Consider the following 71,563-nt stretch of genomic DNA (forward strand, 5'->3'; position numbering starts at 1 on the left):
AGGGTTCATAAAAATGATTAAAAAGTCAGCCTACATGCCAGCTGATGTGATGTCAGGATACATCACCTAAAATAGTCTGAATTACTGTCTTGATTGCATCTTTAATAAAAGCTACAATGAAAAAAAAATTATAGAGCAGAACAATTGCCAAGGAGCCGTATTGCAAAGGAATATGGAAACAGCTTAATATGAGCACAAATCCTTTTAAAATGCTAATTGTGTCTTCTCCCTCTCCTCCTATTTCTTGCTGCCATTATTCAATAAAACTGGTAAGTGCTAATATCTCCCAGTTTTAAATATGTTTTAGCCAAATGGTTGTAGGTTTAAATGTGTGTGTGTGTGTGTGTGTATATATATATATATATATATATATATATATATATATATATATATATATATATATATATATATATATATATATATATATATATATATATATTCAAAAGCAGCCTGGTCATTTAATCAGGTTTCTTTTAGGGGGAGGGGAAGGCAAAAGGGAAGGGAAGGAAAGGAAGAAGAAAAGCAAGAGAAGGAAATAAAGAAGAAGGAAAAATTAGGGAAAGGAAAGGAAGAGGGAGGGGGAGGGGGGAACCTTGCCTATTTTATTAAATTTTATTTGCATGCATATAAAGGTTTGCCCACCCTGTAGAAATATGGTCCACTCCTTTTCTTGAGAAGTGGCTTTGGGGTAACCCAGGGGTCTGCAACCTGCCTCTCTGGAGCCGCATGTGGCTCTTTCATCCCTCCGCTCTGGCTCCCTGTCGCTCAAAATATGCGTCACAACCGCCAGTGTGCCACACCCTCCAGCACGCGAGCTTTATTAAGCTTTTCGACCCATCGAGTTCCAAATGTTTTTGTTGCACGCTGAAATAAAAACATGCATTCTCTGTTGCAGTTCATTGATTTCATAAATGCAACACACCATAGTTTTTTTATACATAGCACAAAGGTAAAAAAAAAACACCAAACATATATGCAGCGTTATCTTCATTTTAGATGTCAAAAGGGTTTTGTGTCTCCCGCTGTTTTCTTTTCTGTGGGAAACGGGTCCAAATGGCTCTTTGAGTGTTTTAAGGTTGCCGATTCCTGGGGTAATCTAAAAGAGGAGTTCAGTGAGGCAAACCAACCCCTTCTATATACCATGTTTTCCTAAAAATAAGTCAGGGTTTTATTTTGACACCCCCCCCCAAAAAAAAACACTTGGCCTTATTTTTGGGGAGGTCTTATTATTCTTGAGGTGCAGGAGGTGGTGAGCGTGGTCACCCCATGGCTGCTGCTGTGTTGCAATATTTTCAGGGAAGGCTTATTTTAGTGCATGCGCTCAAAAACCCGATTGGGCTTATTATCCGGGGAGGTCTTATTTTCGGGGGAACAGGGTATATGTTTATGTTGTATGCCGAAACCTAGAACAAAAATGCAAACAGAGCATAATAGTTGTTTTTATTTTTAAAAAATAGTTGTTTTTATTTTTTAAAAATAGTTGTTTTTATTTTTTTAAAATAGTTGTTTTTATTTTTTAAAAATAGTTGTTTTTATTTTTTAAAAATAGTTCTTTTTATTTTTTAAAAATAGTTCTTTTTATTTTTAAAAAATAGTTCTTTTTATTTTTTAAAAATAGTTCTTTTTATTTTTTAAAAATAGTTCTTTTTATTTTTTTAAAAAATCATTACAACCACGACATGGGCTTGCTCCTATTGTTTTAGTTTGTGTTGGTGAAGAAGCCAATCAGCTCTCTGTTTGTGAAAATCATGGGAATGGGTGGCTACCATTGGAGGATGCTCTTTTGCAGCCATCTGCTGGGGGAACTGGTAGACTTTTTTAAGCAATTGGTGAGCCACCGGGAGAACAGGCTGCTGAACTTCATGAGCCAGCAGGCCAATCCAGCAGGGCACTGCTTATATTCTTGTGTAAGGATACAGCTGCTTGCTAAATCCCATTCTGTTTTCTTGGCTTCAAGGACAGATAAAGGGAAGGGTTGATACCTGTGCACCATTGTTCTTTCTCTTTGTAATTTTTCTCTTTGCCTTATTATCTTTTCCTCCACCCCCACAGGTCCAGGGAGTGAGTACTAAAAGCTGGCGAGATATGACCACTTTTTTTTCTGGAAAACCAGATGGGTCTTCTGAAAGGTATGGCGGATGTGTCTGCTCAGGTTTCTGTACTAGACACACAACTCTCTTGATATATAACTTGTAAACAAGGCCCAGGCTATCCCAAAAAGAATATACTCCCACATGAACCTAGGTCAGTGTTTCTGGCCACTTGAAGATGGATAGACTTCAACTCCCAGAATTCCCCAGACAGCTTGGTTTTAAAAATAAACTTTTAGTGCTGTTCTTGGTTACTTGGGCCTGATGTAGGAGATTACCAGGCTGAGCCCGAGGGAGAGGTCAAACATGTCATATGTCACGAGCCTATGCACACCTGCAAGCGATCTCCATCCAGCCCACCTTGAATGCCTTCTTATCTCCCATTCATTTTCCTTGACCACTAGTTGGTCAGATTCTTGTAGAGAGCTTAGGTTTTGCAATAAATCTTTATACCTATTTGATCTGCCTGAATCTCCTGATTTCCCTTGACACTAACCAAAAGTTTATTATGTGCAACCTGTACATAGGAATCTGATCTACTAATCATCAACCCAAACTGGTGCTAAAATAGGAGTCAATGGAATTCATGAGGGACTAGACTTTGGTTTCTGGTGGGAACATAGTGATACCAAACTAATGGTGTGTTTGACGCTGTCCTCGGGTTCTACCTGCTCATCTCCTTCAATATCAGGGAAATTATTTCATTATAAGGTTGTCATGATGCTCACCCCAGCTCTGTGAATGGGAAAAAGGTGACAAAACCTCACATGATTGCAACGTGACACAGCGAGTTTGACACCTGTGTGTTCTGACCTGGGCTTCCGCAGCAGCACGAAGCCGATTCCTCGTCCCAATAAACCCCTTTTATTTAATTTCCTCTCCAGCAAAGTCTTTCCTCTCCCACAGTCTTTCTAGATAGTTCACAATTACTGACCTGCATCAGGCTTGGAGAGTGGCCAGGCTGATATCATTCAGACGCCGCAATACTTGGCAAGAATGTAGGAATGAACTAATTGTCTCCTGCAAACTCCACTCCCCTTTTGCTCCTCTTTCATTCCCTATGGGAGGGGACATTCACCATCCACCTGTGGCCTTACTCCCAAGTCGACCCCTGTTCTTTAGCTGTTCCCTTTGTCTGGCATCTCTGCGCATGCGCACACTGGGAACAGGCTTCAGCTGTTCATCTGCCTCACTGATGTCTGACTCTGGAGGCAGCTGATAACTGTCAGACGGCCCTGGCCCCCTCTCTGCCTCCAACACAGAGCCCTCATCAGAGCCTTCTCCAGATTCCAGGACTGGCCCAGGTTCCTCCCCAACCTCCTCATTGTCTGAATCTGCCGCCTGCTTCACTGACTGCTGGTGGGCCACAACAAGTCTCTTCTTAAAAGCCTCCAGTGTTGGTACACCCACAATCTTCTGGAGGCAACCCGTTCCACTGATTCTTTGTTCTCCCTGTCAGGAAATTTCTCCTTAGTTCTAGGTTGCTTCTCTCCTTGATTACTCTCCATTGAACTAACCTAAGTCCCCATTTTTCTCTCCTCTCCTTTTCCCGAAAGGCCCCCGGATACAGAGAGCTACCAGAACAGCAAAAGCGATGGCTACCAGAACAACACCGCGGATCAGAGTTTTTGGGAGACCTTTGGCAACTCGGACCCACCCAAAACCCACAAGTCCCCAAGCAGTGATAGCTGGACGTACGTGGACAATTCGGCGGAGAAGAAGAGTTCCGACAGCTGGGATGTGTGGGGCTCTGGCACTGTTTCCAACAACAAGAACAGTAATGGTGACAGCTGGGAGAACTGGGAGACCAACTGGGAGAACGCTGCAGGGGAGGGCAAAGCCAAAAAGACCGCCAAGAAGACCACAAAAGAGCCCTCTTCAGCTCCCGAAGAAGAATGGGACAACCACAACTGGTAGGACTCGTTCAGTCGCCAGCATAGCGGAAGTGGGAGGTGGGGGGAGGAGAAATATCACACCTCTCATGGAAGAATCTCCCACATAACTGGACTAACCAACATCCTTCGTGTGTGTATGGGGGGGGGGGGGGAGACCTCTTTACACCTCGCACCTGCTGTTCCATTCTCTTTCCACTTCCTGTTTACAACCACCGTCGTCGTAACAACAACAACATCAACAAAAAATCACCCGTGGGTTTGCGGATTCTTGTAGTTACCATAAGAAGAGCTGAAGTCACATCACGGAAATGACCGTCTTCGCGTCAGATAATATCCTCCTCGCCATGCCGCTGTCCTCGTGGGGGTTTGCCCAACTTCCTGAAACCCGAGAACCTCCAGAGGAAGCGGTTCCCTGCCAGCCTTGCCATCCTTAGCACACAACGTTTGCATGTGTCGTTCGGCATACTCGCACAACTTCGGAGGGGGGGGGGACTTTGGCTGATGTTTTGGAGGACTTCTGGGTAGCCTGATACAGAGTGGGGTGGGGGTGGGGAGGGCTATTTTAGCCAGGTAACCTATTGTGACTGAGATGGGATGGCTTGCAACCGAGCCAAAATATACTGTTTAAGATATTGTGGAAGATATTGTAGATGGATCCAAGTTTATTTAAGGGTGTATGTGTGTGTGGTTTTTTTTGTTAAGGACACTGCCCTCTTAATAACTTCAGTTCTCTTACTTAGAAGGAAACAAACAGCATTTCTAAAAACTCTTCTTTTTTTAAAAAAAAAAATCCCATTCTTGGCTTTGGCTGCTTTCAACAGGTGCAAGATTCCTCCTCCTTTCTCCCCCCCCCCTTAATACATTAAATCTCCTGTATTTTTCCCTCCATTTAATATTCCATACATTCCTCAATTTTAGCGTAATTGCCAGACACAAACAGTGATGGAAAAACCAGGCAGGATAGGCGGGCAGTTTTCAAAATGGGACATGCCAACGTCAGAAGCCAACCATTTTGATAACCGAACAAACCATTTGGAACTTCGCTCTTATAAAAATTACATTGATCGGATTTCCGCATTAGATTTCCAACTTACTCTTTCCCTTCCGCTCCTCTTGTGCCCGGAAGGAGACCTACTGAAAAAAATAACCCGATTGCAATGTTTATCATTTTGAGCTTTGCTGCATGAATTTGAGAAGAAGAATCATCCAGTATCCTTTTCTACAAGGTCTGATGTCAGTACTGTTTTTGGTGCTTGTGATCAGTAGATTGTTTTTTTTTTAAAATAATCTATGTGTATTTAAATACTGCAGTGTTAAAACCACTAAGAGGCAGGAAACAGTGAATCGTGGTAAATAATTGGCCGGATGTCACAATGAGGCTTTTCAGGAACCAGGGTGGAAATCTGGTTTGTTTTATCTAAGGAAACCTTTGGCTTGGCTAATGGATACTCCTGGACTTCCACTTTCTCAGAATTGAGCTGAAATCGTCTGCTGTATATATAACTGTGTGTGTTTGTGTGTGTGTATCAGGGCACATGGATAAACACACAAAGAAATCATGAAGTATTAATAGTTTCCTACAATTTTTATGTATTGTTCAATATGTCAGTATCTTATCTTGTGAAGAAATATGAAGTACTTGAGCTGCTGTGTGATACTTTTCACTCGTTTTTTTTTCTCCCCACCTTCCCCAAATTGCTAGCGAAATTTCTCCTCTTCCCTGGTGATTTTGCTTCCTCAGTTTCAGGTCCCTGTTTTCACTCCCTTGTGGGCTTTCTAATCAGAGGAAGGTGGTTAGGTTGTCTGTGCTTCTCTTTCAAAAATGTGCTTTTATTTTTCTGCCAAACTTCTGAGATTTTGTGACCTCATAAAAACCGCACCTTAACTTTTTTTTTTTTCCTTTTTAAAGTGTGTCTCAGCATAGAGATAACTTGGCTATTTCTTTGGCTGATTTGTCCCTTTTTTCCCTAGCAGTACGCGAGTTTTCATTATTTTTTTTCTTCATTTTCTATTCCCTGGATTTCTCTTAGAAAGTCCATTGTGTGTATTGCATGAGAGCGAGCATCGGCTTCGACCTTAATTTTGCTCGCCTGATCTTTCCAGTCCACGATCTACGGAATTCAAGGAGATGGCAGCATAACCTGAACTCTTGACGTCTCCCTTGACGTATATTTTACCTCAGGGAAGATTTCTTCACCTCCTAAACCAGCATTTCTCGACCTTGGCAAGTTTCAGATAGGCGTGGACTTCAACTCCCAGGAGAGCAGAGCTGGCTAGGGAATTCTGGGAGTTGAAGTCCACCCATCTTAAACCTGCCACGCTTGAGAAACAGTCCTAAACGCCTTGCATAAAAACATATTTATTTTTAAAACAACCTCCCCCCCCTTTTTTTTTAAAAAAATCAGAAGGCAGGGTTGATTTCCCCACCTCCCTTCAAATCATACCTTTTTCTCTTCCTTCCCTCTGTGAATCACCTCTTTACCTTTCCAGTTTTTAAACGAGATGGTGATACAGCTGTCACCTTGCTTAAAACTATACAGCGTGAGCAGTAATGGGATCCTGCCGGCTTAACAACCGGTTCGGTGCTGTGCCGCGCATGTGCAGTTTTGGGAAGAAGTACTTTCCGCATTACTGCTGGGGAGGAAAAGCGGCTTAGCGCGCGGCAATCTGCCCTGCTGTGCGACTCAGCTGAGAAGATGTAGGTGAGTTAAGCGCAGAGGCGGGCAGGCGGGCCCACTTCATCGTTGGAGCTACCGGTTCGCCCAAACTGGTCCGAACTGGTAAAATCCCACCCCCGAGTGAGGAATGCGAGTATCAAACACCAAAAAGACTCCAAAAATCATAATCTAGCCTTGGTGATGAAGAACGTAGCACCCAATTCATGGTTACGGCTAACTGTTTAGTTTAGTTTAGTTTTATTTGTCTTGTATGCCGCCCACTCCCAAAGGACTCCGGGCGGCTTACAATAAACAAGGGAGGGGATAAATAAACAAAACAATACTTTAAAATCCACAACAGTCACAGTTTCCGTGGGGCTGGATATTTCGAAAGCCCCCCGGCCTGCTGGAGCAGCCAGAACTTGATGTCTTTGCGGAAGGCTGGGAGGGTAGTAAGGGTCCGGATCTCCACGGAGAGGTCGTTCCAGAGGGCTGGAGCTGCGACAGAGAAGGCTCTCCCCCGGGGAGTCGCCAGCCGACATTGGCTGGCAGATGGGATCCGGAGAAGACCTAACCTGTGTGATCTAATCGGTCTATGGGAGGTAATCGGCAGGAGGCGGTCTCTCAGGTACCCAGGTCCGATGCCATGTAGGGCTTTATAGGTAGCGACCAGCACCTTGAAGCGGGTCCGGAGACTAATGGGTAACCAGTGCAGCTCGCGGAGGATAGGTGTGATGTGGGTGTACCTGGGTGCACCCACAATCGCTCGCGCGGCTGCGTTCTGGACCAGCTGAAGTCTTTGAACACTCTTCAAGGGCAGCCCCATGTAGAGCGTGTTACAGTAATCCAGTCTTGAGGTCACAAGGGCGTGAGTGACTGTCTGAAGGGCCTCCCGATCCAGGTAGGGTCGCAATTGGTGCACCAGGCGAACCTGGGCAAAGGTCCCCCTGGTCACAGCCGACAAATGGTGTTCTAAAGTCAGCTGGGAATCCAGGAGGACTCCCAAATTGCGAACCTTCTCTGAGGGGCGTATAATTTCAGCAGTTTCTCAGTGACTGCTTCTCTTGACCTCGTAAGAAACGTATCATAGGTTTCCAACTAGTTCTTTTTCATAGATACAATTTTATAAACAAAACAAAAAATCCTTTAAGAAGCTGGGTTATAAATGGATCAGAGCTACCAAATTTCAAGTTTGATTGTACAGGATTTCCCAAGTAGCCTACATAACCAAGTGATCTGTATCTGAACCTATCTTTTTTTTTTATTATTTATTTAGTGGCACTATTGGGAGGAGAGCAAAAAACAACCACCACCAGGGTTTTTTGCTATGATAATTCTATATAGTAAAGAGAGCAACTTAAGTAGGATCCGCTTCCTTGGAGTTAAGAAATACACGCTGCGAAGCCCTTCTGCATGGTGATTTATATCTTCAGTTTAGTACACTTAACGAAACTCTGATTCAGCTTTTCTTGGGCTCACGTGCTCCAGATAAGCTATCCGGTGTTCGTTGGGCTGTAGCCTGGTTAAACTCCACCAGAAGGCATCAAATTATGGAAGGCTGCCGTGGAAGTCGGCTGAAACCAAACCCAACCTCGGGGATGTTTCCGAACAATTTCTTCCATTGCTGAGAATGCAACCCTGTGCACAGTGCTAGAGTTAATGACTTGAGATCTCTTGTTTATTCGTCTTGCTGCGGTCTCTTAACTTCCATAAAAATTCTCCCATCTTTTCCCCGTGGGCATTTATATGTATTGCTGTATTGTAATTTGTACAATAATCCCCCCGTGTCAGGTGAATCCACTTCATCGAATCCCGAAAGGAAGAGAAAAGAATTGTACCTATAGAGCTTTCCTAAGTCCTGGGAAAGCTAAGCAGGGTCAAACCCGAGTAATATCTGGGAAGGAGATCTGCATCGCGGGCCGTGGGCTCGATTGGGAAATCAGAAACGCTTCGGGGAGGCACCGCGGTGGCAAACCTTTTATTTTCCGCCCTAAGGTTTAAAGGCCTGGGAACGGTAGGCCTCCATCTCTAGAAAAGATACAGGATGTCCATGGGTCAAAGCTCTGAGAGATGTCACTGGATCTTAACCCCTCTTTGGTTGGAATAATGGGCCAGTGGGTTTTCATTTTGCTTCTTTTTCAGAAGAAGCTGGGTTGTGGGATAGGCGCGGTTCTTTCCGACTGTACAATTTTTGGCAGTCCTTCGCAAGGGCTGTGAGCTAATGTTCCTTTGTTTTGCAAAACGGTACTGAATTTGAGCCGACAGTGTCATCTCAAAGAGAAACAATAAAGTCAGAGAAACGGAACAAAGCCGTTCCAACTTCCTCGTAAGTGGCTTCACGTTGCGTTGGCGTTTCACGTTGTGCACAGAAATGTTGAGTTGCATCGGCCGGAGCCTCTGTGTTCTTTTTGGTTTGCATTTGTCTCTTACCTCATTAGGCCAGGGGTGTCAAACTCGAGGCCTGGGGGCCGGATCCAGCCTGCGGGGTATTTAGATCTGGGCCGCCAGGGAAACAGCGAAAGGCCGGCCCGTGGTGCTTCTGCCAGCGAAAATGGACTCCTGAGCTCCGTTTTCAGCTGCCGCAATCTTCTGCTGTCGAAAGCGGAGTTCGGGAGGGCCGTGTGTGGTTTTCGCTGGCAGAGGGTTGCAGGAGGCCGTGGCAGCTGAAAACGGAGCTTAGGAGCCCATTTTTGCTGGCAGAGTGCTCGGGCCGTCACTGGCGCCCCCGATAGGAGTGATGTCAAGCTGGCCATGCCCACTTGGCTACACCCCCCCCCCGAGGTAAACCCAACTCTGATGCTGCCCTCAGTGAAATCTAGATTGACAAGCCTGCATTAGACCTTTGTTTGCTTGTGTGTATGTATGTCGACTTTATAATTTTTTACAAAGAACTCAAGATGGGAAAGGTATCCCACACACTTTCCTCCTGTTTTCTCCAAAACCACCACCCTGTGGGTAGGGCTGAGAGAGAGTGACTGGCCCGAAGTCACCCAGCCAGCTTCCATGCCTTAAGGCGGGATTAGAACTAGCACTCTCCGAGTGATTGGCCCAAAATCACCCAGTTGATTTTCATGACGGGGGGGGGGGGGGGCGCTAGAACTCAAAGTCTCCTGGTGATTGGCCCAAAGTCACCCAGACGGCTTTCCTGGCTGAGTGGGAGTAGAATTCACAGTCTCCCGCTTTCTAGCATTAATCGCGTGACCAAACGGGGTCTCCGCTTGAGAGGGGAAGGGGTGTTCTCCAATAATACAGTTGTCTCGCATTGAAAAAAATAACCTCCAAACGATTTTGCAAGACGCACTGTTTGTTGCATGCCAAGTTGAGGACAGTCACTGGGAGATTTTGCAGGCAATATGCTGAGGAGACTTTGGAAGATCAGCTTACAAAGAGAATTTGGGGAGGAAAAAATCCACTAAAAAAAAATTAAAATCACAGGCCGATGACACGCCTCCCACTTTCAAATACCTGTGATGGTTTTTAAAAAATGGTGGAGGGATAATTCAACCTGTTCTGAAAGTTTAGACCAGGGGTATCAAACGCAAGACCCATGGGGTGGATTCGGGCCATAGGGTGTTTACTGTATTATTTGGAGTATAAGACGCAACCCCCCCCCCAAAAAAACAGTGGAAATGTTGGTGCATCTTATACACCAAATACAGCTATTTTTGGCCTCCTGAAGCCCTGTCCATGCATCCCATTTTTGCAAAAAATGGGCTATTTTTTCACAAAAAGGGAGGCATTTTTGCCTTCCCTCAGCCCCCAGTAGCCCTCTGCAGGCTTCAGCAGGGCTGGGGGAAGGGGAAATGGCCCCCTTTTGGTGAAAAATGTTTTCACAAAAACGTGGGCATTTTTGCCTTCCTTCAGTCCTGCTGAAGCCTGCAGAGGGCTGCTGGGGGCTGAGAAATAGCAAAGGACCGGCCCACGGTGCCTCTGGAAGCCAAAACAGGGCACGGGGTGTGTGTGTGGGTGTTGGCTGGCAAAGTGCTGCAGGAGGCCACCCAGGCTGAAAACGGGGCATGGGGACACCACACACAGCCCCCTGGCCTGCCAGTGGAGGAGAACTACAATGCTGATCGATCCCTGGAAGAAATCCTTTTGACACCCCTGGTTTAGACAAACTTCTAAGATGGGTGGACATGCGGGTCCTGTGACTTGGGAGTTGATGTACAAACATCTTAAAAGTGACTACGGTAGAGAAACGTCGTCTTAGAGCAGTGTTTCTCAACCTTGGCCGCTTGAAGATGTCTGGACTTCAACTCCCAGAATTCCCCAGCCAGCGAATGCTGGCTGGGGAATTCTGGGAGTTGAAGTCCAGACATCTTCAAGCGGCCAAGGTTGAGAAACACTGTCTTAAAGTGACTAAGCTTTGTGGAAACAAAAACAAAACAAAACATTTCCCAGATTATATTCAATAAACATTTGGTGGACTAGAAAAGTGCTTTTAAATTGCAGGAAGGCCATAAAAAAGTAATCCCAGGTGAGTTGCAAAATGAGATTAATTGTGAAATAAAAGTAATAAAATTAAATAGAGGTGACACGATCGTAGTAGTCCAGTATCGGAGGGGCTGCCACAAAGAAGAGGGAGAAACCTTATTTTCCAAAGCATCTGAAGGCAGGACAAGAAGTAATTGATGAAAAACAATGAAGGAGAGAAGCAATCGACAACTCCGGAGAATTTCCCTAACAATGAGAACTATTTACCAGTGAACAATTTGCCTCCAGAAGTGGTGGGTGCTCCCATCATTGAAAGTTTTTAAGAAGAGACTGGACAGCCATTTTGTCTGGAAAGAAAACAAATCTTGTTTTCCCTTAGCCACAAGAGGATGTCTCTTTACCGTTCTAATGCTTCCTCTAGTCTAAGTCACAAGTCATATATGACTATAAGGTAAAGGTTCCCCCCGCACATATGTGCTAGTCGTTCCCGACTCTGGGGGGCGCTGCTCATCTCTGTTTCAAAGCCGAAGAGCCAGCATTATCCGAAGACATCTCCGTGGTCATGTGGCCGGCATGACTCAACGCCAAAGATGGTTCCTATTTTTCTACTTGCATTTTTTTACGTGCTTTCGAACTGCTAGGTTGGCAGAAGCTGCGACAAGTAACGGGAGCTCACTCCGTTATGCGGCGCTAGGGATTCGAACTGCTGACCTTTCTAATTGACAAGCTCAGCAGCTAAGCAATAGCAGTTAGACTTATATACCGCTTCGTAGGGCTTTCAGCCCTCTCTAAGCGGTTTACAGAGTCAGCATATCGCCCCCACAGTCTGGGTCCTCATTTCACCCACCTCAGAAGGATGGAAGGCTGAGTCAACCTTGAGCCGGTGAGATTAGAACCGCTGAACCTGTTAAAATGAGGCTGAGGATAAAATCACGGGGGATGGAAGAATCATGACAGCATCATAAACTTCACTCAAATGGCACATAGTACATATCTGTACTTTCCATCCACCTTTTATTATTTTTACAAATAAGATGATGAACACATCCAAAATGCCTATTTTCCCACAACAACAACCCTGTGAGGTGAGTTTGGCTGAGACAGTACGACTGGCCCAAACTCACCCAGCCAGCTATCATGACTAAGGCAGGACTAGAACTCCCAGCCTTCTGGTTATTGGCTCAAAAGTCACCCAGCTGGCTTTCCTGGCTAAGGCGGGACTACAACTCCCAGTCTCCCACTTTCTAGCCTGGTGCCTTCACTGCTAGGCCAAATGGAAGATCTTCCACTACGTGGGTTCCACCCACCATGGCCATCCCAACTGCTGTCTTTGTATCTGTGGCACCTGGTTCTCTCACAGCTGTGCTTTATAAATCTGAAGGATGAGGAACAACTATTTTTCCAACCGGTAGTGGAAATTTTGAGTAGTTCGGAGAACCGGCAAATACCACCTCTAGCTGGCTCCACCCCCGTCTATTCTCTGCCTCCCGGGCCCACGCTGATTGGCTGGGTCGTCATCTTCTATTTTGTGCTGCTTGGACAAAAAGTGTGGTTTTGTTATTACTGGTGTAGGCTTGTGATCTGTTAATATTGGTGTTCTGGCAAGGATCACACCCAACAAGATCCTGCTGGCTTTTTACAGCTGCTGCCCTTAACGTAATTAGTGCATTCATCATTTCATTTGTTGCTACTATTTTAGGCTCTTGCTGTCACAACAACCTGCAAATGGGCTGGCTTTTAGTTTGAGCCAAAGCTTTCCTGAACTTACCCCTCCCACTATAAAGTCCATCCTTCAATGTTTAAAAGATACATGGAGTCCTTGGTGCTCTCTGAGCTTGGTTATTTGCAGACATTTCGCTACCCCACTAAGTAACATCATCAGTGATAGTGTATGTGGGGTGTGTGCTTATTTATAGCTTACTCTGCCAGTGTTAGTGGGAAGTTGTTGTTTTTTCCCCTTTATTTGGCTGTTTTTTTACTGCTTGATGTTTGTCTGAGTTGGTATTTCGAACAACAGGCACGTAGAGATAAGCAACATTTACACACCATTCAAAACCGGTAGGAAAAAGAGATTTAACAACATCAGCTCAGTGAACTTTTTATCACTTGCGTGAGTGGGGCTTCGCAGGTCAGCCCAAGCCCCCTCCACTCAGGTGCCCTCCACTCGTGAAAGTGCCTCTTCCAGGCGTGATTGGAGCTTTGTGTGCAAGCACAAGCACCCCCCCCCCCCGCTTGCACACGAAGCTCCATTCACATGATTCACAAATCAAGCTGTGCAGGCACAAGTGACAACTTGCCACTCACACATGGCCCCCCGCCCAGTCTCAGGCAGGGCTGGCAATCTGGAAAGGTTGGAGACCATTGCTTTTACAACCCTCTCTAAGTGGTTTACAGAGTCAATATATTGACCCCCAACAATCTGGGTCCTCCTTTTACCAACCTCGGAAGGATGGATGGCTGAGTCAACCTTGAACCGGTCAAGTTCGAACTCCTGACAGTCGGCAGAATTAGCCTGCAATGCTACATTCTAGCCACAGCTCTTGATGACCATTTTACTTAGCAATGGAAGTTCCTGTTAGGGTTCCAAATAGCATCCTCAATCAAGTAAGAACCTGAGGATAGAAATTCCTCTGAGTTGCAATTTATTAGAGAAGCCATGTTGGCACATCTGGGAAAAACCTGAATTTGAAAGCTTCCAGGTCCACCACCACCCCAGTTGAAAGTTCAAGACCCTCTCCCAGCACCCACATGTCCATCACCTGGCCCAATCAGCTGCTGTCACGAAGGAAGCTTCGTCCCATCCACATCAGTCCAGGTGCAGGGACAAGATGACCTTGACTCCCTGAGAAGGAATGTTGTTATGGCTACATATCTCCCATACTCCATATAATCCCCCCTCCCAGGCTCCCACAGTAGAATATGTGGCAGGCTTGAGGCCCATGTAACAGATGGCTTCTAAGCCTGACAGGCCGCCCCCCTTCAGCAGAAACGTGTGTTCTGTAACAAGCATAACACTTCATATACTAACCACCTATCCCCCTCCCCAACCCAGAGGGACCCTTTGGCTTATCACAATCTCCCAATTGTGAACTATCTATAGTGACAAGTGCACACTAAAAACAGCTTGGCTGAATCCATAAGTTAAACTTAACAAAAGAATCCCAATTTTGCCGTCTAGTTTCACATTTTTTCACAAATGAGTAATTACTCCTGATTGACCAATTCTTAGGAGAATCGCTCGCAACCAGGTGAGTTTCTTTTCCCTCATAATGAAAGAGGAAGGGGAAAAAAACCACCTACCCCTTTAAAAAAAAAACACTGGAAAGAGGGAAAAGATTGGGAGAAAAGAAAAATCAGCACACTATAGAATTGGGGTTATTTATGATGTGGGTGAAGAAGGCGAGTACAAAAGTTAGCTTGAAACCCAACATTAAGAAAACTAAGATCATGGCATCCGGCCCTCTCAATTCCTGGCAAATAGATGGAGAAGAAATGAAGGTAGTGACAGATTTTATTTTCCTGGGCTCCCAGATCACCGCAGATGGGGACTGCAGCAAAGAAATCAAAAGACGCTTCTTCCTGGGGAGGAAAGCTACGGCAAATCTAGACAGCAGACTAAAAAGCAGAGACATCACCCTGCCAACAAAAGTGCGTGTAGTCAAGGCTATGGTTTTCCCAGTTGCAATGGATGGCTGTGAAAGTTGGACCTTAACAAATGCTGAGCACCAAAGAACTGAGGCCTTTGAACTCTGGTGCTGGAGAAGACTCCTGCATTGAGTCTCTTGGACTGCAAGCTGATCAAACTGGTCAGTCCTAGAGGAGATCCACCCTGACTGCTCTTTAGAAGGCCAGATCCTGAAGAGGAAACTCCAATATTTTGGTCACCTAATGAGAAGGAAGGACTCACTGGAGAAGAGCCTCATGCTGGGAAAGATGGAGGGCAAAAGAAGAAGAAGGGGACGACAGAGAATGAGGTGGCTGGATGGAGTTACGGAAGCAGTCGGCGTGAGCTTAAATGGACTCCAGAGGGTGGTAGAGGACAGGAAGGCCTGGAGGAACGTCCATGGGGTTGCAATGGGTTGGACATGAGTTCGCAACTAACAACAATATTTAGGGGTGTAGGAACAGCTGCAGTCAAGACCATTCTATACAAAAGCAGCAGCCACAGCCACACTTAACCACCATTGCCCTATCACCATGGTCACCTGATCAGCGTATGGGGGGATCTTGGAAACTGGCATGTATATATTTATGATGGTTGCATTGTCCTGGGATCATGTGATCACCGTTTGTAACCTTCCCAGCTGGCTTTTGACAAGCAAAGAGAAGAGGAGGGGGGAGAACAAGATTCAGTTAACAATCACACAATTCACTGAACAACGGCAAGGATTCGATGACAGCTGCGGCAACAAAGGTTGTAGGATGGGACCAAGCAGAATAGACTAGAATAGAATAAACAGAGTTGAAAGGGACCTTGGTGGTCTTCTAGTCCAACCCCATGCTTAGGCAGAAAACCCTACACCACTTCAGACAAGCAGTTATCCAACCTCTTCTTAAAAACTTCAAGTGTTGGAGCATTCACAACTTCTGGAGGCAAGTTGTTCCACTGATTAATTGTTCTCACTATCAGGAAATTTCTTCTCAGTTCTAAGTTGCTTCTCTCCTTGGTTAGTTTCCACCCATTGCTTCTTGTTCTGCCCTCAGGTGCCTTGGAGAATGGCTTGACCCCCTCTTCTTTGTGGCAGCCCTTCAAATTTTCGAGCACTGCTATCCTGTCACCCTAGTCCTCCTTTTCATCAGATTAGCAATGGAAATTTTGGGATCAATTGTGGTTGGAAGGACTATCTGTGTCAAATGGCAAGATCCAACATGTTCCAACGCAACTGATCTCAAGCTTGCTCTTCTCCTTCAGAGAGAACAGAACAGAATAGCAGAGTTGGAAGGGATCTTGAAGGTCTTCTAGTCCAACCCCTTCTTAGGCAGGAAACCCTACACTACTTCAGACAAATAGTTATCCAACATCTTCTTAAAAATTTCCAGTGTTGGAGCATTTACAGCTTCTGGAGGCAACTTCTGTTCCACTGGTTAATTGTTCTCACTGTCAGGAAATTTCTCCTTAGTTCTAAGTTGCTTCTCTCCTTAATTAGTTTCCACCCATTGCTTCTTGTTCTGCCCTCAGGTGCTTTGGAGAATAGTTTGATTCCCTCTTCTTTGTGGCAACCCCTGAGATATTGGAAGACTGCTATCATGTCTCCCCTAATCCTTCTTTTCATTCAACTAGACATACCCAGTTCCTGCAACCGTTCTTCGTATGTTTTAGCCTCCAGTCCCCCAACCATCTTTGTTGCTCTTCTCTGCACTCTTTCTAAAGTCTCAACATTTTTTTTTTACATCGTGGCGACCACAACTGGATGCCGTATTCCAAGTGTGGCCTTACCAAAGCAAAACAAAGTGGTATTAAGATTTCACTTGATCTTGATTCTACCCCTCTGTTTATGCAACCTAGAATTGTGTTAGGTTTTTTGGCAGCTGCTGCACACGGGATTATTTCCACCCATTGCTTCTAGTCCTGCCTTCAAGTGCCTTGGAGAATAACTTGACTCCTTCTTCTTTGTGGCAGCCCCTGAGATATTGGAAGACTGCTATCATGTCTCCCCTGGTCCTTCTTTTCATTAAACTAGACCTACCCAGTTCCTGCAACCGTTCTTCGTATGTTTTAGCCTCCAGTCCCCTAATCATCTTTGTTGCTCTTCCCTGCACTCTTTCTAGAGTCTCAACATTTTTTTTACATCGTGGTGACCAAAACTGGATGCAGTATTCCAAGTGTGGCCTTACCAAGGCCTTATAAAGTGGGATTAACACTTCATGTGATCTTGATTCTATCCCTCTGTTGATGCAGCCTAGAACTGTGTTGGCTTTTTTGGCAGCTGCTGCACACGGGATTATTTCCACCCATTGCTTCTTATTCTACCCTCAGGTGCCTTGGAGAATAGTTTGACTCCCTCTTCTTTGTGGCAACCCCTGAGATATTGGAAGACTGCTATCATGTCACCCCACGTCCTTCTGTTCATCAGATTAGACATACGCAGTTCCACCCTTGACTCTGCCCTTGACCCTCATTTCTAGTGGCTTCCAGCTAAGGCGGAGCAGCCTTGGAAGGCAAGAGGCAGGACCAATTCCACCTCTCGGCATAGGGACGGCCTTTTTCTCCCCCCCCCCCTCTTTGTTTACCTCTTGGTCTTTCCTCCACCCTTCCAGGCAAAGTAAGTAGGCTGCCCTTATCTCCCGTTAAAAGTGCTAACAAGATGTTTCTGGCACGGCGCCCCATTCCGTCCAGAAAGGCAAACACGCTGGTGGAAAGCCAGACGTAGCTGCCTCGGGGCTCACAACACATAGCTGTCTCTCTCTCTCTTCACCAGAGCTGGGTTTTAACCGACAGGTTGGGATGGAGAACCTGAGCAATATCTTCAAGCAAAAGGCCACCGAGCAGCATCACAGAGCGGAGGTCATGATTGCAGGAGAACAGCTCAGGTATGTTGGGTAACAGGCCAGGCATTTGTCTGGCATGTTATAGGGTCCCCTGCTTGAGAAGAGTTGGACTAGAAGACCTCCAAGGTCCCTTCTGGAGCTGGACCTTACAGATCTCCTAGTCCATCCCCCCCTGCTCAAGCAGGAGACCCTGTACCATTTCAGGCAAGTGATTGTCCACTCTAATAGTCTGTAGAGATTCTCAGTCATTAAAAGTCATGGTTGCCCCCAAAAGTGCTTTTTGCAGGAGGCAACTGGACTTTCTTGTTTTTTCCCCCCATTTTGAAGACATTTTGCTTCTCATCCAAGAAGCTTCTTCAGCTCTGACAAGACGGTGGGGAACGGGTTCATATTAAATCCCAACTCCGTTGTTCTTTTATTCTGATCAAGGTTCGCTTTTTCTCTTTCTCCCGTTTTCCTTTTGGTAAAGGTCCAAACGTTTAGCAACATCAAGCAAAGGACTTCCAAAGTTTAAAACTGCTTCCTTAAAGAGGGAAAGGGGGGGGGAATTGCAAACTTGTCTAGTTTATGTTTTAAAGAGGATTGGCTCTAGACGAAAAGTGGGAGCTCACTCTGTAACGCGGCACTAGAGATTTGAACCGCTGAACTGCTAAACCTTTCTGATTGACAAGCGCAGCATCTTAGCCACTGAGCCACCGCGTCCCACATAAATAGATAGATAGATAGATAGATAGATAGATAGATGGATGGATGGATGGATGGATGGATGGATGGATGGATGGATGGATGGATGGATGGATGGATGGACGGACGGACGGACGGACGGACAGACATCAGGCATGAGGCTTTTGATTTTTTACATTCAGGTAGTTTGCAGGAAGACTCAATTTTGCAAGAAATTGTGAGGATGCCAAAGTCAATTTGACAATGAATTGAATTGAATTGAATTTATTGCATTTATATGCTGCCCTTTTCCCCGAAGGGGACTCAGGGTGGCTCACAATCCAAGTCAGGGAAGGGGTACAGATAAGGGATAAAAAAGACAAACAGAACAATACACAATTTAAAAGCACACAACAACCATACCATTCGAGGGGGGGGGGGGGCAAAAGCTCTTTAGCCCCAGGCCTGTCGGAACAGCCAGGTTTTAAGGGCTTTGCGGAAGGCCTGGAGGGTGGTGAGGGTTCGAATCTCCACGGGGAGCTCGTTCCAGAGGGTTGGAGCAGCCACAGAGAAGGCTCTCCTCCGGGTAGTCGCCAGTCGACACTGGCTGGCGGATGGAATTCGGAGGAGGCCTAATCTGTGGGATCTAATCGGTCTAGTGGAGGTAATTGGCAGCAATGTAAATCAGCAAATGAACCTTTCCCAGTTCCCAGATTTATCTATCCTGCAAGATACTTGAACCCAGAGGCAGCAATGAAAAAAGGATCTTTTTTCTTTTTAAAAGCAGCTTTCTTCAACTTGGTGCTCCGAAGAGCATTGGCTCAGGAATGCCGGAAGTTGAATTTCCAGCATCTTTGGCATCTGACCGACTAAGGAAAGCTGTTTAAATTTTGAGTAGATCTAAAAGTAGATCTCCGAGTGGGAGTAAAAAAAATGTTAATAATATTCCTAGTGCGGTTGACCTGGCATTCAGACTCCGAGAGAGAAATGTCGTTGATTTAAAAAAAAAAATCTTACCCAAAGCATCCTGTTCATTTATTATTTGATGGAGTAATTTTCTAAGAAAATTGTGTTTCTATAACTGATCGCTGGATATCTGCCACAGGATTCATTTAGCTCTGGGTTCAAGTATCTTGCAGGATAGATAAATCTGGGGGCTGGGAAAAGTTCTTTTGCTGATTTACATGTTCCCCCAAAATTTTCCTTTTCCTAGCTAGGAAAAATGTGGAAGTTAACATGGGAAAGAAAAAAAAAACCCCAGTAGTACAAAGAGCCAAAAAAGAAGGAAAACATGGATATTTACCTACCAAAAAGTTGCGTAACAATGTTCTTACTTCTTACGGTAGTTAAACATCAGTCCTGAGTTTGAGAACTGTGCCGGTTTAACAAGATTTGGGCTTAACCATTGGAATCGTTCCAATTCTGACGTTTTGTCGTGCAGATTCGCTCCACATTATACTTTCCTGAAAGTTTAGGGTCAAAAAGAGAGAAGCATGAAATAAGGGCACTTAGGCAGGAAAAATAAAACACACAGGTATATAGAATAGATGGTAGCTGGCTCAATATTGCTTCTTGTGAGAAGGATTGAGGGGTTCTGGCAAACCACCACTTAGGTATGAGCAGGGGTGGGATTCAAAAGTTTTAGCAACCGGTTTCCTGCCCGGTTGTTGGATGCGTGTGGCCATGGTGGGCATGGCCTACTCGGCCTCCCGCACCACAGTGTGTGTGTGGGGGGGGGGGGCAGCCAGTCCTTGCAACTACCGGTTCGGCGAACCAGATGTAAAATTGTTGTAGAAAAGATGGGACACACAAGCCAGCTCTTCAGAGAAGGAATAGTTTATTTGTGCAAGTTCATAGCAAAGAATAAATGGCCTGAACACTGAATGAAATTCAGGAACTTCCTTATATAGTTTATCACTTTCAGCTAAAGCCATCTGTTAGTTTTGGAAACACCCCTCAAGATTTGCCCTTGAGTTACAGAGAGTATGTCTACAGGATGTCATAATACATGGGTCAGCTAACGGACATGCATAGCTCGCATTTAGAGGAACTAACAATATCTGTCTACCAACAGATTAACAGCCAAGCTAGCAGATGGGCTAAAATAGATGTTTTGCCTCAGCATATTTCATGTACAGACTTCCTTCTAACCCGTGTCTAACCGCACTATGTCCTAAAAGCAAACCTTGCAATTTCTATGTGAACAGTTAAAGCTTAATATCGTGGAACCCTAGTTTGGTTCAGGCTTGAGGCCTACCTTGGTTCAGCCTGCCACCTTAAAATTAGCATCTGGTTCACCTGAACTGGTCCAAACCGGCTGAATCCCTCCCCTGGGTATGAGCCAACTGTGTGTTGCAGTTGCCAAAAAGCCCAACACGATGCTAGTTTGCATCAATAGAAGGATAGTTTCAAGATCATGGGAAGTGATAGTACTGCTTTAGACTGCGCTGGGGAGAGACCACATCTGGAACACTGCATCCAGTAATGGTCACCATGAAACAAAAATGCTGAGACCTTAGAAAGAGTGCGGAGAAGAGCAGCAAAGATGATCAGGGGAGGCTAAACTTCCCAATGACCGGTTAAGGGAATGAAGTACATCCAGCCCAGTGAGGAGAAAATTCAGGGGAGATACAATAGCAATCTTCCAAATATTTAAGGGCTATCACAGGGAAGACAGCATTGATTTATTCCCCATAGCATCCGAGGGCAGGTTAAGAATCAGAATAGAGTTGGAAGGGAACTTGGAGGTCTTCTAGTCCAGCCCCCTGCTCAAGCAGGAGACCCTATATTCTATTTCAGACAAACGGTTATCCAATCTCTTCTTAAAGACTTCCAGTGTTGGAGCATTCACAACTTCTGGAGGCAAGCTGTTCCGTGGGTTAATTGCCCTCCCCTGTTTTAGGAAGTGAGGAATTGTCATCACTTTTTTTCCTTAATTCCACGTTGCTTCTCTCCTTGATTAGTTTCCATCCATTGTTTCCTGTCCTGCTCTGTGGAAAATATGTTGACACACCCCCCCCTCCTCGTTGTGGCAGGCTCTCGAATACCGCAATGCTGCTATCATGTCCCCACTAGTCCTTCTTTCTCTAGACTAGCCAAGCCCAATTTCTGCAACCGTTCTTCATATGTTTTAGTCTCCGGGCCTTTAATCATTTTAGTTGCTCTTCATTGCACTTCCCCCCACCCCAACGTCTCAACATCTTTGTCAGCCTTTACTTTGCTTGCTTGCTATCAGCTGCCATAGTAACAGGGAGGGTGGGGGCTCGCGGTATTTGGGGGGAGGGAATTACTAGGTACTGGAGGAATGATCATGAAGGGAGTTTTGAAAAAAGGGGCTTACAGCCGTTGCAGCATCCCCATGACCATGGGATCCAAATTTGGTTGAAGCATCCCAGGGTCACATGATTCACCATGGGCGACCTTCCCAGCCAGCTTCCCCTGAGCAATGGGGCAAGCCGGATTCGCTTAATGACCGTTCTGACCTAGGCTTTCTCAAAAAGCACGAAGCAGATTCCTGGTCCTGACAAAACCCCTTTTATTAAACGAAGGTGAATTCCTCTCATTCACATTCAGCCAAGGCCTGGAAAACAGTCTTTCAAAGGAGTATCTATGACCACAGACCTTATCTGGCTTGGAAAGCTGCCATGTAAATATTTTTTCCCAAATGAGGTGCTGTGCAAGGAAAGACTTGGCACAGAGTCTCTGAGATTCACGGACAGATCTTCACACTCCTGAAACGAATGAACGGACGAATTGTTTCCTGCAAAAGCCCACTCCCCTTTCACTCCTCTTTTATTTTCTATGGGAGGGGCCATTCAGTGTCTACCTGTGGCCTTACTCCCAAGTCGACCCCTGTTCTTTAGCTGTTCCCTTTGTCTGGCCACTCTGTGCAAGCAGAAACTGGGAACAGGCTCCAGCTGTTTGTCTGCCTCACTGATGTCCGACTCCGAAGGCAGCTGATAACTGTCAGGCGTCTCTGGCCTCACCGTCTTCTGCGCATGTTGATGGCTCGTGTTTGGGCTTGGCCAAGGTCAACCGTCTCTGCATACCAGCCGAATGAGGCCACCTGAAGATGCGCCCCACATGACACCTTGGGGAGTTGCAGATTGGACATTGGGTTGGGGTAACTGGAGGGAAAGTCTTGGGCAAACGTTTGATAAGTACACATTTGTGCTTTTTTGCTGCAGATCTGGCTTCACTTTAGCTGTTTTCATGTCCAATGAAAGTACCTTTATCCCTACTCAAAGGGAATTGGGGATTTTCTTTCTTGGATACTGAAGGAGGCACCTCTGGCAATCTTTTTTGTAATGTGGTGACCAAAACTGGATGCAGTATTCTACCTGTAGTCTTACTAAGACTTTATAAACCAGTACTAATTCTAAACCTTCTGGAGGCAACTTCTGTTCCACTGGTTAATTGTTCTCACTGTCAGGAAATTTCTCCTCGGTTCTAAGTTGCTTCTCTCCTTGATTAGTTTCCACCCATTGCTTCTTGTTCTACCCTCAGGTGCTTTGGAGAATAGTTGGACTCTCTCTTCTTTGTGGCAGACCCTGAGATATTGGAAGACTGCTATCATGTCTCCCCTAGTCCTTCTTTTCATTAAACTAGACATACCCAGTTCCTGCAACCGTTCTTCATATGTTTTAGTCTCCAGTCCCCTAATCCTCTTTGTTGCTCTTCTCTGCACTCTTTCTAGAGTCTCCACATCTTTTCTACATCGTGGTGACCACAACTGGATGCAGTATTCCAAGTGTGGCCTTACCAAGGCCTTATAAAGTGGTATTAACACTTCATGTGATCTTGATTCTCTCCCTCTGTTTATGCAACCTAGAACTGTGTTGGCTTTTTTGGCAGCTGCTGCACACGGCTGGCTCCTATTTAAATGGTTGTCCACTAGGACTCCAAAATCCCTCTCACAGTTACTACTATTGAGCATGACCATCACCCAGCCCTAAAGAGAAAAAGACTCCAGCACTTCTCCCCTAGTAATCAGCATAGATTAACTCTGAGGTTAACTTCAGACCAACAATCGAGTAAGCAAAACTTGAATCAAGAAACTGGCAAAGAGCCACCAGTAAACAGCCCAACCAAAGAATCTCCAAGACCCCCCCACATCCACACAGCCAGGCAAGACACCGGAATATAAAACTGACAGCAGACAGCACTCTTTGCTAGACTGATGATGTTCCCTAGTTGGGTAATGAAATGTCTTGCAAGAAAACAAGCAAGCTTAGAGAGCACCAAGGATCCCTAACTCCTGACTGTTTAATTTTATTTTTTTAAATCATTTTTTTAATTAAAAGTTTTACAAACCTTGTAAAAACCAACGTCAATTAATAAAGAGTGGAAACAGGAAAGAAAGTAAAAAACAATAAAGATGGGTAAAAAAGGCAGAAGGTGAGGGGGGGGGAAGAAAATGAAAGATGTTTTTATTTCCTTTGCAGCGAATATAAAATAAAAATTTGAAAATTGATTTGAAAATGATTATTAAAAAATAAAAAAATACAAAATTATATCTTACCCTATGAATACAAAAAAAAAAGCTCATGTTTTTCCACTATACGTTTCTTCCCCAAATCATGCACATTTTTCTGTTTTATACAGAAAGTGTATCCGTGGTTGCAGTCCCACATAAATGTAAATCGTTTTCCCTCTAATCAAAGAAGTTCGTTTAGAAGTCCCATCATCTTCATACCTTGTAGACAGCGTCTACCAACTATTTAATTCTGAACAAGCAATGCCTCTGTGTTGGCTTTTGCAAGAAAAGTCTCAAAGTCTACGAATGGAGAATAAAAGACCCAACAGTTTAACGTTCTTAATGAAGGCTCCATTTCAAATGCCAAACTTGTTGGAATTTGAAACCTACATATTTGGGACTAGCTGAGAAAGATTCCAAGTTCCACTTTTTCTTCCCCAAAAAAGATCAGAGCCAAAAGCCCAGAAGCTCTTTGTTATGCAGCTATATCTAAGGGGCTGCCCCAAAGAAGGGGGAGTCAAACCTATTCTCCAAAGCACCTGAAGGCAGCACAAAAAGCAATGGGTGGAAACTAATAGAGGAGAGAAGCAAACTAGAACTAAGGAGGAATTTCCTGACAGTTGGAACAATTCATCAGTGGAACAAAAATTGTCTCCAGAAGTTGCGAATGCCCCAACACTGAAAGTTTTTAATAAGAGATTGGACAACCATTTGTCTTCAATGGCACAGGGTTTCCTGCCTGAGCAGGGGGTTGGACTAGAAGATCTCTTAAGTTCCCCTTCCAACTGTGTTATTTGGTTATTCTAAATAATTTGCTCAACGCCTGGGTCTGAATGTTTCTCCTTTCCACCACTCCCAATCTTCCAAGCGAGATCATAAGCATTTGGCCCACTCCCAGACCCAAGGAGTTTCTGGCTAAAGTTTTGACATCCCCCCTCCTTACCCTGAAACAATGGGTGGAAACTAATAGAGGAGAGAAGCAACCTAGAACTAAGGAGGAATTTCCTGACAGTTGGAACAATTCATCAGTGGAACGGAAGTTGCCTTCAGAAACTGTGGGTGCTCTAACACTGGGAGTTAGGCTAGAAGACCTCCAAGGTCCCTCCCAACTGTGAAATGTTCTTGAAGATGTCATGTGGGGCTATTATCAAAATCTGAGCTGGAGACCAGGAGCAAAATATGAGCTCAATCCTGGGAAAACAAGAAAAATTTGACTTAAAAAGGAAATTGCTCTTCCCTCACTCTCTTTCATATGGGAAGGGGAAACACTGTTAGGGTCCCTGTTTTTCTACTTGCATTTTTACATGCTTTCGAACTGCTAGGTTGGCAGAAGCTGGGACAAGTAACAGGAGCTCACTCTGTTATACGGTGCTAGGGATTTGAACCACTCCTGGAGAGGGACAAAATTGAACAAAAACCTGGCCCATTTTTCACTCAATTCTGCCCTCCCCAGTCCCCAGGAGCATTCTGAAAGCCTCCTACATGCTCTGCACGGCCATTTTGGTGAAGGGGGCGGGTTTCAGGAGACAAAAAATGTTGTATTCAGTGTATAAGACGCACCCAGATTTTCAGCCTCTTTTTTGAGGGAAAAAGGTATGTCTTATACTCCAAAAATTACGGTAAATAACTAAATAACTACCATATTTTTCGGAGTGTAAGACGTATGGAGATGTTGGTGTGTCTTATACAACGAATACAGCCATTTTTGTGAAAAACGGAGGCTTTTTTGCCTTCCTTCAGCCTCCAGCAGCCCTCTGCAGGCTTCAGCAGGGCTGGGGCAAGACAAAAACTGAGGCATTTTTACCTTGCCCAAACCCTGCTGAAACCTGCAGAAGGCTGCTAGGGGCTGAGGGAAGGCAAAAACTGTTTTTTGTTACTTACCTCTTCGAAGTCTTGGCATGTCTTATACCCCGGTGCGTCTTATGGTCTGAAAAATACAGTTAACTAACTAATTAAATAACAAACAGTCTCCCTCCCCAGCTGGCTTTCTAATGACTAGCATCCCCTAATCACCAAATACATTTGGCTTTTTTGAATATGCAGACTTATTATCTCCGTTGTTGTGGAAGCCTTGGGTTTTTTCCCACCCCTCCTGGCATCTCCATTTTATGACTGTGCAAGTCAAGGGACTCAGCAACAGAGGCAATAAAAATGCCTCTGATCTTAGAAGTGAGTGTACATGTTTATGTCCTCCAGCAACCAGATATGGAAGCCTAGCAAGTCCCTTCGTGAATCACCCGGCGTACGGGCGATGGTACCGATAGAAGAGAATATTTGTAGCTCAGGATTGAATGGTGGTGTGCTCGGTACACTGTGAGTTCGGTTGTTGGATGTACTTCACCGTACAGTAGTTTCCACTGGGAAACTCCGTGCATCCTTGTTGTTAGTCATGAAGTCGTGTCTGGCCCATCGCAACCCCATGGACAATGTTCTTCCAGGACGTCCTCTTCTCTCCCATCCTCTAAAGTCCATTTAAGGTCACACTGACTGCTTCAGTGACTCCATCCAGCCACCTCCTTCTCTGTCATCCCCTTCTTCTTTTGCCCTCCATCGTTTCCAGCATGAGGCTCTTCTCCAGTAAGTCCTTCCTTCTCATTAGGTGGCCAAAGTCTTTGAGTTTCCTCTTCAGGATCTGGCCTTCTGAAGAGCAGTCAGGGTTGATCTCCTCTAGGACTGACTGGTTGGATGGCCTTGCAGTCCAAGGGACTCAATGCAGGAGTCTTCTCCAGCACCAGAGTTCAAAGGCCTCCATTCTTTGGCACGCAGCCTTCCTTATGGTCCAACTTTCACAGCCATCCATTGCAACTGGGAAAACCATACTCTTGTCTATAAGCACTTTTGTTGGCAGGGTGATGTCTCTGCTTTTTAGTCTGCTGTCTAGATTCTGAGCATCCTAGATCAGGCTGAATCCAAAAATGTAGAGAACTCTATGGTAAGGAATCATCCCTTTTCCCTCGGTCCTGCCAGATGTTCTTCCCTTGATGGTGGGCACCCTCAACATCCCCTGCCTTTTGGCTCTGGAAGTCTAGGTTGATGTAACTGAGGAGAGGTAATCCATCAAATTAAATGTTAAAGGTAAAGGTTCCCCTCGCTCATATGTACTAGTCGTTCCCGACTAGTGCACATCTGGGTTTCAAAGCCAAAGCACCAGCGGTGTCCAAAGACGTCTCCGTGGTCATGTGGCTGGCATGACTCAACGCCAAAGGCGCACGGAACGCTGTTACCTTCCCACCAAAGGTGGTTCCTATTTTTCTACTTGCATTTTTTACGTGCTTTCAAACTGCTAGGTTGGCAGAAGCTGGGACAAGTAACGGGAGCTCACTCCGTTACACGGCGCTAGGGATTCGAACCGCCGAACTGCCGACCTTTTCCTGATCTAACAAGCTCAGCGTCTTAGCCACTGAGCCACCGTGTTCCTTCCATCAAATTACCTGGTCCAAACCTTTCTCTTTGGATCTGAAAGGAGGCCACATACCAGGGGTGAAATTCAGCAGGTTCTGACAGGTTCTGGAAAACAGGTAGCGGAAATTTTGAGTAGTTCGGAGAACCGGCAAATGCTACATCTGGCTGGCCCCAGAGTGGGGTGGGAATGGAGATTCTACAATATCCTTCCCCTGTCATCCCACTAAGCCACACCCACAGAACTGGTAGTAAAAAAAAATGAATTTCACCACTGCCACAAACTTATAACAGGTGCCCCCTATCCAGGCGAAAGGTGTTAATGCCAATGTGACATACCCAATCTGTTCTGACCCCTCTCCTCCGTCCAGGAACGAAAGCCAAAACAAACGTAAAAGAGAATGTTTTTTAATCAGTCCAGACTCTCGTTGGCTACAAGCCCAAAATAAACAAAGAGATAAGCACTCTGGCAGCAAGTCCTACAAACATAGGCAAACAAGCTCTTACAGCAAACCAATTCGCCAAGTTGGTTTCTCTTAATCGTGAACGTTGACTTCTGCAAAAGGGCGTGGCACAAGCAGTCTCTTTTACAATCAGGAGAGGATCTTAATGAGCATCAGCTGAGCATAATCACCTCTTGTAATTACGCCGTTGTTCTTGACGCCAAGTAGCCCTTCGACGGCGTGCATCCCGGAACAACTTACAGGTGTTTTCTGGATCACTCACTCTTCTCTCCTCCCCATTGATCCAAGGCTCAGATGCCACCTGGTGGCCAACCAGCCTCTCTGCACCCTGCTCGGAATCGAAACCCTGTCCGTGGTCCTCTACCTCCTCCAGGGCCGACTCATAAGACCCCTCGCTGTCGGAGTCTGGCGGCAGCTCCAACGGCTCCTGCCGGGCCACAACACCAATCCATATGGTTCAGGGCCTATCAATGGTGGCCTTTTCTGAAGCCATCCAGGATCCCACTGTTGATCTTACGTGCCCTGTCCTTCCAGCTGAAGATAAAGCCACAAATGAGCCAATGAATGTGCAATTAATTCAGAGCCTGATAAGGAGTTGCCAGCTGTAAAAGGTCACCTCTTGTTTGAGAACAGGTGTCTTAGCCAAGCTTATCTTCCTGAGTCGGCCAGGGGGCAAAGGCAAGTTATGCCAGTATCGCTTGCATATGCAGTCAGGAAAAATGGATTTAGATTGTTCCTTGAGCAACCCTGCCTCGGCAGCAAAAGTAATCGTACAAAGGTAATAACAGAATAGCATTCTACCTAAATATTGAAAATGGTTTATACCATTTTTTTCTGAACCAAATAACAGGATAACATAATTGGAAGGGACCTTGGAGGTCTTCTAGTCCAACCCCCTGCTTAGGCAGGAAACCTGACACCACTTCAGACAAATGGCTACCCAACATCTTCTTAAAGACTTCCAGTGTTGGGGCATTCACACCTTCTGGAGGCAATTTCTGTTCCACTGATTAATTGTTCTCACTGTCAGGAAATTTCTCCTAAGTTCTAAGTTGTTTCTCTCCTTGATTAGTTTCTACCCATTGCTTCTTGTTCTACCCTCAGGTGCCTTGGAGAATAGTTGGACTATTTTCTTCTTTGTGGCAGCCCCTGAGAAATGGGAACACTGCTATCATGTCTCCCCTAGTCCTTCTTTAAACTAGACATCCCCAGTTCCTGCAACCGTTCTTCATATGTTTTAGTCTCCAGTCCCCTAATCGTCTTTGTTGCTCTTCTCTGTACTCTTTCTAGAGTCTCCACATATTTTTTACACCGTGGCACCCAAAACTGGATGCAGTATTCCAAGTGTGGCCTTACCAATTATAAAGTGGTATTAACACTTCACATGATCTTGATTCTATCCCTCTGTATATGCAGCCTAGAACTGTGTTGGCTTTTTTGGTAGCTGCTGCACACGGCTGGCTCCTATTTAAATGGTTGTCCACTAAGACTCCAAGATTCCTCTCACAATTACTATTGTTGAGCTAGCTACCACCTATATTATATCTGTTTTTCTTGCCTCAATGTAGAACCTTCCTTTTTTCACCACTGAATTTCAATTTATGAAATGGAGACTGTACTTAACTTCATTTTATGCATTGCACTAAATAATTTTTTGCCTGCAGAAAGAATCTTACATATGCATGTAGTCCTCGAATTACAACCGTTCTTTGACCAAAGTTACAGCCACCTTGAAAAAAGTGGCTTACAACCGTTGCAGCATCCCCGTGACCATGGGATCCAAATTTGGTTGAAGCATCCCAGGGCCACATGATTCACCATGAGCGACCTTCCCAGCCAGCTTCCCCTGAGCAATGGGGCAAGCCGGGTTCGCTTAATGACCGTTCTGACCTAGGCTTTCTCAAAAAGCACGAAGCAGATTCCTGGTCCTGACAAAACCCCTTTTATTAAACGAAGGTGAATTCCTCTCATTCACATTCAGCCAAGGCCTGGAAAACAGTCTTTCAAAGGAGTATCTATGACCACAGACCTTATCTGGCTTGGAAAGCTGCCGTGTAAATAGTTTCCCAAATGAGGTGCTGTGCGAGGAAAGACTTGGCACAGAGTCTCTGAGATTCACAGACAGATCTTCACACTCCTGAAACGAATGAACGGACGAATTGTTTCCTGCAAAAGCCCATTCCCCCTTCGCTCCTCTTTTATTTTCTCTGGGAGGGGCCATTCATCATCCACCTGTGGCTTATTCCCAAGTTGACCCTTGTTTCTTAGCTGTTCCCTTTGTCTGGCAGCTCTGCGCATGCGCACACTGGGAACAGGCTCCAGCTGTTTGTCTGCCTCACTGATGTCCGACTCCGAAGGCAGCTGATAACTGTCGGATGGCCCTGGGCCCCTCTCTGCCTCTGACACAGAGCCCTCATCCGAGCCTTCCTCAGACTCCAGGACTGGCCCATGTTCCTCCCCAACCTCCTCACCGTCTGAATCTGGTGCCAGGTCCAATGGCCACTGGCGGGCCGCAACAATGACTGCATGATTCATTTAACAATTTCAATCATTCCCTTAATGACCATGGTAAAATTTTGTGAAATCAGGAGTGACTCACTTAACAACCACTTCGCTTGCCAGTGGTAATTCTGGTCTCAATTCAGGTCGTATGTCGAGGGTTACCTGTGCAGGAATTGCCAGGGACCATATATAAGTGGGATCTTCTTTGAATCTTTATCTTTGTTTTCCATGGGGGAAACTGTGGCTCAGTGACGTTCAGTTGGAAATTTTGATAAAATTCATAGGCACTTTTTCCCTTCCCCTCCTCTTCCTTTCATTTTTTCTCTGATAATCTGGATCTGAGGCTAATTGAGGTTTATCGTAAATTACCAGCCACTTTTGGTTTAAATGGGTTGTTTGAGAGGAAAAAAAAACAGTTCTTGTCAAACCTGATTTCTTAGTTGGCGATACTTGTCCTTTGTAGGTGTACAAAGAACATTTATAGTTCCTGGTCGAGATTCCACAGAATGAAGCAAGATGCGAAAATGTGTTGTCACAAATGTGACATTTGTGGCAATTGGGTATGTCTAGCTTAGTGAAGAGAAGGACTAATACCACTTTATAAGGCCACACTTGAAATACTCCATCCAGTTTTGGTAGCCATGATGTAGAAAAGATGTGGAGAATCTAGAAAGAGTGCAGAGAAGAGCAACAAAGAGGATTAGGGGATTGGAGGCTAACGCATATGAAGAACGGTTGCAGGAACTGGGTATGTCTAGTTTAATGAAAAGAAGGACCAGGGGAGACATGATAGCAGTCTTCCAATATCTCAGGGGTTGCCACAAAGAAGAGGGAGTCAAACTATTCTCCAAGGCACCTGAGGGTAGAACAAGAAGCAATGGGTGGAAACTAATCAAGGAGAGAAGCAACTTAGAACTGAGGAGAAATTTCCTGACAGTTAGAACAATTAATCAGTGGAACAGAAATTGCCTCCAGAAGTTGTGAATGCTCCAAAACTGGAAGTCTTTAAGAAGATGTTGGATAGCCATTTGTCTGAAACTGTATAGGGTTTCCTGCCTAGGCAGAGGGTTGGACTAGAAGACCTCCAAGGTCCCTTGCAACTCTGCTATTGTATTGTATTGTACTGTATTACTAGGGGTGGACAAAAATACATACATGGTTGGAAAAAATGTTAAAACAACATATAGATTACTAGCTGGATAACCGTGCTTCACGATGAAACTATGTGATCAGGCAGTGCAGGAGAAATCCAGTTCACTCCTGTTCAGCCCATTGGCTCAGTGGTGGTCGGTGATTGAATAACATAAGGGAATACTGCTCCCGCCACCTTCAGCTTTGAAGCAATTCCGTAGGTAGAAGGCGTAGACATTTTGGTGAGGTACGGATGTTTAGTACTGTAAGGAGCCCCAAACGGCTCCTGAGTGAAGAAGTGGAATATCTGCCAGTTTGAACTGAGGTAACGGAACGTGAGGCAACCGGCATTTGGAACAGAGTGCTTTTTAGGTGGGGAGGGGGAGTAGAACTCCTTAGCATCAGAGTGTGTTAATTACTGTATAAGAAATACTAATGACCTGATGGTCATTTCGAAAAATCCTTTCTTAGTGAGCACCTAGAAGCCAAGCAGATTTCGTGATGAGTGAGTGGTATTTGGCTTTAGAAATATGTTTGTTAGGCATAATACCTGAAAAGTATGATAAAGGGAACCTATACTTAATATTACATATTTTGACAGCAGCAAGAGTTGTATTTGCACAGTACTGGGAAAAACTAGGAAACACCTACAGAGGATGATATAATTGGGCAGAAATGGACAGATTGACACTAAAAATAAAAGAAAAAGAAAATGCAGAGTATTTTCAAACCTGGGACTTGTTTTATAAATGGTTGGATGGTAGAGGCAGAAATTAGGAGTGGGAAAAGTATATTGATTCAGACAATACACTGTTCACTAAGCACTTATGTATGTAATGTGAAAATATATAAATAAGCTGTTTTAAAAAAGAGACAGAAGGACTAGGTGACGTAATAACAGTCTTCCAACATTTGAGGGGCTGTCAGAGAGAAGAAGTTGACCTCATTTCCCAAAGCGCCCGTGTCAACCTTTGATGAGGTTGATGTGGAACACCGGGTGGATACGGTTGAGGTGTTTGGGCAATTGTAAACGAACAGAAACAGGATTGATAACTTTCACAATCTCTCTGATCGGAGAAGACATTATTTCCCTTCTCGGTAGACGTAAATCTCCTGGAAAGGGTTATTAATTAGACTTTGCTTCTTGTCAGGCCCACTCCATTCCATAATTAGGAAAGAAAACTAAGAGACTCCATGGGTTGGAAATCAAAAGTACTTTTACTAATTATAAATGGTAAGCGAGCAGCAGCGAAGCAAAGTCTGATTAATATGGCGCGAAAGCAATTGATATATAGGATAGCCCGTTCCCCCCCCTTAGGATCAAAGCTCCAGTCCAATCATAAGTCCTTCAAATGTCAGGTGTGAGATAACTTCAAAAAGACAGGCCAACGATGGAATGTGTAGGCCGTTGATGCAGGCGGGAAACACATACGCATGCGCAGTCCCAACGACTGGTACATCCTAGAACATTCCTCCAGCACATCAATTAACCCCTCCCAAATACATGCCCCCCCCTTCCCGTTTCATGGCAGCTGAAGCAACAGCAAGGCAGAAGCTGACAGCCCGAAGGTAGCACAAGAAGCAATGGATGGAAACTTACCAAGGAGACTGGGGAATTTGGGGAGTTGAAATCTACATATCTTAAAGCTGCCAGGGTTAAGGAAACGCTGACCTAGGCAGCAAATGGACGTCATGGACTTATTTTTAGAATACTGTTGGAAAAAAACGTCCATCTGGGTTCGGTTCCAAGTGGGGAGAAAGAGACTGGAAACATGGTGGCTGTTTGGAAAGATGGTTTTAATGGTGGACAGCAGAGGTGGGTTCCTACCAGTTCACACCTATTCGGTAGAACCGGTTCATCAAATCTACCGAACCGGTTAGAAGAGATTCCACCAGTGGACCCGGAAAGCAGGCCACACCTACAGAAGAGGTTCCAAAATTTTTTGAAACCCACCACTGGTCCTTGGATATGATTATTCTACACTATCATGCTCATATTTATAAAACTCAGTGCCTCTGTGAAAGGGAAGGATGACTACTGCGTTTGTGGTGCAATCAGAACATTGCGTGTGTTGAAGTTGTTTTAACGCAAACCAAAGATGCCTTTTAAAAAACAAGTTTGCATCCTATTCTTATGCATGCCAGTGCTGTGTGTGAGGTAATTTAAGTGGTTCTGACAAGTGTCATCGGCATCTTCATATCCGGTCACATGGGCGGCAAGTCACTCCCATCTGGTCACATGGGCGGCAAGCCACTCCCACCAAGGAGGCCACACCCACAGAGTAGGTTCGAACAATTTTTAAAACCCACCACTGGTGGACAGGATGACATGGCTCGAAGATCTTGGGTGAAGAAGAAAAAAGGGAAGAGATGCCGAGAGTGCCTGGGCTTTATGGCCTCTCTGGGCTTTTGAATTTGAGCTTGTATTCTGATTGGTTGTCAGATTCCCATGGCGCCATGCAGGGGCAACTCTGTAGGCTATCCTGAGTCCCAGACTTGGTTGAGCCTTGCTGGGTGATGAAAGGGCTTTGGGATGCCTATTATGGCTCTGCCTGAAGGGGGTAGATCTTTGTTATGTAGAATAGACTGGCTCAGGCCTTAATGGTCCATGGACAAAGGTGAGGGGTGAGTTTCTGCCTCCCTTTTAGGGGAAATATTGTGCCCTTTTAATATGTCCTAAAATATCTCCTAATTTTTTTCTAGGAGAGGGGTGGGCGCTAAATACCCTCAGCAAATCTTAAAAAGTAAATAGGCAACGTATACTTCTCCTTTCACCTACTTGTTCTAACCAAGGCTTCCCAAGAGCATGAAGCAAACTCCTGATCCTGACAAAAACTCCTTTTATTTTACTGTGAATTCTGCTCATTCACAGCCGGCAAAATCTTTCAAGGGAGGATTTACAGTCACAGACTTTATCTGGCTTGGAGAGCTGCCAGGCTGATATCGGAAAACTTGGCAAAGAGTTGCGGAAAGTCACGAACCAATTAGTGAACTAACTGTCTCCTGCAAACTCCACTCCCCCTCCGCTCCTCTTTTATTTTCTCTGGGAAGGGCCATTCGTCATCCACCTGTGGCCTTACTCCCAAGTCGACCCCTGTTCTTTAGCTGTTCTCTTTGTCTGGCCACTCTGTGCAAGCACACACTGGGAACAGGCTCCAGCTGTTCTTCTGCCTCACTGATGTCTGACTCTGAAGGCAGCTGATAACTGTCAGACGGCTCTGGCCCCCTCTCTGCCTCCGACACAGAGCCCTCATCAGAGTCTTCCCCAGACTCCAGGAGTCGCCCATGTTCCTCCCCAACCTTCTCACTGTCCGAATCTGCTGCCAGCTCTGCTGGCGGGCCACAACACTACTCTTCATTTTTCCCATTCAAGCAAAGAAGGATAAATATTTTAGTGAGTTAATAAAAGTGAGCTTGCAGTCTGGAGATGTTGTAGAGGATTAAATTCTGGTCAGAAATATCAAAAAGACATGTTAGCCCACTAGGACAAGAGAGGCCTGAGTCTCTGAAGCTCCCGTCTTTGTTTAAACCAAAACAGAATTTGAAAAATTGGCCTTGGAGGAATCCAATATTGCGTGATTTATTTTTGTTTAATGTTCTCTCGCCCGAGGTCGGGGCTGTTCTTCTGTCCTCGGAGAGACCTTGACAAAGCAAAGCCATCGCTTGGGACGTTCTGGGCCTCAGGCCAAGTTTTGGGAAAGAACCTGTTCCCAGGAGATGCCGGCCTCCCATCGCTTCTAGGTTCCACCCAAGATTCTGGGGCTATAAATCTGGAGAGTTCTGGGGTTAGGTTGCCTCATTCAACTTTCAGTTAAACTTTGCTTCCTAGTGGGATTTTAAAATGAACAGTCCACTCTTCTCCATCAGTAATTGGTTGATGGTTTTTTTCATTTTATTTATTTATTTTTTCATCCATCCATCCATTCATCTACCGTGTTTCCCCGAAAATAAGACAGGGGTCTTATTTTCTTTTGACCCCCCCCCCCGAAATAAACACTTGGCCTTATTTGGGGGGAGGTCTTACTATTTTTGAGGTGCAGGAAGCGGTGAGCGTGATCACCTCATGGCTGCTGGTGTGGCCAATTTTTTGGGGGGGGGTGTCTTATTATTTTTGAGGTGCAGGACACGGTGAGTGTGGTCACCTCATGGCTTCTGGTGTGCGCAATTTTTTTGGGGGGGGGGTCTTATTATTTTTGAGGTGCAGGAGGCGGTGAGCAGTGAGCGGTGAGGACCCAGATTGTTGGGAGCAATAAGCTGACTCTGTAAACCGTTCAGAGAGGGCTGTAAAGCACTGTAAAGCAGTATATAAATCTAAATGCTATTGCTATTTTTCCTCCTAGGCTTCGTCTTCATGACGGCAAGCTTATAAAGGATCGGCGTTATCACCTCCGCACCTACCCGAATTGCTTCGTGTCCAAGGAGCTCATTGACTGGTTGATTGACCACAAAGAAGCCCCTGACCGCGAGACCGGCATCCGGCTGATGCAGAAGCTCATGGACCATGATATTCTTCACCACGGTTGGTGAGCTTCTTAATTCTGGTTACCTTTGAGGTCTTTTCCCAATGACATGAAAGTGCCTTATCCACAGCCTTATCTGGCCGTTCTCTTAAACCAGCGGTCTCCAATCTTGGCAATTTTAAGACGTGTGGACTTCAACTCCCAGAATTCCTCAACCAGTAATGCTTGAGGACTTGTGGACTTCAACTCCCAGAATTCCTCAGCCAGCAACGCTTGTGGACTTGTGGACTTCAACTCCCAGAATTCCTCAGCCAGCAACGCTTGTGGAAAGCAAAGCTGGCTGAGGAATTCTGGGAGCTGAAGTCCACAAGTCTTAAAGTTGCCAAGGTTGGAGACCCCTGTCTTAAACCAAATCTGGGCCTTTTATGCCCCTTCCCCGAGCCACATCTGGCTCTGTGGCTGCCGTTGTAGTCGTAAGTCGAAGAGTACCTGTAACGAAAGAGGAGAGCTTTTAACAAAACAGGATGATAATCTCAAAGACCAGTAAAAGGGAGGAATATAAAAGTACAGAGGGAGTAATAATATTTACATTACTTAAGTGCCATTGAATCAGGCACAAATCCTGGGGATTGAATGGTGTAAACAAAAGAAAGGGAAGAGTCCCAAGTTTTGAAAATAGATTTATTTAAGCCCCAAATATTTCTTTTCCAAGGTCACCTCTGAAACATTCGTGAACTAAGAGACATTCATCAGTCATTTTTAATAGGCTTATTATAACAATATTAACTCCTAGCCTAGAAACCAAAGACTGAGAGTTCTAGACCCACCTTAGGCATGAAAGCCAACTGGGCGACTTTGGGCCAATCACTAGGAGACTCTGAGTTCTAGTCTTGCTTTTAGGCAGGAAAGTGGGCTGGCTGACTTTGGGCCAATCGCCTGGAGACGGAATTCTGCTCCCATCTTAGGCATGAAAGCTAGCTGGGCGACTTTGAGCCGGTTGCCAGGAGACTGTGAATTCTAGTCCTGCCTTAGGCATGAAAAGTGATATTGGACCAGTCCCTCTCTCTCAGCTCTACCCACCTCACAGTGTGGTTGTGGTAAAATAAGAGGAGGAAGGTATATTCCCATGATGGTGAACCTATGGCAGCGTGCCGGAAGTGGCACGCAGAGCCATTTCTCTGGGCACACAAGCTGTCACCCGTTGCTCTTCCGGGTTCCAGTGTGCCGATCAGCTGGTCTTCGCGCACGTGGGTGCACTGGAAAATGGAAAAGCAGCTTCCTGGTTTCCCGCATGCCAGGAAACGGAGTTTCCTGTTTTCAGCGCATGCCTGTGCACTGGCCAGCTGGTCTTTATGCATGCATGAGCCCCAGAAACCAGAAGACCAGCTGACCTGGCGCGCATGCGCACCCCGGAAACTGGAAGCTCAGCTTCCCAGAATGTTCATATGCACTAGGGAACTGCTCTTCTGCTTCACGGCGCTCCTGCGTGCGTGCGCCAGGGAGCTGCTGTTTTGGTTATTGGTACCACCACCACCCCCCATGTACGCTAGCTCCTGTTTTGGCACTCTGTGCCAAAAAGGTTCACCAACACTGGTATATTCCAGGGGTGGATTGCTATCGGCATTACTATCGGTTTGGTGCGCAAATTTTTTTGCATGCGTGCACACGCCAAATGCGTGCCCCACGTCTGTGCTTATTTACACCTAAAAAGGTCTGTGCATGCGCAGACTATAGGAAAAATGGAAAAATTGCACTTCTGCAATGGAGATTGTTCTGTGCATGTGCAGGAGCAAAAATAAAGATGGCGCCGCCAACATTATTGCATTCAGCTTTGGTCGCCACGATGTAGAAAAGATGTGGAGACTCTAGAAAGAGTGCAGAGAAGAGCAACAAAGATGATTAGGGGACTGGAGGCTAAAACATATGAGGAATGGTTGCAGGAACTGGGTAGGTCTAGTTTAAAGAAGGACTAGGGGAGACATGATAGCAGTCTTCCAATATGCCTTGGTAATGCCTTGGTAAGGCCACACTTGGAATACGGCATCCAGTTGTGGTTGTCACGATGTAAAAAAGATGTGGAGACTCTAGAAAGAATGCAGAGAAGAGCAAGAAAGATAATTAGGGGACTGGAGGCTAAAACATATGAAGAACGGTTGCAGGAACTGGTTATGTCTAGTTTAAAAGAAGGACTAGGGGATACATGATAGCAGTCTTCCAATATCTCAGGGGCTGCCACAAAGAAGAGGGAGTCAAACTATTCTCCAAGGCACCTGAGGGTAGAACAAGAAGCAATGGGTGGAAACTAATCAAGGTGTGAAGCAACTTAGAACTGAGGAGGAATTTCCTGACAGTTAGAATAAATAATCAGTGGAACAGAAGTTGCCTCCAGAAGTTGTGAATGCCCCAACACTGGAAGTCTTTAAGAAGATGTTGGGTAGCCATTTGTCTGAAATGGTATAGGGTTTCCTGCCTGGACTAGAAGACCTCCAAGGTCCCTTCCAACTCTGCTATTGTATTGCATTGTAATAGAACCGGTGCATGGGTGGCTGAGTTACTACCTATTCAGCCAAACCATCTGAACTGGTAGGAACCCACCTCTGGTATATTTGATATGTTCACTGCCTTGAATTATGTGTAAAAACAACAAACAAGCCACAAATAAAATAGACAAATGCTCTGTAATTATTTCCATATAGGTGAAATGCAATAGATTCCTACTAATCATTTGGGAGTTTGTATTTCTGAGTCTTCTTTGCAAAGTGTTGAAAAGTTGCTTTATGTTTCTACTTTACTCACAATCTCTTTCTGCTAAAGAGATTTGCCTGAGTCTCTTTATTATTTGTTTTCTGAAAAGCACAAATTGATACATGTAGGTAGGAAGTTGGGGAACATATTTTGAGTCCTTAAGGATGGGAGTGAATGAGGAACCAAGAATAAACCTGTAAAGTAAGATTTTTTTTAAAAAAACAATTCTTGTTCTTTTGCGAAAGGAGAGTTTTCTTCAGAGACAGCTGGAAATTCTTGAAGGGGTGAAGGTTTGTTTCTTTAAAAGAGAAGGTGAAACTTCAGTTTTATCCACAAGCCCACCATGAAGAAGTCAACCATTGGGATAAAAATACTCACTGGGAAAAAATGTAGGTGTTTCCTGCTTGATGAATATCTCCTTTTCAAGATTTATCTGGCAATGGAGCCCTCTCCACAAAGCCTGCCTCTATCCCCGTTTCCAAATATGCTGCAAACTATTTTTGAGGCGGCTCAAAATCCCAATATGAAGGTTGTGGGATATATCCTCACGGCTTTCTGGGACCAAGGAGAACAGTCAACAAAAGCTTGGACCAGCAGTTCTGTGTGTACCTGAGAACTTCATGTGTAAACACAGAACGGGGTAAGGAATTTCTACCCTGATGGGGCATGTAGGTGGAGCGATCAAAACCCAAATCTGAGGAACTGAAGTCTTCTTTGATGGGTTTCCTGCCACGGACAGGAATCCAACATTCCACAGGGACCTATATTTTCAGGGCTGTAGGCAGTTTGCAAATAGGACAGTCGGTCAATCTGGGGGATGATTTTCAAAATGGTACCTAGGTGAGGCTGTCCCAAAGGTGCTTTTTTTTTTTTCAAGAGGCAACTGGACTTTCTGGTTTTCCTCTGAAGACGTTTCGCTTCTCATCCAAGAAGCTTCTTCAGCTCAGACAGGGTGGTGGGGAATGGAAGGGATTATACTCCTTGCAGACAGCTGGTCATTTGCATCCTTTTTTGAGGGTCGCTGAGACCACTTGGAGGCGTACCTGTGTCCTCAGGGTCACCTGAGTGGGGAAAATGATGTGGAACCTTCTTGGAACTGTTGAAAGGGCTGTCCGTGAGAAAAACTGGTGGTCTGTGAGAAAATTTTGGAGATCCACACAAAGAATTATTTGCATTTTTTATATTGCACTAAATCAGGGCTCCTCGAACTATGGCCCCTGGGATGGATACGTGCAATGAACGCTTGTGTTGCTGCAGAGAGTTGGGGTCCTTTTTTGCAGGTTGGAGGGGGGCAGAAATTCCAACGGGGTCTGCTTCAGCCTGGTGTGGGACTTTGGGTGAAGGTTGGAGGGAAGTGACGCTGGTGGCGAAGAGCCGGAGGGCCTCATTCCAGTGGGACTACATCATGGTCTGGAACTGGCTGACCATCTCAGCCCACTGAGCCTCCAGGTGCTGGTACCTGGCCTTGCACTTAGGGTAGGTCTTCCCTCTGCTTGGATAGCCTATGCTCATAGTCCTCAGTGAGGTGCTTCTGCTGAGCCTCCTTCTCGCTCAGATCCAATTTGAACTGAGCTGTTTTGCCAACTCTTTCTCCTGGTGGCTGCTTAGCTCCAGCAACTGCTTCCTGTTGGGGCCGTAAGGAGCCCGGGTGGGCAGGCGAGGAGTGGCTGGGAGGGGAGTGGCGAGTAGAGGCTGGCGCCCCTTGATGTGAGTGACATTGAGTTGGCCATGCCCACCCAGTCACATGACCGCCTAGCCACGCCCACCCCAGCCGGTCATTAGGCAGATCATATTAGTGGGCCGTGGGATTTAAAGTTATGAATTTAGTGGTCCCTGAGGCCCAAAAGGTTGGAGACCCCTGTTATAGACTGGAGGTAGATGATAGATGTCGTATCCCTTCCCCTGTGTTGAGAGAGGGGGGGCTGTTCAATTTTAACATAGATGGCCTCTTTGGGGCCCCTCTTTCAACAAGGAGGAGTCCACAGAGTCCACATTTTGGACAGAGAAGAGAGCTGAGTTTGGTTTGGTTTGGTTCATTGGATTTATATGCCGCCCTTCTCCCAAGGACTCAGGGTGGCGTACAACATTAAAAAAAACACATATTACAAAAGTTAAAAAAAAATAGATAGAATATCCAAAAAACAAACCCAATTAAGGTTCACAATAGCGTTTTTTGTAAAAAAAATTGATTAAAATTAACAATGAGAAATAATTTATTATATTTTGTTCAGGCCAGGCTGGCTTGCTGGAAAAGCCAACTTTTTAGGGCGTGTCGGAAGGACCGGAGGTCGGGGATTATACGAAGCTCCGGGGGGGCAGCTCATTCCAGAGGGAAGGTGCTCCCACAGAGAAGGCTCTCCCCCCTGGGGGTTCACCAGCCGACACTGTCTGGCCGACGGCACCCTGAGGAGGCCGACTCTGTGGGATGGCACTGGACGGTGGGAGGCTACCGGTGGCAGTAGGTGGTCTCGCAGGTACCATGGACCTAAGCCATGGATTTTCGTGGGCTGGATGATTGAGAATCTTCATAGACCTCTAGATGAGGATGGAGGCCACCTCTTTGTCTTTTCTGAACAGGGTTTGAGATGGAGACCGTGAGCCATGCTTAATCCCACCTTTTGGGACTCGCCTACAGCTTCCATCCCCTTTTGACGATTGTTGTTATCGAAGTCTGGCCTGACTCCTTGTGACCCCCATGGACCACAGCATGTTAACCCCATCCAGGGGTGGGATGCTACAGTTTTGCCTGAGTTTGGGAAGAACCCGTAGCTAATGTTATGACCGGTTTGGACAGCCTCTGGCTAGCCCTGCCCACACTTGAGTTGGCTTTTCGGAAGCTACCAAGAAAGGATACAAATAGTGACCATGTGACCCCAGGACAATGCAACCGTCATAAGTAACATGCCAGTTGCCAAGCCACCCCTATTTTGTATTCTGGGGATCCTTCAATGGTCATAAGTGTGAAAACTGTAAGATACTTTTTTTCAGGGTCGTCGTAACTTTGAAGAGTCGCTAAACAAATGTAAGGATTTACAGGGCTACCCGCACTTTTTGTTGTTGTTAAATTCTGGCCTGAATATTCTACAGTCTATTTGGCACCCTTAATAATGAGGGGGGGGGAAACTTTGCACATGTCCATGTTCCAGTGAAAACCAGGCCTTCAAAATATTTCTGCTAAATGCTGACGTCAACGTGTTGCGTGCGCATTCAAAACGGTAATATGTGTGCAGAAAGTCCTCGGCGTAAAGTTTCCTAATGATGCCGTAACTGATTCATAATAATCGAGCCAATGTTTTAATACAGAAACCAGTGATTTATTGATAGCTTCATTAGGCAAGATTTATTCGCAGTTAAACCTTTGCTTTGTTTCATTTGCTTCTGAACTTTCCCCCTTGTTCCTTCCCTCCCCTCAGTCTGTGTCACAAATCACATTACCCAATAGGTATACCCCTCCCAACCCGGCAGCAGTAATCTGAGATCCCATTCCAGCCGACATTATGCGTGGAATGCACTCCCACTCATTCTGTCCCCACGACAACACGAAGAGTTGACTCTCGACTTACAACAGTTTGCTTAGTGACCCTTTGACGTTACCATGGCACGGAAAACAGTGACACGACTAATTTTCACAGTTATGGCCATTGCAGCTTCCCCGTGGTCACATGATAGAAATCCGGAGGTTTGACAACTGGCATGAACTTACGGCGGTTTTGTTATTCCCAAGATCATGTGATCCTCTTTTGCGACCTTCCGGCAAGCAAAGTCAACGGGAAATCCAGATTCCCACTGCAGCGATTCACTTAACAACGGTGGCGAGGAAGGTGGTCAAATGAGGCAAACCTCACTTAACAACTGTCTCGCTCAGCAATGGGAATTTTGGGCTCAACTGTGGTTGTACGTTGAGGACTACCCATACGTTCAAAAGTGTGGTTATGTATTGTAAACACTTTTCTAAGTTTAGTAATGAGATGGTAGATAAAAAGGGCAGGGAGGGTGATTTAGTGCACAGGGCATCTGTTTTCCAACGGGGGAACGTTTGCGGATTTCTTCCTTCTGCCTGAATTACGCAGCTCGGTAAACATTAGGTTTTATATAGCCGGCTGCAGATCCATCTAGAAAGAAGTGAAATGCTGCTACGGGGCTCAGATGGAAGTGCAATTAGTTTAGGGTTAATTATTAACACTCACAGAGCCAGTTTGGTGTAGCCGGTGAAAGCGTCAGGCGTGAAACTGAGAAACGGTGCGTTCTAGTCCCGCCTTGGGTACATAAGTAAGATAAAATAAATTAAAGCAAAACAAAACAAACTGATTCATCATAATCTCCATCATATCTTTTAGTGAAAGCATTTAATATATGTTTGCATGCCTGCCAGCCAGCCAGCCAGCCTGTCTATCTATCTACTGGTACCTGTATCTCTATCATCTATTTATCTCAATTATCTATCTATCTATCTATCTATCTATCTATCTATCTATCTATCTATCTATCTATCTATCTATCTATCTATCTATCTATCATCTATCTATCATCTATCTATCATCTATCTATCTATCTATCTATCTATCTATCTATCTATCTATCTATCTATCATCTATCTATCATCTATCTATCTATCTATCTATCTATCTCTCTCTATCTATCTATCTATCTATCTATCTATCTATCTATCTATCTATCTATCTATCTATCTATCTATCATCTATAGGTATCATCTACCTCATATCTATCTATCTATTTATATCTATCATCTATCTCAATCATTATCTATCTATCTATCTATCTATCTATCCATCCATCCATCCATCCATCCATCCATCCATCCATCCATCTAACTATCATCTATCTATCTATCTATCTATCTATCTATCTATCTATCTATCTATCTATCTATCTATCTATCTATCTTAATCATCTCTCTCTCTATCTGTCTGTCTGTCTGTCTATCTATCTATCTATCTATCTATCTATCTATCTATCTATCTATCTATCTATCTATCTATAATCTGTCTCTGTCTGTCTGTCTATCTATAGCTATCATCTATCTTAATCATCTCTCTATATATATCATCTCTGTCTGTCTGTCTGACGGTCTATCTATCTATCTATCTATCTATCAATCTATCTATCTATCTATCATCTATCTCTCCTTCTTTCTTTCTATCTCTCTCTCTCTCTCTCTATCTATCATCTGTGTCTATATCATCTATCTCACTCATGTCTGTCTGTCTGTCTGATGATGCAGAGAGAGAGAGAGAGAGACAGACAGAGAGACAGACAGAGAGACAGAGACAGAGGTAGTCCTTGACTTATGGCCACAATTGAGCTCAAAATTTCTGCTAAGTGAGATGGTTGTGAAGTGAGTTTTGCCCCATTTTACGACTTTTCTTGCCACAGTTGTTAAGTGAAGCATTGCATTTACTAAGTCAGTAACCCAGTTGTTAAGTGACTCTGGTTTCCCCCTTGCCTTTGCTTGTCAGAAGGTGGCAAAAGGGGATCACGTGACCCCAGGACACTGTGACCGTCATAAATATGAGTTCAGTTGCCAAGTGCTTAAATTTTGATCGCGTGACCATGGGGGTAACTGCAATGGTCATAAGTGTGAAAAATGGTCATAAGACATTTTTTCCAGTGCTGTTGTAACGTCCAACGGTAGCTAAATGAACTTGTAAGTTGAGGACTCCCTGTATTTTCCCAAATGTAACCTTGCATTTTTGTCTCTGGGAGGCCAGGCTGCCTTTGGGGGGAGCGAAGGGCCTGAGTGGGGCCTCGGAAGGGCCTAAGAATTGTCTTCCATGCTTTCCAGTCTGTGACGAACATTCGGACTACAAGGACGCTAAGCTCCTCTATCGCTTCCGCAAGGATGATGGGACCTTCCCACTCAACAAGGAAGTCAAGGTGTTCCTGAGAGGACAGAGCCTCTACGAGACGTACGTGAGCCCCCCGCCCCCCCTGGAAGCAGCCCTGGACCCCATTTCTCTGGGTTTTAATTTGGGGGGGGGATTTGGAAAAAAGGAGATACGTGGGAATTAATGCCTTCCTTCTTTCCTCCCTCTCTCCTTTCCTCTCAACTCCTTTTTTCCGCCAGTCTCCTCCCTCATTTTCCATCTCCTTCCTTCCTTCTTTCTTTCCTCCCTCCCTCTCATCTCCTTTCCTCCTCTCATCTCTTCCCTCCTTATTTCCCATCTCCTTCCTTCCCTCCCCCCTTCCCTCTCATCTCCTTCCTTCCTCCCATCTCCTCCCTCATTTTCCATCTCCTTCCTTCCTTCCTCCCTCCCTCTCATCTCCTCCCTCCCTCATTTCCCATCTCCTTCCTTCTTTCCTTCCTTCCTTCTTCCCTCCCTCTTATCTCCACCCCCTCCTTATTTCCCATCTCCTTCCTTCTTTCCTTCCTTCCTTTCCTCCCTCCCTCTCATCTCTTTTCTTCCTCTCATCTCCCCCCTCCATCATTTCCCTCTTTCCTTCCTTCCTTCCTCCCTTTCTGTGGATGAAGGGAGAGAGAAAGAAAGAAGGGATTTTACAGCTAGATAGTTTTGCAAAAAAGGTGAAAGAAAAGGAAGAGAGGGAGGGAGGGAGGAAGGAAGAAAAAGAAAGAAAGAAAGAAAGAAAGAAAGAAAGAAAGAAAGAAAGAAAGAAAGAAGGCATGAAAATTGGCTGGGTGGCTTTGGGCCAATCACCAGGAGATTATGAGTTCTAGTCCCACTTCAGCCACGCAAGCTGGCTGAGTGACTTGAGGCCCAGCCCCTCGCTCCCTCCCTCTTTCTCTCTCTCTCCCTCTCTCTCTCCCTCCCTCTCTCTCTCCCTCCCTCCCTCTCTCTGCCTCCCTCCCTCCTTCCATCTCTCTCTCTCTCTCTCTCTCAGCCCAATCCACCTCACAGGGTTGTTGTTCTTGTGGGGAAAATCGGAGGAGGAAGAAGCATTAGGCTTGTTCACCACCTTGAATTATTTATAAAAAATAAAAAAGGTGGGACATAAATAAATATCTCTAAGGGGGCTGTGCAATTGTAAGTTGAATTTGCTCCTGCAGAGCTGGCAATTATTCCCCCCTCCCCCTCTTCAGTCATTGCCATTATTGGTGTCACTGAGGAAAGAAAACGGCAGGGACTAGTAACTTTGGTGGCATTCGAAGCATTGCAGTCCTTTCTAGATCTGAGGACTAATTCAGCCACTTGTCCAAAGCCAAAAACTGACTAGAAGGTCCAACAATGTAAACAATAGAGAAATAAAATAGGCCTGCACTGCCCTCCAGTGGTGATAAATGAATTAGAATCCTTGTAAAACTATAGATGATCTCATTTCTGCCACCTCCTTTTTCATTTGACGCTGCTTGGAATTACAGGTGGTTCTCATTTAGTGACTGTTCAAAGTTATAAAGGTAAAGGTTCCCCTGGCACATATGTGCTAGTCGTTCCCTACTCTAGGGGGCAGTGCACATCTCCATTTCAAAACGGAAGAGCCAGCGCTGTCCGAAGACATCTCCCTGGTCATGTGGCTGGCATGACTAAATGCCGAAGGGACACAGAATGCTGTTCCCTTCCCACTAAAGGTGGTTCCTAATTTTCTACTTGCATTTTTTACGTGCTTTCGAACTGCTAGGTTGGCAGAAGCTGGGACAAGTCACGGGAGCTCGCTCTGTTACACGGCGCTAGGGATTCGAACCAGCAAATTGCTGACCTTTCTGATCGACAAGCTCAGCGTCTTAGCCACTGAGCCACCATGTCCCTGTTACCCTACCTTACCTGACTTCTAAAGTACAAGTAGTCCTCAACTTATGACTGCAAAGTGAGCCCAACATTTCTGTGGTTAAGTGAGACATTGGCGAAGTGAGTGTCACCCCGTTTTACGACCTTTCTTGGCGTAGTTGTTAAGGGAATCTGACTTCCTGATAAGACTTTGCTGATCAGAAGGTCGCAAAAGGGGAATCACGTACCCCGGGACACTGCGGCAGTCGTAAATATGAACCGGTGGCCAAGCATCTGAATTTTGATCATGCAACCATGGAGATGCCTGAAATGGTGAAAAATGCTCCCGGGTCACTTTTCCCCTCCTCCCAGTTCTGTCGTACCTTTGAATGGTCACTAAATGAACTGTTGTAAGTCGAGGACTATAAGTACTTCTGCCCAGTGTGACTTGGGTTTGCTGCATGTCTGAATAGGATTCGTGGTGGGCTTAACTCAGCCGATATCCTTGTTTCGGGGTCTTCTTGCCTCTTGATTGCAGGCTGATCAGCATGGACAACTCTATTCTCAAAGCCAGAGAAGAGAACCTGGTTAAATTCCAGAGGAGCTTTTTGGGGTGTGAGATGGTTGACTGGCTGGTGGAGGAAGGGGAGGTTGCCAACCGGAAGGAAGCGACGGAGCTCTGCCAAACCCTCCTGGAACACGGGATCATCCAGCAAGGTACATGCCAAAGGAAATGCCCCTGAGATGTTGGCACAGGAGGCTGAAAAAGAGGCAGAAGAGAATATTTGAAGCTGAGAGCTGAACTGTGGGGTCTTTGGTGCTCTCTGAGCTTCGCGGTTTTCTTGCAGGCATTTCACTGCCCAAGTCGGTAACATCATCGGTTACATTGGTAGGGAATGGGGTTTGCACTGATGAAGTTCCCTAGTTTGCTAATGAAACCACCTCAATAAAACCACTTGAGAGACCGCCTGCTGCCAATTACCTCCCAAAGACCCGTCAGATCTCACAGGGTCGGCCTCCTCCGGGTTCCGTCTACCAGCCAATGCCATCTGGCTACTACCCGGGGGAGGGCCTTCTCTGTGGCAGCTCCGGCCCTTTGGAATGAACTCCCCGCGGAGATCCGGACCCTCACCTCTCTCCAGGCCTTCCGGAAAGCCGTTAAAACCTGGCTGTGCCGGCAGGCCTGGGGTTGATGAGTTCCCCTCCCCTCTCGACTGGTATGGCTGTGTGATTTTCGTGTATTTTAATTATGTGTACTGTTGTTTATGTTCCCTTTCCCCTTTGAGTTATTCACCGCCCTGAGTCCCTCCTGGAGAAGGGCGGCAGACAAATAAACCAAAACTAAACTAAACTAAACACCTCATTTTCGGCCTCTACATCCCATTTCCAGCATCCGCGCGCTCCATTTTCCGCCTCTTCCAGGCAGCAGGGATCGGAATGTGTGGGAAATGGGGTGCACGGAGGTCAAAGGCGGGGCAGCGGAGGCAGCAACAGGCTATGGCAATCCCTGCAGCCTGAAACAGCTGATGGTCGGGAGGTCGATCCAACTGACAATCAGCTGTTTGTGCTCATCAGGCTGTGCTGAAGCTGAAATTGAAAGGGGCTGTTTGCTATTTGCTGCAAGGAGGCAAATTGCTGGGAGGCAGAGAATTCCCCCCCCTTTTTTTTCCTCCCCCAAAGCTAGGTGTGGCTCCAAAAAATAAGAGTAATTGCTTTATTGCATTTTGGGATTTTGTAAACTGTCTGCTGGAGTGGATGTAAATAAGTGGATAACAATAACAATGGTTCACAGCTGGATTAAAGAGGATTGAATGCTTGCTGTGTTTCCCCCCCCCCCCATCTTGCTGCTCCTTCTTTCCACAGTCTCCGCTCAGTGCCATTTTTACGACCGGGATCTCCTCTACCAGTTTCGTATCAATTTCCGCCGAAGGAGGAGACTCACGGAGCTGCTGAGTGAAACCCTGCACAGATCTCTTTCGGACAGCCCTGACAGCCCCTTCTGTCTCCGCAAGCTGAACCCCGAGCTGAGCCCCTCCAGTTTCTTGTCAGGTACCTGACTCTGAAGATATTGGGGGGAGGGGGGCAGGAAGGAAAAAGGAGGAGGAGGAAAGGTAGGAAGGAAGGAAGAAGAAGAAGAAAGAAAGGAGAGAGAAGGAAAGAAGGGAGGAGAGGAGGAGGAGAGGGAAGAGAAGGGAAGAAGAGAGGGGAGGAAGAAAAGAGAAGGGAGAAGTAGAGGAAAGAAGAAAAGGGAAGGGAAGGGAAGGAAGAGACAGGAAAGAGAAGGGAGAAGTAGAGGAAAGAAGAAAAGAAGGAAGGGAAGGGAAGGCAAAGGAAAGGGAAGTGGAAAGAAAGAAAGAGAAGGGAGATGTAGAGGAAAGAAAGAAAGGCAAGGAAGGGAAGGTAAAGAAAAGGAAAGGAAAGGGGAAGGAAGGAAAGAGAAGGGAGAAGTAGAGGAAAGAAGGAAATGAAAGGAAAGGAAGGGAAGGTAAAGGAAAGGAAGGGAGGGGAAGAGAAGGGGGAGGAAAGAAAGAGAAGGGAGAAGTAGAGGAAAGAAGGAAAGGAAGGGAAGGGAAGGCAAAGGAAAGGGACGGGGGGAAAAGAGAAGGGAGAAGTAGAGGAAAGGAAAAGAAAAGAAAGGAAAGGGAGAAAAATAGGAGGAAAAGAAAGGAAAGGAAGAAAAGGAAAGAAGAAAGGAGAGAGGGGAGGAAGGTGCGAGGAGGAAGGAAAAGAAAGGGGAAAGAGAAGAAGGAAGGAGGGAGAGAGAAGGATGAAAGAGAAGGAAGAATTTTCCTTTGGAGGAGGAATAGAGAAGAACAAAATCTGGTTCCCACATCCAGCTCTACTTCTTCATTTATCCCAGCACTTCCTGGAATGACAGACATCCATTATCTTTTGTCTCCCTGCAAACGTTGGCATGGATTTAAAAAAATTTTTTTTTTAATGTCGTAAGATGCTAGCAGTCACCTATGTGTGAATTGGGCGTGAATACACATTTATTTCATACATAAACACATACATGCAAATATACAAACACGCACGAAAAACGGAATTTTGAAAAACTGCACATTCCTAATATTCTCACACTTTTTTTCTGCTTTGCAAATCTTATTCTCCAGATAATGGAGAATCTGCCATCCGCCAAGCCTCCATTTATGGCCCGCAGAAAATATGCATGCTTGTTTGAACGTGTTTCGCCCAAAGAATTCCATTAAAAAAAAAAAAATAATGACACATTTGGGCCAACAAATTGCCATAATATCATACAGAAGTTCTGCACACTTCCTTTAAAGCATGCATTTTTGTTGAATATATTTCCTTGAATAGCTATTGAAAAAGAACAGTGAATGTCAACCAGTGACTTTCAAATGATTTTCAGGAGGCAGGTGGCTTAAGATAGTTAAGGAATCACGCTGGACAGATGTCAATTGAATATATTTTTGTACAAAAATTTGAAACCGGGACAAATTCTCCCTTATCTCAGCTCCTGGCCCTCAATTGCTTAGAATAGCAAGCCGGGCTATAAGGCCTGAGCTACAAATCCATTTATATTTTCACTCTGTGCTATTATTGCTATGACTACCATTTGCCCAGATTTAGAAAAGAATGCTATTTATTCAACTGGAAAGGTTAAAGAAATAAAACTTATTTTCACAACAGAATGTGAAATGCTGCAGTTTTGGTCAAAGGCTGCATAAACTGACAGACAGACAGACACACATAAGAAGTGTTAATACCACTTTATAAGGCCTTGGGAAGGCTACACTTGGAATACTGCATCCAGTTTTGGTAGCCATGATGTAGAAGAGATGTGGAGACTCTAGAAAGAGTGCAGAGAAGAGCAACAAAGATGATTAGGGGACTGGAGGCTAAAACATATGAAGAATGGTTTGCAGGAACTGGTATGTCTAGTTTAAAGAAAAGAAGAACTAGGGGAGACATGATAGCAGTTCTTCCAATATCTCAGGGGCTCCCACAAAGAAGAGGGAGTCAAATTATTCTCCAAGGCACCTGAGTGTAGAACAAGAAGCAATGGGTGGAAACTAATCAAGGAGAGAAGCAACTTAGAACTGAGGAGAAATTTCCTGACAGTTAGAGCAATTAATCAGTGAGTCTTCAGAGAAAGCTCCGGAGGTCAAAAACCGGCCCTAGAGACAAACCAAAAGTCACCATTCCCGAACTTCCAGGTTCCCCGTAGGTCCATTTTTCTCCTTCTGGAGGCTTCAGGAGGGCTTCCCTGAAGGCTCCGGAGGCCAAAAACCAGACGTACGAGTTTGGGAAAGGACTTCTGGTTTGTCTGTAGGGCCATTTTTCGTCCTCTGGAGCCTTTAGGGAAGCCTCTTGAAAGCTCTGGAGGTCGAAAATCAGCCCTACGGACAAACCGGAAGTCACCATTCCCGAACTTCCGGTTTCCCCGTCGGTCCGTTTTTTGCTCTCCGGGACAGCTCCTGAAGCCTCCAGAGGGCCTTTTTTGGGGGGGGGGGCTGTTTTCACCCTCCCCAGGCTCCTGGAAAGTCTCTGGAGCTTGGGGAGGGTGAAAAAAACCGTGCCAAAAGTGGGAGGAGGGGGCGCTGGTCATGTAAACATGCACACGCAGGGGATGTGCATAGCATTATGGGTGTGGCACACCTGCGTATGACCCCCTCCTGCGCTCCCCCCGCTTTTGGCTCGGGAGCCAAAAAACGTTAGCCATCCTAGAGAAAAGAAGGGCTAGGAGGGACATGATAACAGGGTTTCAGTATTTGAGAGGCTGCCACAAAGAAGAGGGGGGGACAAATTGTTCTACAAAGCACTACTAGAAGATAAGACAAGAAAAATGGATGGAAACTAATAAAAGAGAGAAGCAAGCTGGAATTAAGGAGAAACTTCCTAACAGTGAGGACGATTAACCAGTGGAAGAGCTTGGAAGCTTGGGCCATTTTTCACACTTACGACTTTTGTAGCATTCCCCATGCTCATATCAATAATCAGATGCCTGGCCCTGGGTTCATACTTATGACCCTTGCAGTCTCCCAAGGTCACATGACCCCCTTTTGCGACCTGCTGACGAGCAAGGTCAGTGGGGAAGTCAGATTCACTCAACATCTGTATTATTCACTTAACAACTATAGCAAGAAAGGTTGTAAAATGTGTGGGGGGGGGGAACTCACTTCGCCAATGTCTCCCTTGACCACAGAAATTTTGGGCTCAATTTGCGGTTGTAAGTTGAGGACTACTTGTACTTTAGAAGTCAGGTAAGGTAGGATAACAAGAACGCAGGGGCTAAGACCCCGAACTTGTCGATCAGAGACATCGGCAGTTCGGTGGTTCAAATCCCTGCAGCGATTCAGTTAACAACGGTGGTCATAAAAGGCCGTAAAATGGGGCAAAACAGATGTTTCCCTTAACAACAGAAATTTGGGGGCTCAATTGTGGTCCCGAGTTAAGGACTACCTGTATATGTTTTAACGAAGCTGGATTTTAACACGTGGCGGCTGACGTCCTCTGAATACCGTTTATTTTTCAGTCCAACCTAATAAGGAAATTAAAATTGTCTCGGCTGTCCGAAGAAGCAGTGTGACTTCCCTGGCTGGAGGATCCAGTCTCTATTATAACCTCTCCCCAAACCTGGGACAGGTGCCAATTGTTGAATGCAATCCCAAATCAGGTGAGCCATTCTTCCTGATGTCTATATATGGAGCCTTTCAGCCACCCAGGTTGTCCCAAAGGTGCTTTTTTTTCAACAGGCACCTGGACTTTCTGCTTTCCTCTTGAGTTAAAATGTTTATTTCCATTTTTCATTTTCGTACAGTCACATATATACTGTGCATAGCCGTGGCTATACAACATTAAACAATAATCACAGCAATTCCTCTTGTCAACAATACCACCCCAAAATAGAAACCCAATATACCTCTTCCACTCTCCATACACCTCTTTCTTCCGCCCCCCTCCAACTTTCTATCTTCCCTCCATCATTTCCCTCTACCCTACTTCCCCTCGCCCTCTACCACTCCTCTCTCCCAGTCCACTCCCTCCCTTCCTTCTCACCCTCCCTCCCATCCTCTCTCTTCTTCTATCCCACTCCTCCTCCCCTTGGTGTATTTCTACTATATGTCAATATACTCAACTTGTCCTATTTTTACAGAGAAATTAAAGAGAAACAGTATACATGTGAAATTGCATTACATTGAAATCTAACACATAGTATATATCCCCCCCTCCCCTCCCTTAACATCCCACCTCCCTCCCCCCCCCCGACTTCCCAGAGCCTGTACACGGTATAGATTTTTAACAAACACAGTCTAAAATATATTGGGGGAAAAAGGAATAGAAACAAAGAGGTTAATAACATCTCTACATTGATCTTAGCTTCTTCCTGTTACACTAACTTTGAACAGTTTAAATTATTCCTGATCTTAAGCATAGGCTATCTGGAATTTCTTAGTCCCATATTTGTTTTGTATATAGTCAATCCAACTTTCTGCTTTCTCTTTGAAGGCGTTTCACTTCCCATCCAAGAAGCTTCTTCATTCTTCCTTACGTTTACTTTCCCTTTTAAAATACCATATTTTTGGGAGTATAAGATGCACCGGAGTATAAGACGCACCAAGATTTTGAGAGGAAAATTAAAAAAAAAAAAAACGTTTTTGCACTCTGCAGACCAACCAAAAACGGGCCGTTATTCGCTGATTTCTGCCCTCCCCAGCCCCCAGGAGCACTCTACGAGCCTCCTAAAGGCTGTGCATGGCCATTTTTGTGAAGGGGGCGGGGTTTTTGGAGGAAAAAAATGCTGTATTCAGTGTATAAGACGCACCCAGATTTTCAGCCTCTTATTTGAGGGGAAAAGGTGTGTCTTATACTCTGAAAAATACGGTAAGTGGAGCATGAAACAAGAGGTGGTGTTGGAAGAAATATCCGTCTGGGTTCAGTTTCAAGTGGGGGAAAAGGACACTGGAAACATGGCGGCTGTTTGGACAGATGGTTTTAATGGTGGACAGGACCACATGGTTTGAGATCTTGGGGGGAAAAGGGGGCTCACATGCCTCGAAGATCTTGAAGAAAAAGGGAAGAGATGCTGAGGGAGTCTGAGTTTTATACCCTCTCTTGGGCCCCGCCTTGGAGCTTCCTGTTCCTGTGTAAGAAATGTATTCTGATTGGTGGTCAGACTCCCAGGGGGCGGGGTTCTTAGCTGACTTTGTAGGCTGTCTGTCTTTTGATTCCCAAGCTTGGTTGAGCTGTTGCTGGGGGATGATGTAAGGAAAAGGCTTTGGGATTCCTATTATGGCTCTGCCTGAAGGAGGCAGATCTTTGTTATGTAGAATAGACTGGCTCAGGCCTTAATGGCCCATTTGACAAAGATGGGGAGGGGCTGAGTGTCTGCCTCCCTTTTAGGGGGAAATATTCTGCCCTTTTAATATTTCCTAAAATATCTCATTTTCTAGGAGAGGGGTGGGTTTGAACTTCCTACCATGGCATCACAAGGAGTGATTATATACAGGTAATCCTCAACTTACAACCCTTTGTTTAGTGACCATCCAAAGCTACCACATCACTGAAAAAAGGGACGTGACCATTTCTCACACTCGTGACCATTGCGGCATCCCTGTGGTCATGTGACCAAAATACGGATGCTTGGCAACTGGTTCACATTTATGACGGTTGCAATGTCCTGGGGTCACGTCATCCTCTTTTGCGACCTTCTGGCAAGCAAAGTCAAGGGGGAAGCCAGATTCACTTAACAACTGTGTTACTTACTTAACAACCACAGTGACTCACTTAACGACTGTGTCAAGGAAGATCATAAAATGGAGGCAAAACTCAGTCAACAATTGTCTTGCTTGGCAAGAGATATTTTGGGCTGTAAGGTGAGGACTACCTACAATATATAACTGATCTGCCTATCATATTTTCCCCCTTTCCTTTTTAAAAAATAATAATAATACCTTTATTAAATTTCAAAGTCAAACATTAAAATACAAGCGAACCTAACAGAGAACAGGAAATAGCAAAACTAATGATAAAAGTGACCAATAATTACAACCAACACATTTAAGGGTCTTCAATATATTTTAAGGGACGCGGTGGCTCAGTGGCTAAGACAGCGAGCTTGTCGATCAGAAAAAGGTCGGCAGTTCGGCGGTTTGAATCCCTAGCACCGTGTAACAGAGCGAGCTCCTGTTACTTGTCCCAGTTACTGCAAACCTAGCAGTTTGAAAACATGTAAAAAATGCAAGTAGAAAAAAATAAGAACTATCTTTGGTGGGAAGGTAACGGCCTTTGGCGTTTAGTCATGCCGGCCACATGACCACAGAGACGTCTTCGGACAGTGCTGGTCCTTCGGCTTCGAAATGGATATGAGCACCGCCCCCTAGAGTCGGGAAAGGCTAGCACATATGTGCGAGGGGAACCTTTACCTTTAATGCCTTTTAGTTTGAAAGAGAATCAGTAATTGTTTATTTGTTTATTAGCAATAGCAATAGCAGTTAGACTTATATACCGCTTCATAGGGCTTTCAGCCCTCTCTAAGCGGTTTACAGAGTCAGCATATCGCCCCCACAGTCTGGGTCCTCATTTCACCCACCTCGGAAAGTTGAAAGGCTGAGTCAACCTTGAGCCGGTGAGATTAGAACCGCTGAACTGCAGATAACAGTCAGCTGAAGCGGCCTGCAGTACTGCACCCTAACCACTGCGCCATCTCGGCTCCTATAAATTTATATGCTGCGTACCTTGCCTAGAAATTCAACAACCAGCTTCCAAATTTAAGCAGATAATACCAATATTTTAAAATACTAATAATCCACTTTCTAAAATACCCACATATATAAAACATTATTCTCTTAATCTTAAGGCAACCGAGAATAAATGGTCCAATTATTTGATTATTTGAAAAGCTAGAATGTCTCTCTCATTCAATCCAATCTAATCCTCAATTTTTCTTTCTTTCCATGTAAGTCTTGAAGAAATCTGTCACCAATGAAGAGCTGTTGACTCCCGGAGCACCTTACATCAAGAAAACACTGACAGTGAGTCTGTAGGTCACCACGTTAGCCTTCTGGCTGAATCCATCTTTGTGACTGGACTCAGAACATCCCTGAGTATTTGTAGATAAAAGTTTCACTTCCAGGTCATTCCTACTGAAGTGGTGGACACATACATGTGATGTCTTTGACAATGGTGCGATAAGTCATCTCCCACTCTTTTATTTTAACATATTAAAAGAGTTGGAAGGGACCTTAGAGGTCATCTAGTCCAACCCCCCCTCAAGCAGGAGACGCTACACCCATTTCTGACAATGGCAGTCCAGTCTCTTCTTGAAAGCTTCCAGTGATGAATCTCCCACAATTTCTGAAGGCAATTTCTATTCTATGGGTTGATCGTTCTCACTGTCAGAAAATTCCTTCTTCTTTCCAGGTTGAATCTCTCCTTGGTCAGCTTCCATCCATTATTCCTTGCCTGGCCTTTAGATGGTTTGGACAATAGCTTGACCCCTTCCTCTCAGTGGCAGCCCCTCCAATATTGGAAGACTGCTATCATGTCTCCCCTGGTCCTTCTCTTCATTAGACTAGCCATGCCCACTTCCTGCAACCATTCATCGTATGTTTTAGTCTCCAGTCCCCTAATCATCCTGGTTGCTCTTCTCTACATGGCTTTTGACTTCTCAGTCTATCTAGTCAGTGGTGGGATTCAATTTTTTTTACTACTAGTTCTGTGGGTGTGGCTTGGTGGGCGTGGCAGGGGAAGGATACTGTAAAATCTCTATTCTCTCCCCACTCCAGGGGAAGGTTACTGCAAAATCCCCATTCTCTCCCAATCAGCTGGGACTTGGGAGGCAGAGAATAGATGGGGGTGAGGCCAGCCAGAGGTTCTCCGAACTACTCAAAATTTCTGCTACTGGTTCTCCAGAACTGGTCAGAACCTGATGAATCCCACCTCTGTGTTCCTCAGCCTTGGTCGCACTAAGAAGTATGGACTTCAACTCCCAGAATTCCCCAGGCAGTTGGGGAACTGAAGTCCACACCTCTCAGAGTCTCCAAGGTTGAGAAATGCTGCTCTATCTTGGGACCGGTGGCCTGCCTGCCACCCAAGGGGTAAGGATGGTACCTTCTCATAGCATCAACCAAGGATGACCCAACAAGTTTCCCCATCTTTAATTCTTGGAGACTTTGTGGAAACATCCATGTATTTGTCTTGAGCACAGTATCGGAGTCATTCACCACTGCCTTTTTCCCAAGATGCATCTTGATTTCCTATCCTACTCTGTAGCCTTTCCTCAGCTTTCCTCTCGGAGTCCATCCACGCCCGACCATGTTGAGTTTCCAAACACAGACAAAGTCTGTAGAAGTGTGGGTCAAAAGAAGAATCAAGCAATAATATGTTTTGTGGATACATAGATAAAGTTTTCTTTTCCTTCCTTCCTCCTCCCCCTCTCCTCCTCCTCCTCTTCTTCTTCTTTTCCTCCTCTTCTCCTTTTCCTTCCCCCCCTCCCACTCCTCTTCCTCTTCTCCTCCCTCCTTCTCTTCTCCTCTTCTCCTTCTCCTTCCTTCTCCTCCTCCTCCTCCTCTTCTCCTTCTCCTTCCTTCTCCTCCTCCCCCTCCCCCTCCTAATCTTATTCTCTTCCTCCTCTTCTTCTCCTTTTCATTCTCTTCCTCTTCTTTTTTCTCCTCCTCATCCTCCTCTTCTCTCCCCTCCCCATATTCCCCTTCCTCCTCCTCTTCTTCTCCTTCTTCTCCTCCCTTCCCCCTCTTCTTCCTGCTGCTCCTTGTTTACCTCCTCATTTGCAGATTGTAGGGGATGCAGTTGGCTGGGGTTTTGTAGTGCGTGGAGGTCAGCCATGCCACATCCAAGCTGTAGATCCAGGAGGACCAGCTGCTGCTGCTGGCATGAAGGTACTAGAATTTGAGCCTCATGAATTAGATATATAGAGACTTCACCTTTGATTCCTTTCGCAGACAAGGACCTTCCATCCATCCACTGCTCATGTTTATTTTTATATATATATATATATATATATATATATATATATATATATATATATATGTGTGTATGTATGTATGTATGTATGTATGTATGTATGTATGTATGTATGTATACACACACACACACACATATATATATAATAGATTAGTACATAGATATAAGATAGAGGAGTGAGAGAGGGGTGTTTTTGTGTGTGTGTGTGTGTGTGAGAGAGAGATGATAGATTAGTAGATAGATATAAGATAGAGAGATAAGGGTGTGTGTGCGCGCGTCTGTGTGTGAGAGTGAGAGAGACAGAGACAGAGAAGAAATAGAAGAGAGAGACACAGAGAGAGATGATAGTAGAGAGATATGAGAGAGAGATGAGAGGGGTGTGTGTGTGTGTGTGTGTGTGAGAGAGAGAAGAGAGACAGAGATATGATAGATTAGTAGATAGATATAAGAGAGAGATGAGGTGTGTGTGAGAAAGAGACAGAGAGAGACAGAGAGAGAGACAGAGAGACAGAGACACAGAGACAGAGAGACAGAGAGAGAGAGAGAGATGATATATTAGTAGATAGATATAAGAGAGATGAGGTGTGTGTGAGAAAGAGACAGAGAGAGACAGAGAGAGACAGACACAGAGAGAGAGACAGAGAGAGAGAGAGATGATATATTAGTAGATAGATATAAGAGAGAGATGAGGTGTGTGTGAGAGAGAGACAGAGACAGAGAGAGAGACAGAGAGAGACAAAGACACACACACACACACACACACAGAGACAGAGAGAGAGAGAGAGAGAGAGAGATGATAGATTAGTAGATAGATATAATAGAGAGATGAGGTGTGTGTGTGAGAGAGAGAGAGACAGACAGAGAGAGACAGACAGAGACACAGACACACACACACACACACAGAGACAGAGAGAGAGAAAGAGAGAGAGAGAGAAGGGAGACAGAGAGAGAGAAAGAGAGAGAGAGAGAAGGGAGACAGAGAGAGATATGATAGATTAGTAGATAGATATAATAGAGAGATGAGGTGTGTGTGTGAGAGAGAGAGACAGACAGAGAGAGACAGACAGAGACACAGAGACACACACACACAGACACACACACACACACAGAGAGAGAGAGAGAGAGAGAGAGAGAGAGAGAGAGAGAGAGAGAGAGAGAGAGAGAGAGAGAGAGAGAGAGAGATACAAAATAGATAGAGTGTTGTTTAGTTCAGGGGTGTTTTACTTGTCTCTCTTTCTTCCTTTTCCAGGTCTGCCAATTTGTCTACTCGGTGAATGGAATGTATGTTTTACATTTGGATTACCAGACTGTGAGCAATCTCATTGTGACAGGACCTCGGACTCTGGTGCTCGAAGTGATGGAAGAAGATGAATGAGGGTTTTCCTCCTTCCTCCTCTCCCCAACATTTTGAGATCAGCATTCGCTTTGCCAGCTGTGGTGTCAACTCTGAAGCTAGCTGGACATGTGGAAGATCTGATCCATGTCCTTGAACCCTAAAAAACATTGGTTTTTTATATTTTTATATCTATTACCTTCTCAACCTCAGCAAGTTAAAGATGTGTGGACTTCATGGCTGGCTGGGGATTTCTGGATGTTGAAGTCCAGAACATGTTCAAGTTACCAAGGTTGAGAAATACTGAGGAAGTGAGGGACAAAGAAGTGGGAGTCGGCTTATTTTCCAAAGCCCCTGAAGGCAGGACAAGAAGCAATGGGTGGAAACTAATCAAGGAGAAAAGCAACTTAGAACTAAGGAGAAATTTCTTGACAGTGAGAACAATTAATCAGTGGAAGAACTTGCCTCCAGAAGTTGTGAATGCTCCAACACTGGGAGTTTTTTTAAGAAGATGTTGGACAGCCATTTGTCTGAAATGGTATAATGCTTCTTGCCTGAGAAGACAGGTGGATTAGAAGACTTTTCTAAAGCCCCTGGAGATCAAACAAGGAACAATGGATGGAAACCGATCAAGGAGAGATTCAACCTAGACATAAGGAGGAATTTTCTGACAGTGAGAACAATCAACCCATGGAACAGAAGTTGCCTTCGGAGGTTGTGGGAGCTTCGTCCCTTAATATGATCTTAGTATCCTTCCCCTGCCATGCCCACCAAGCCACACCTACCAAGCCATGCCACACCCACCAAGCCACGCCCACAGAACCGGTAGTAAAAAAAAAAAAATTGAATCCCACCACTGACTGAGATAGACCGAGAAGTCAAAAGCCATGCAGAGAAGAGCAACCAGGATGATTAGAGGGACTGGAGACTAAAACCTAGGATGAACTCTTGCAGGAACTGGCCATGGCTGGTCTAGTGAAGGGAAGGACCAGGGGAGACAGGATAGCAGTCTTCCAATATTTGAAGGGCTGCCACAGAGAGGAGTTAGGGGGTCAACCTATTTTCCAAGCTTTGAAGAAGAAACTGCACTGCCATCTGCCAGAAATGGTGTAAGGTAGTGATGGCTAATCTTTTCGTCACTGTATGCCGAAAGTGGGTGCGTGCGCCCACATCCATAATGCATGAGCTCGCACCGCCCCCTCGCACTCCCCACCACCCATGCTCCCCCCCCCCCCCGTGCATGCGTGGCAGATACCCGAAAATCATCTGGCTGGTGGGAGTTGGGACAACGACTCATGTGCCTGCAAAGAGGGCTCCATAGGTTCGCCATCATGGGTGTAGGGTCTCCTGCTTGGGTGGGTGGGTGGGGTTGGGCTAGATGACCTCCAAGGTCCCTTCCAACTCTGTTATTCTGAAATGCAACTTGGCAATTCAGAGACGATTTTGGAAGACGTGCTCCTGAAACGGAGTGAAAACCTAAGCAGGTTTTTTTTTTTAAAAGAGGTCTCATAAATTTGACAGTAGATGGCAAATTCATTACCTCTTTCTCATGTCCCCTCCCCCGCCCCCGGTCTACTACAGAGAATTGAGGGGAGAGTAACTATTTTGCAAGATTATTGCACAATGCTATCTGGCAGATATGGGGAAGCTGGCAGAAGAAATAAACTTGGGATTTGAACAAGATTCTTAAAAAGGGGCAAATAACTGAATGAGAATGTGAAATATAGGTATATACCGTATTCTTCGGAATATAAGACACACCGGTGTATAAGACCGGTGTATAAGACCGGTGTATAATCCGGCCCTCTGGAACGAGCTCCCCGTGGAGATTCGGACCCTTACTACCCTCCCGGCCTTCCGTAAAGCTACTAGGTCCTGGCTGTTCTGGCAGGCTGGGGGCTCTTAAAGCACCCAGCCCCGTTTTAATTGTGACTGTTGTGGATTTTAAAATTTGTTTGTATTATCTTATTTATTCTATTCTATGCTATTATATTCCCTCCCCTGTTTATTGTGAGCCACCCAGAATCCTTCGGGAGTGGGCGCCATACAAAACCAATAAACCTAAACCTAAACCTAAGATACAGCAAGATTTCAAAGAGGTAAGTAAGAAAAAAAGTTTTTGTCCTCCCCGGCCCCCAGGAGCACTCTGCAGGCTTCAGCAGGGCTCAGGGAAGGCAAAAACACCCTCTTTTTCACCAAAAGGAGGGCATTTTCCCCTTGCCCCAGCCCTGCTGAAGCCTGCAGAGTGCTTCTGGGGGGTGGGGTAAGGCAAAAACACCCCCGTTTTGGTGAAAAACAGCCCGTTTTTCAAAAAAATGGGATGCAGGGGTGGGGCTTCAGGAGGCCAAAAATGGCTGTATTCGGTGTATAAGATGCACCAACATTTCTACACTCTTTTAGGAGGGAAAAAGGTGCGTCTTATACTCCCAAAAATACAGTAAGGTAGTCTTTGGTGTATGACAGCAATTTAGCCAAAGACGTTTGTTGCTAAATGAGGCTATGGTTAAGTGATTTTCCCCCTTCGTTTTATGACCTTTTTTGCCACAGTTGTTAAGTGAATCCCTATAGTTGTTAAGTTAGTAACTTGGTTGTTAAGTGAATCTGGCTTCCCCCATTGACTTTGCTTTCTCAGAAGGTCACAAAAGGGGATCATCGCACGACTGCGGGATACTATAACAGTCATAAATATGAGCCAGTTGCCAGTAATTTGAATTTTGATCTCATGACCATGGGGATATTGCAACAATCATGTGCGAAAAATGGACACATTTTTCCAGTGCTGTTGTAACTTCAAACGGCCACTAAATGAATGGTTATAAGTTGAGGGTATTCTCAGCACGCCAGCAAGAAAGCAACTTTATGACTCTCATTTTGATTATTATTTTTGTAACAATGCCGAGAATCGAAGGGCTTCTCCAGAAACGACATTTCTCCAAATCGTTAGCAATTCCTCTATTTATCGCTCTATTTATGAAATTATTATTTCCCCCCGCCCCCACCCTGTGGCATGGACAAATTGACAGGAATTTGGACCAACATACCATTCTGTCAACCCCTGGGACCGTTTTCAACTAACAAAGCCCCGTTTCGAAACTTGTCTTCGTGGCAAGAATCGAAATATTGCCCTCCTCACCTCCAGCTCTTGATTTCAAGTCTGAACATTGCCTTGTCTTTCCACTGACATCCGAGCGCCGAGGGAAAAAATATATATATATAAAAGCGTTTTGTAATGTGATATTTCTTTAATTTTCTCTACGATCACAGGACAGTGTGTGCAGGGGTGGGCTTCAAACATTTCAGCAATGGGGTTTCCTGCCCGGTTGCTGGGTGGGCGTGGCATCTCTTCCCCGCGGCCCTGACATGCTTCTCTGCCTTCCCTGCAGCCTTCGCAAGCTGTCCATGGGGACACCAGGAAGGCCGCGTGGAAGGCAGGGAAGCATGGCAAGGCTGCAGGGAAGGAGGCAGGGGTAGCTAGCTAAGCCACGATTTGCAGGCTTACCTGGAAGACGGATCAGGGGTGCAGTGCTTCAGGCACGCAAGCTGCAGAGCAGAGACTGGATGGGGTGAGCAAGTGGCGACCGGGGAGCACGGGACCGGTTTGGAGGGGCGTGGCCAGCCAGCAGTCACTATCGGTTCTGCAACCCAGGCCAGCATACCACTACTGGTTCGTCCGAACTGGTCTGAACCAGTAGGACCCCACCTGTGGACAGAACAATTAACCAGTGGAATGGCTCGCTTCCAGAAGTTGTGGTGCTCTAACCCTGGAGAATTTTAAGAAGAGCTTGGACAGCCATTTGTCCGAAATGATAATAGGATTTCCGCTTGACCCGGGGGTTGGACTAGAAGACCTCCAAGTTCCCTTCCAACTCTGTTATTCTGTCAAAAGCTGACCTCCAATAACTTCTACAATTTTCCAATTTTCCCGTCTGTTTTCTTCTCGTCGCCTCTTCTTCCTTTCTGCTGGAACAAACATGTCTTTTAAGAATCAATCAGGGCATGTCATTGGATGCCACTTCTATTTTTAGAGGGTCAAAAGAATGACACTTGTTTTTTTTTTTTTTTTTTTTAGGCTCTTCAGTAGGAATTGGTGGATAGATGATTAGGCAAAGGGCTTATTAAAAATGCTTCTTTTACGGAAGTGCTCTTCCTGTGTGTCTCTGAGACTCTCTGTCTCTCTCTCTGTCTCTTTCTCTCTTTTTCTGTCTTTCTCTCTGTGTGTCTCTCTGTATTTCTCTTTGTGTCTCTCTCTCTGCGTCTCTGTCTCTCTCTCTGTCTCTCTCTCTTTCTCTCTCTTTCTCTTTGTGTCTCTCTGTCTCTCTCTGTCTCTCTGTGTCTCTCTCTTTCTCTCTGTCTCTCTGTGTCTCTCTGTATTTCTCTCTCTCTCTTTCTGCATCTCTCTCTCTTTCTGTCTCTCTCTCTGTCCCATTCTCTCTCTGTTTCTGTCTTTCTCTCTCTGTGTGTGTGTCTCTCTTTGTGTCTCTGTCTCTGTCTCTCTCTGTCTTTCTCTGTCTCTCTCTCTCTGTGTCTCTGTCTGTCTTTCTCTCTCTCTGTTTCTCTGTCTTTCTGTCTCTGTCTCTCTGTTTCTCTCTCTGTCTCTTTATCTTTCTCTCTCTGTGTCTCTCTGTCTTTGTCTCTGTCTCTCTGTGTCTCCCTCTGTGTGTCTCTCTCTCTGTCTCTTTATATTTCTCTCTCTGTGTCTCTGTCTTTCTCTCCGTCTCTGTCTCTTTCTCTCTGTGTGTGTCTCTCTCTGTGTCTCTCTGTCTTTCTCTCTGTCTCTCTGTCTCTTTCTCTCTGTGTCTCTCTGTCTTTCTCCCTCCCCCCCTCTCCCCCCCTCTCTCTCACACACACAGCCTTCTCAATACTTTCTTTCACTAAATCCGCCACTGACTTTAGCATAGTTTGACTGTTTGGATGACCAGGAATAGAAAATTCCACCCAGAATTAACCTAGCAGGGCTGATGGTGACCACTTCCTGTCCTCTTGGATTCCATTGAATTTTTCATGAAGGGCTTTTCAGAAACCTGAAAGCAAGGCTTTTTAATTTTTTAATTAATTATTATTTTTAAATCCTGGATTTCTTCAGCTGACGAATGAATTGAATTAGCCTCATCACTTCCTGCTGTAGGAAGTTAGCACCCACCCCCTCCTAGAAGAATGAAATATCCAAGGAAATATTGAAAAGGCAGAATATTATATTTCCCTGGATGTGAAAAGAGAGAAACATGTTTTAAAGACAAAGTAACTCCCTGCAGCTTCCTGCCACACCCCCCCCCCCACACTTTTGTCAATGGGCCATTAAAGGCCTGCACCAGTCTATTCTACTGTAGGAAGTTAAAACCCACCCCCCTCTCCTAGAAGAATGAAATATCCTGGGAAATATTAAAAAAAGGCAAAATATTATATTTCCCTGGATAAGAAATGGAGAAACATGTTTTTTTTAAAAAAAATTATTTTTATTACACAACACATACACACAACAATGAAAAAACAAAAAGAAAAAAGAAAAAAAACACAAAAAAGAAAAAAAAACCATCATCACATACAGCATGTTGTTTGGTTACAGGTGTTTTAACATTTATCATTCTTATACATTTATTATTTCATTTAATAGGTCATAATATACAGTTTGGGTTGCTTTGTTTACCATCCCTTCCTCCTGTTATAACACCACCTTATTTTCCCTTTCTTTTCTCCCTCCCTCCCTTCTCTACTTTCTTCCTTCCTCCTCTCCTTTCCCTTCCTTCTTCCTGTACCTTTCTCCTACTCCTGCTCTTCCTCTTCCCCTTCCTACCCTCTTTCCTCCTCTTTCTCTCCTTTCCATCCTCCTCTCCTTACCTCTTTCTTTCCACCCTCTCTCCCTTCTCTACTTTCTTCCTTCCTCCTCTCCTTCCCCTTCCTTCTTCCCTTACCTCTCCTTTGCTCCTACTCTTCCTCTTTCCCTTCCTACCCTCTCTCCTTCCTCTTTTCTCCCTTCCATCCTCCTTTTCTTTCCCTTTCCTTTCTCCCTCCCTCCCTTCTCTACTTTCCTCATGTTTTTAGGCAGGAAACAGACTGACTCTTGATAGCCCCCACCTTTGTCAATGGGCCATTAAAAGGACTGAGCCAGTCTATTCTACATAACAAAGATATCCCCCTTCAGCTCCAGGGTGATGGGATCAAGGCATGATAGTACTAGCCATTTACCCATCTCATCACAGCACCTGGGAAGAAGCAATGCTCAACCAAACTTGGACTCAAAGCACAGCCTAGAGAGTTGCCCCTGCATGGCCCCATGGGAGCCTGACTCAAATTCAAAAGCCCAGAGAGGGCATAAAACCGGAGACTTTCAGCATCTCTGCCCTTTTTCTTCTTCACCCAACATCTGGAAGCATCTGATTCCCCTTTTCTGCTCAGGACCTCAAGCCATGTGGTCCTGTCCACCATTAAAACCATCTTTCCAAGCAGCCTCCATGTTTCCAGTGTCTTTTCCCCCCACTTGGGATTGAACCCAGGACAGTGGTGGGTTTCAAAAATTTTTCAAACCTACTCTGTGGGTGTGGCCTCCTTTGTGGGAGTGGCTTGCTGGCCATGTGACCTGGTGGGAGTGGCTTGCCGGCCATGTGTTCTCTCTCTCTCTCTTTCCTTTTGTCTCTCTGTCCCTTTTTCCTTTTTTTCTTTCATCTCTCCCTCACTTTTTTTCTTTCTTTCTTTCTTTCTTTCTTTCTTTCTTTCTTTCTTTCTTTCTTTCTTCCTTTCTTCCTTTCTTCCTTTCTTCCTTTCTTCCTTTCTTCCTTTCTTTCTCTTTCTCTGTGTGAGTCTGTGTGTGTCAGTGGTGGGTTTCAAAAAATTTTGGAACCTCTTCTGTAGGTGCGGCCTGCTTTCTGGTGGAACCTCTTCTAACCGGTTCGGTGGATTTGACGAACCGGTTCTACCAAACTGGTGCGAACTGGTAGGAACCCACCTCTGACCCAGAAGGACATTCCTTCCAACACTGCTTTTAGAAACCATCCCAAATCGCCCCCTAAGTAACATGCCTAATGTTGTGAACTTCCCAGAGTTGTTGGAGATGAGATGGGCAGCAAATAAATTGTATAAATAAATAAATGAATTCCTGCACAGCAAAAGGAAAGCTAAATGGCACAAAACAAATGCTCGAACCGGTTTGACAACTTTTACCTTGTTTTTAACTTTTCTTCCTGAGAGGTCAGTGTAGCTCCCAATGACGCTGGGAGCTCTTAGCTACCATTTTTTATTTTTGTTGGTTGCCAATAGAGCAAATTCAGAGGTGAAATTGCAAAGCGTGATGCCTATTGTATTCATTTTAATTCTATTGTACAGTGGAGTGGAGTGGAGAGTAGAGTAGAGAGTAGAGTAACGTATTAGAGTGGAGTGTAGGTGGGTTGCTCCCAGCATTAATGCTGGTTCGGTGCGCGCAAAAATTTTGCACATGCACACCAGGCGCGCACTCCGTGCATGCGTGCATTTGTGCACAAATAGGTGTGTGCATGCACAAAACATTAAAAAAGGGAAAAATACATTTATGCAATTATAATTGTTCTGCACATGCGCAGAACCAAAAATCAAGATGGCAGCCCCGTAGGAGAACCGGTTCAGGGGCGTGACAGGCCTGAGTCGCTGCCGGTTCCAGCGACCCAGGGCCGCCAAGCTATTACCAGTTTGGCCAAACCAGGCCAAACTGGTGGGAACCCACCTCCGGAGCAGAGTAAAGTGGAGTGTGGAGTAGAATCAGTGGTGGGATTCAGCCAGTTCGCACCTATTTGGGAGAACCGGTTGGTAACTTTCTAAGCAGTTGGGAGAACCGGTTGTTGGAAGAAATCTTATTTTCTTTTTTTCTCACTTTACAGGGCTAATCCTGTAAGGAAGGCAGGAAGGAAACATTCTGGTGTTTCTAGCCTAATCTTTATTGACCTGCTTACAAAAACTGCCTCTCCCGTTAACCCTTATTACATTGTCACAGCTAAGCGCCCATTGACCTGAGTGATGTTGAGTTGGCCATGCCCACCTGGTCACATGACCACTGAGCCACGCCCACCCAGATGGTCATTAGGGCAGAGAACCGGTTGTTAAATCATTTGAATCCCACCACTGAGTAGAATGTAGAGTGGAGTGGAGAATGGAGTGTAGTGGAGTGTAGAGTGGAGTGGAGTATAATAGAGTAGAATGTAGAGTAGTATACTCCACTCCACTTTACACTACTACAGTCGAGTGGAGTGGAGAATAGAGAGTAGAGTAGAGAATAAAGTAGCATATAGAATGGAGTGGAGTAAAGTAGAATGTAGAGTACAGTGTAGTGTAGAGTAGAATGTAGAATGAGTGTAGAGAGGAGTGTAGAGGAATGTGAAGTGAAGTGTTAGAAGAGTGTGTAGAGTAGAGTAAAGTAGAGCTGAGTTGAGTAGAATGGTTTTATTTGTAGTTTAAAATCCCATCGGTTAATATTATTTCAGTATGGTTAATTCTGGACTTATGATCACTATTGAGCCTAAATAGATAGTTAAGCAAATTTTGCCCCCTTTTATGACCTTTCTTGCCCCTGTTGTTAAGTGAATCACTGCAGCTGTTCAGTTACCACATTATGGCTCTTCTCGACGTTTTCTTTCAGCACAGTAAGAAGATCAAGGAAGACCGATAAGCCTATAATAAATTTGATAGTAATCCCACTTATTTGATTTTTGTGTTTGCATTTCATGATTCCCCACTAGAGAAATCTCTGCACCAAAAAAACCAGATGCGGGAAGGGTCAAATGTGTCATCAACCTTGAAATACCCACAAGAGATCTACAGTAAGCCCAGTTCACTGTGAATTCAATGGACTCTTATCTACCATTCATTTGCTTTACTAAATAACAGAATAACAGATATGGAAGGGACCTTGGAGGGCTCCTAGTCCAACCCACGGCTCAGGCAGGAGACCCTATATCATTTCAGACAAATGGTTGTCTAATCTCTGCTTGAAAACCTCCAGTGATGGAGCACCAGAGGTGGTATTCAGCCAGTTCTGACAGGTTCTGGAGAAACAGTGGCGGAAATGAGTAGTTTGGAGAACCGGGAAATAGGCTGGCCACGCCCATGCTGCCTCCCTGCCTCCCAGCTGATCTTCTTTTGTTGCCCTGAACAGAAGAATGGAGCTGGAAAGCAGGTTAGTGGGGTGGGGAGGGAATGGGGATTTTGCAGTATCCTCCCCCTGCCACTCCCACAAAGCCATGCCACGCCCACAAAGCCATGCCATGCCCACAAAGCCACGCTCACAACATCTGGAGACAAGCCTTTCCACTATTTGATTATTGTTACTGTCTGCAAATTTCTCCTTAATTCTAGGTCGGTTCTCTCAATTAGTTTCCATTCGCCTTCAGGAGCTTTTTCTGTGATGGCCCGCCAAGTACTGGAAGATAACTATCTCATCACCCTTGGTTCGTCTCTTCGTTAGGCTAACAGTCAGGAAATTTATCCTTAGTTCTAGGTTGCTTCTGTCCTTGTTTGGTTTCTACCCATTGCTTCTTGTCCTGCCCTCAGGTGCTTTGGAGAATAGCTTGACTTCCGTTAGTAGATCAGGTTCTTGTAGAGAGCTTATTAAGCGTGCAATAAACCTTTATGTGCCTTTGAACTGCCTGGATGTCCTGTTTTCTTTCTTTTTATTATAAATTTTTATTTTAAACACATAAACACATCGACAGAAACAGACACATGACTTAAGACAACATAGGAACAATAAGTTCCATCGTATATCATACAGCAGTTCCGTATCGGTTTCTTTGCAATTAGTGTTTTCCCTTCTATACATTTCTATCTTGCATTCATGGCCTCCTTATTCGTTATCCATTTTTATGTACAATTCTATATTTATTTATAATTAGCTATTTATAACCAAATATTGTTTACCTATATTGTGCTATATATTCTTACTATCATTTATTCTCTTACATACAATTCTAGGTATACATTCACATGATTATTCTTTTTCTTTGCCATTCTTATACTTTTGTTATTCCATTTAAAAGGATATAAGGTACAGTTTGGATTGCTTTGTTTACCATCCCTAGCGCCTGTTGTGACACCACCTTATTTTCCCTTTCTTTTCTTTTCTCTCTCCCTTCTCTCCTTCCTTCCTTCCTCCCCTACTTCCCCTTCTTTCTTCCCTTACCTCTCCCCTACTCTTCCCCTCTCTCTTCCCCTTCCTACCCTCTCTCCTTCTCTTTCTCTCCCACCCTCCCTCCTCTCCTTCTCTTTCTCTCCCTTCCATCCACCTCTCCTGACCTCTTTCTTCTTCCCTTACCTCTCCTCCACTCTTCCTCTTCCTTTCCTACTATCTCTCCTTCTCTTTCTCTCCTTGCCACCCTCCTCTCCTTTCCCTTCCTTCTTCCCTCCCTTCTTTCCTTCCTTCCTCCTCTCCTCTCCTTCCTTCTTCCCTCCCTTTCTTTTTCTATTGTTATAGGTGTCTCTTTCAAATGTCCTGTTTTCTTGTGCTTGATTAGTGGATTATGATCGGTTTCATATCATCGGTTCAAAGCAGGCATGTTGATGCTTGAGCGTGCCCGTCTATCTGTCTGCTGTAATCTGAAATCAAAAATGGAGATTATGCTGTCCCTTCTCTGCTTTTGAAGCCCTAAGCAGTTCCACCGAGAAGAGCAACTGAAGTTAATTAGGGGAATATTTGATTTAAAAGGAGAAATATGGCCCTTTGTAGATCAATTTGGCTTGCCAGTCATACTAAGGAATGTACAAGGTTTCAGGGCTGAAATGATATTATAAGCGTAAAACCAAGGCAGTTTGGAGTAGTGGTTAAAGACTTGAAGTGTGTCTATGTATTTATTTATATTTATTTATTGACTTTTCTTCTCAGGAGATCACAGAAGAGGCTCACCTGACCCTTGCCAAGTACCTGCATTTTGAACAAGTGTCCGTGGGATACGACGGTCGTAAGTGTGAAAAATCCTCATAAGTCACTGTTTTCAGTGCTGTTGTAACTTCGAAGGGTCGCTAAATGAACGGTTTTAAGTTGAGGACTACCTGTACAACTTCCCTCCAGAATGCTCCGACACTGGAGGTTTTTAAGAAGAAATTGCACACCTATTTGTCTGAAGTGGTGTAGGGTTTCCTGCCTAAGCAGGGGGTTGGATTAGAAGACCTCCAAGATCCCTTCCCTTATTCTATATTCTATTTTATTATAAATCTAATAAACCTAAACCTAAACCTAAACCTAAACCTAAACCTAAACCTAAACCTAAACCTATTCTAATCTAATCTATTCTATTCTATTCTATTCTATGTACTCTACTCTACTCTACTCTACTCTACTCTACTCTACTCTACTCTACTCTACTCTATTCTATTCTATTACATTCTAAAATCCAGACACCATTAAAGGTAAAGGTTCCCCTTGCACATATGTGCTAGTTTTCCTGACTCTAGGGGGAGATGCTCATCTCCGTTTCAAAGCCGACGAGCCAGCGCTATCCAAAGACGTCTCCGTACTCATGTGGCCAGCATGACTAAATGCCGAAGGAGCATGGAACGCTGTTACCTTCCCACCAAAGATGGTCCCTATTTTTCTACTTGCATTTTTTACGTGCTTTCGAGCTGCTAGGTTGGCAGAAGCTGGGACAAGTAACAGGGAGTGAAGGATTCAAACTGTTGAACTGCCGATCGACAAGCTCAAGCATCTTAGCCATTGAGCCACCGTGTCCCTATCCAGAGACCATTAGAGAGCAACACACTGAAGGTCTTCCCTGTGTCTTTCTGCCCTCTAGTGATCACCTGGATAATTGCAGCCCAGTTACTGAGTCCAAGCCATCTATGCACAAATGTCAATCTCAAAAGGAGGAAAAATTGCACTTTTTTGGGGTGAAAAACGGTCATAAGTCACTTTTGACAGCACAGTTGCAACTTCGAATGGTCACTGAACGAACGGTTGTAAGTCAAGGGCTACCTGTACTAATTTTGTACAGCATACCTGGCTACCCCTATTCAAAGAGACCCACATGCTGTAAACCAAGATTGTGAAACCATGATTGATCTTAGAATGGGGTCCAGAGCCAATAAAGCTTACTAAAAGTTTTTTCATGATCCTTTGTTCAAACTATCCTGTTCTCCGTAGTATTTAAGGGTGGCCCCTTTATAGTATGGTATGGTATGGTATCAGTGGTGGGTTTCAAAAATTGTTCGAACCTACTCTGTGGGTGTGGCCTCCTTTGTGGGAGTGGCTTGCCACCCATGTGACCGGATGGGAGTGGCTTGCTGCTCATGTGAACGGATGGGAGTGACTTGCCGCCCATGTGACCAGATATGAAGATGCCGACGACACTTGTCAGAACCACCTTAAATTACCTCACACACAGCACTGGAATGCATAAGAATATGATGTATACTTGTTTCTTAAAAGGCATCTTTGGTTTGCGTTAAAACAACTTCAACACACGCAATGTTCTGATTGCACCACAAACGCAGTAGTCATCCTTACCTTTCACAGAGGCACTGAGTTTTATAAATAGGAGCATGATAGTGTAGAATAATCATATCCAAGGACCAGTGGTGGGTTTCAAAACATTGTTGGAACCTCTTCTGTAGGTGTGGCCTGCTTTCTGGGTCCACTGGTGGAACCTCTTCTAACCGGTTCAGTAGATTGATGAACCAGTTCTACCGAATAGATGCGAACTGGTAGGAACCCACCTCTGCATGATATAGTTAGTATAGTATAGTATAGTATAGTATAGTATAGTATAGTATAGTATAGTATAGTATAGTATAGTATAGTATAGTATAGCATAGCATAGCATAGCATAGCATAGCATAGCATAGCATAGCATAGCATTATTGTATATATTATATATAGTATTATTATATATATTATAGTGTTAATACCACTTTATAATGTTTTGGCAAGACCTCACTAAGGAATATTGCATTCAGTTTTGGTCTCAACAACGTAAAAAGATGAAAAACCTTGCCAAAAACAACCCTGCAGGGATGTGTTCCGGACAATTACCAAGAATTAACAAAGACACAAAAGTAAGTGAATAAAACAGTGATATAGCTGGTTGTTGTTTCAGCGGTATGAAACAACTGGTACAGTATAGGTGGTACCTTGCTCAATAGTAGTAACAGTCAGAGGGATCTTGGAGTCCTAGTGGGCAACCATTTAAATAGGAGCCATCCGTGTGCAGCAGCTGCCAAAAAAGCCAACACAGTTCTAGGCTGCATCA

At 45.0% G+C, this 71,563-nt stretch overlaps 2 protein-coding genes across 2 annotated transcripts in view; both read left to right on the forward strand.

Moving 5' to 3' along the window:
- The window catches only part of ARFGAP1 (ADP ribosylation factor GTPase activating protein 1), a 45,521-nt gene extending 39,646 nt beyond the window's left edge, over positions 1–5,875 (forward strand). Inside the window, exons 14-15 of the mRNA XM_032218820.1 lie at positions 2,053–2,129; positions 3,647–5,875. Coding sequence (XP_032074711.1) covers positions 2,053–2,129; positions 3,647–4,007 — 438 coding nt within the window. The 3' untranslated portion in view covers positions 4,008–5,875. The remainder of the gene's footprint in view (positions 1–2,052; positions 2,130–3,646) is intronic.
- An 11,646-nt stretch (positions 5,876–17,521) lies between these two features.
- LOC116509709 (DEP domain-containing mTOR-interacting protein-like) lies at positions 17,522–58,409 on the forward strand. The gene is made up of 9 exons (XM_032218975.1): positions 17,522–17,607; positions 35,541–35,719; positions 44,209–44,332; positions 46,623–46,801; positions 47,948–48,133; positions 51,588–51,728; positions 55,016–55,086; positions 56,845–56,949; positions 58,284–58,409. Exons 1-9 carry the CDS (start codon positions 17,522–17,524, stop codon positions 58,407–58,409), a joined length of 1,197 nt encoding a protein of 398 aa, XP_032074866.1.
- Positions 58,410–71,563: the final 13,154 nt, after the last annotated feature.

The sequence above is a fragment of the Thamnophis elegans genome, chromosome 5, assembly GCF_009769535.1.
Source record: "Thamnophis elegans isolate rThaEle1 chromosome 5, rThaEle1.pri, whole genome shotgun sequence".
Taxonomy (NCBI): domain Eukaryota; kingdom Metazoa; phylum Chordata; class Lepidosauria; order Squamata; family Colubridae; genus Thamnophis; species Thamnophis elegans.

Coding starts and splice junctions, on each gene's coding strand:
- LOC116509709 (XM_032218975.1), top strand. CDS start 17,522: ATGGAGAACCTGAGCAATATCTTCAAGCAAAAGGCCACCGAGCAGCAT. Junction 44,333..46,622: donor GGACAGAGCCTCTACGAGAC/GTACGTGAGCCC, acceptor TCTTGATTGCAG/GCTGATCAGCATGGACAACT. Junction 51,729..55,015: donor TGAATGCAATCCCAAATCAG/GTGAGCCATTCT, acceptor TTTCCATGTAAG/TCTTGAAGAAATCTGTCACC.